Source organism: Epinephelus lanceolatus, chromosome 16, assembly GCF_041903045.1.
Source record: "Epinephelus lanceolatus isolate andai-2023 chromosome 16, ASM4190304v1, whole genome shotgun sequence".
NCBI lineage: Eukaryota > Metazoa > Chordata > Actinopteri > Perciformes > Serranidae > Epinephelus > Epinephelus lanceolatus.
The window spans coordinates 21,552,016-21,624,104 of record NC_135749.1 but is presented as its reverse complement, the minus strand read 5'-3'; the positions used below and the strand labels follow the sequence as shown (position 1 = coordinate 21,624,104).

Here is a 72,089-nt window from a genome sequence, read left to right as displayed (position 1 = left end):
GTAGGTAAAAGCACTCTCAGACACACTATAAATACACACAGCTAAAGGGAATAAAGAGTCATGGGTTCGAAAGGTTGTGCATAATAGAAAACTCGCTGTGGGGAAGATAGATCAGCTGAGTATCCATCTTTCGTCACGATGAGCTACGAGCCTTTACTCTTCATGTATTTACTGCCATGCTGTAAGTAACCCTCTGACGCACTGATTGTTACGCCAAGGTGAGTGTTGCTCGCTCAGAGCTCAAGGCCGGCGGCGTACAGCAACCTGGAGCGAACTCATGTCTCAGATCATCATTTTTGTTAATCTTTATTGCTGTGTTTCAGGATTTACAGCTAGGGCCCAATTTTAGCCGCCCAGCTCCAGCAGATTCATTCAGCAATCTGTCTGTTTGATGCGTGGAGGACAGCAACACTTGGTTATCTGCATGGAACAGGCTTTCCACTCCAAGAGGCAGTGGCTTCAGAAGGAAAACAGGGTTTTAGATTGGTCGAGCTGCACTGCTAACTCATTTACATAAACATTGGGCCTCGTTGGAGAGAATGACGGACACTTTCTTCTCTGAGTGAAGACTGCATGAAGAGGAATTTTGATTGCACATCTGTTTTCAGACCACAAATATTTATAGAACAACATGCAAAAAGAAATCAAATGCTTCTATTTTCTTAAATCTGCAAAAGAAAAAAAAGCTTTTGTTTGCTAATGAGGGTGCAGAGGGTATGGAAGTGGTCAATTGTGCAACATTCTGGGCACATTTTTGCTTGAGACGTGCTCATTAAGGATGTTGATCAGTCTGTTGTTTATATTGCTGCTTAATAACTTCCCCAGACTGCTGCTCGCACATCTACCTCAGTAATTACTCAGGTTCAATTGTCTCCACTCTTATAAAATGGGGATATAAACCCTTGGCGCCAGATGTCGAGAAAAAAAAAAACAGCTTAACCGAATGCTAGGTTGAATAACGTGAGTGTAGCGGCATGCAAATCCATTTAGCTGTTCATAAGCATCTCATTAACGCTGTCAGAAGCACTCGCTGGCTCTGTTTTCAGCACATTCATCCTCATGGCCAGTGCTAGACATGATATTGGAGAGTCAAGTAGGTTTTGATTGTTTAAAATTCCTGTTTACTGTTATTTAATTGACATTTTAAATGTTAATCCTGGTGTAATACTTTCTAGAGATTTGTCAGTGTTGCTTAAGATTTGACCTCTGCATCAAAGGTGCATAAGTTTTGACCTAATAGGTTCTTTTTTTGTTATTACCGAGAGATACCATGTATTGTTGATGCCATCTGTTTTGGCCTAAGAATACATGAATCAATTCAGTCTCCATCAGCGTCCATGTGGGGTTAATGGCTTATCATAAAGTAAAAGTATAACCTTCAGCCTGGTAATCAGTAAACTGAGTAAACTGTCATGATGCTGCTTGTGGTGCTCGCAACATCATGTAACGCAGCAGGAGACATGCTACAGGTCCAGCTAATTGTGTTAATACAGAGCATGCTGGTTAATAATTGGCTTTGGGGTGCACATATGAGGAGTGTGAAAGTTTTTGGATAAACGAAGTGCAGGACTTTGACACCAGAGCCTGGAATTTGCTTGCCAAGTCCCATAAAGGAAGATACAATTAGGGTACTAAAACAGATGGTAGGGCATGGAAAAACTTTTTTAATTATAAAACCACCACCTTCCCCTGTCCAAGTCCTTTTAGTTGCCAAAATATAAACATGAAAATGTTAGGGCTTGTGTCCACGTAGCGTTTTTTTCTTAGCACCAGTGTCTTTTTTCAGTTGTTCCCACATGGCTGCCGAGAGAAAAAGTGTTGCGTTTTTTGTGCAGCCACTCTACGTGCTTCTAGTCAGAACTTTTCAAAAGGGTGCTTGTGTCATTACTGGCACTTTTTTAGCTACTGTCTGTCCTGAGCTGTATGATATGTCTGTCAGAAACTGTCACAACAGATAGAGAAAAGCGCGGGAGCAGACTGGTCGGATACGGGATGCTGTTGGTGAGTGTTGTGCTTTTACCACTATACGCGTTGTAAGCCTGTTGTTCACTGTGTCAAGCCTCTGTTAACATAGTGTTACATGAGCTACTTAGCTAACATTAACGTCTGTTGTTGTAAGTACTATTCCAACAGGATTAGTTTTACATAGAGATGTGGACTAATGTTAGTTTACCACAGGATGTCTGTAATATAAATGTCCAATTCGCAGGGGACAAGAAAGCCGTAATTCCACCAGAGATGGGAGTGGTAACTTTGCGTGCTGGCGTCACCTTCCTGTTGGCATGTGCGTGCTACGTTGCTTCCTGTAAGCATCAGCTGAAGGATAATAATAGGCTAATTAATGATTAGCCCGATATGAAATATTGCCCATGATCAGGATTGTGTGTACACAATGATTAGCAATGGATTTATTTTAGGCCTACCTAACACAACCAGAAGTGTTGTGGCTCTGAAAAGTGCTTTCTTCTTGACCTTTTTGATTGGTGTCCCATGTAGGGCTATGCGATCATTAGAAGAATGTCCGCTATCATGATTGTCGACACTGAATGCTTCTTCATGCGCCTCCATCATCGAAAAAACGCTGAAAAATGGTTGTAAACAGGACGTGACGAAATATTTACATACATTTTTACAGAGGATCGCATTCGCACGGGATTAGTATTACCTGAGGTATTTTCTCCGGACCGTTTTACAGGAGGTAAAAGTCGCCGTAATTTTTACTGACATCCGTAATGATTACAGACGTAGCGCGTTCGGACGGGACAAAATCCCTGGTAATAATTACTTTACTCTCGCCACGTTAAACTTATCCTGTCTGAATAGGGCTATTGAAACAAAACCTACGAGTAGTGCTTCATACAAAAAAAAAAACAAAAAAACAAAAACAAAAGGTAGGACTGGAATGAAGTGCTCCTCAACGCTATATAGATACAGGCCCTTAATCATCCTTTTTTTGTGTGGAAAACAAATATGTACCCTGGCAGTGAACAGCTTGAAGATATAATTGCTTCTTCTCTCTGTTTTGTTGATTAAAAATGTAATCCGGGCAGCGTCACATATCCAACAAAATGTATTTGCTAATGCAAATTAGTTGTATATGAACACATCTTTCATGAAACAGGGTTTAGATAATTCAGGATTTGTGTATCTTGTATAAGAGGGAAGTGGGAAAATGCATGAAAGCATAAGAGATGGAAAGATAACAGACATGGGTTAGAGTAATGAAGTAGTCTACATTGTTATTATTAAACTTAATATTCAGTATCTGTCACATTTGTACTCTACCCTGCATCCCTCCAGTTGCTTTCTCTTCCTTCCTTTCTCTCTCATTAGCTGCTTTAACTGCTCCATCTTATTTCATTTTATTATTATTCAAGGTATAAAGTCTCCTCGAATTATGGTTCTGTTTGAATGCATTACAAAGAAAGAATGAATACAGAATTGATGCTGAATACTCATGAGGTAGATGATGGGAGAAGGGGAAGGAAATTTACAGACGGAGAAAATGAGAAAGTGAGAGAGGAATAGCACGAATGCATGTTTTCCATTTTAAACTATCAACTCCACATTTCCATGAGGTCAGGATGACATTTGACTTTGATACTGGGGCTGCTTTGAAGGAATTTGAAATGTTTTTTCCTCCGTCACGTAATGTCAGCTTACACGTGCAGCCGAAAGCGTGCCTCTGAGAGAACAAATTAATTTGGTTCAGTTTATTTATCTCTGCAGCTGAGCAGGCAGTGGGGAAAGATTGTGCCACACAAAGCAAGCAAAACATAATACAAGTTCAATAATTCAATTAACCTTTCCACGCTCGGTGTCTCCTCTTCTTTTCCAAGTATTGTCTTTCTTTTTGGTAATACTGTAATTATCAAACTAAACTGGAGATGAAACACCTGAAAACATTCGCAATGAGAAACTGAACAACAGAAAGACAAGAGGCAGTGGAGCAAAGGGATGACATCAGTGAGGAAGAAGAGAAAAGGGTTAAACTTATTTTAAAAATGAATTCATAACAGAGACAGAGAGAGTAAGAGACAACAAAAAGTATAACAATGTTCCTGTAACAGTTGTTTCAGTACTTCTTTAAAGGTGCAATACATAAAAAGTAGAAGCACGTTTTCGCAAATTTTCAAACCATAAACTTCAGTTGGGAGAGTCGCAGGGATACTGTGAGAGAGAAAAAGAGAGAGACAGAGAGGAATGAAAAACAGTAAAACCACTTTGTCTCCTATTGTCATGAATTACTTACAACTTAATGAATAATTAGTAACATTGAAAAGTCAGTTTCTTTTGATCAACTGAGAACAATCACATTTAGAGTTACCATTTTACTCAACAGCACCGTCAGTGTATTGTCCCTCTACATTTTCTATTTCCCCTTTTGTGCTCTGAGGTTCTCTCATTCTTCTTCTGTTCAATCTGTCAATTTAATTTACTTTAATTTAGTTGTATTCAATTCAATTGTCCTGAGTGTCAAAATTATCCTGAAATACTCTTAATATTCTTTAATATGCAGCATATGTAGAGGAAAAAAGCTGGACAGGTGATACTTAAATAATCTATTGACTATTGCAACTACAGAAAAGACTCTATAATGGGATGATTTTATTTTCAAAGGAAAGCAAGCATGTTTATTTTTTAGGCCGCACACCCATCTGAGTTTTGTGAAAGGGGAAGCACACCTGTTTGCTCTTATGGTGTCAGCGTGTCACTGGTTGTTTGCGTTTGCATCGATCAAACTGCCAAAGGCCACAATTTTCTGCCATTTCCGTAGTCCTGTTCCAGCGAGGACATTTTGACATGTCACAGTAGGAAAAGCACAGGTGTAAATAATAAAACGTATGATGGCTGAGCTCTATTTAGCTGCCTCAGCAATGGAAACACTGACCGCTGTCTCTTTCTTCTCTGACTACCGGTGCTTTAACACCTAATCTGTTTGGAGTCATGGTTCAATGTTAGTGTTTTTATTCACTTGCTTGGTTGGGCAAGTGGGTCAGAACTCTACTTGCCTCAGATCAGTTTTTGCTTCCCCTCATAGAAATTGTTTTATTTGTTAGCGGTTATCAAGTAACAACAAATACTTAAGTTAATTGTCATAAAAAATGACCCTGTTTTATCTGCCTGGCTCTCAAATTTGTGGCACACTGTTCAATACAGTTAGAGTTTCACCCACATCCTCATAACGCCACCCAAGTGAACACCTGTTTCCAGGATAAGTGAAATGTTCACTTGTGTTTCAGCTCATAAATTTTGCTTTCACCTCGCAATTACCACCCGATAGAGCAAGTGGTAAAAAGAGTCAAACACATTAGCCCTTTTTCCACCAACATTTCCAGGAACTTTGATTACCAGAAATTTATTTACCTGGGTAAAAGAATTCCTGGTAATCTGTGTGGTTTGCTTTTTCACTGCACCTCAAAGTTCCGGAAAATACATTCAGATTAGTGTGATGACATAGATGATTCGCCATGTGCCCTGTATTTGTCTCAGCCAGCAGCTAAATTTATGAGTATTTTAAGATAAGTGTCAAACTAAATTAGTCTACATACAGACAGCTGTCATTTGAGCCTATTAGTAACAATTCTCTAACAGCTGAACTAGCGTGCTGTCCTTGTGTAAGACTAACATTAATGTTGGTGAATGAGACGGAGCATATTGAATATCACTGTCTACATGTTTACATGTTCACGCTTGCTGAACACATGTATTGATAAATTATTGGCTTCTTACTCACTTAGGTTTAATGTCACTTACAGTAACGAGTGTAGCTGTCATTTTTGAGTTATCCTGATCTTGTTTCCACCGCGGCAGCTTGGCTGTTCACCGGTTCCCATGTAGTGTAGGCGTCTGTGTGTGTGTTGATGTGTGTGTGTGGAGGAGTTCAGCACCGGCACAAAAGAACCGATACTGTTAGTGCTTATCAATACTACGGTCTTTGATAATTGAGCCCCAGGGCTAATTTAGACTGGGTTTCAGTACCCATCCTTAATCAAAACACAAACGAAGTGAAGCTTGTAGAAATGAAATAACGTTTGTAGCGGCTGCCCATGCCAGGAAGTGCGGAACGCTGCAAGTCCACCAATCAGCATTCTTCAGCAAACAGAATTCCAGGTAATCTGAAACGTCCTACGCTCCTACAAGGTACTTTTTTCAGGGAAAGTTTGGGGTTGAGGGAAAGTTTTTTCCCCTGGTAATTTTGGTGGAACCGCGCTGAGGTTTTTCAAAATCCCAGGTAAATGATAAAAGTTCCTGCGGTGGAAAAGGGGCTATTATTTATTTGCATTGCTGATGATGGAAGGAGTAAGCCAAATCACTTCCCTCTTATCTCTGTTAAGAGTTGTGCGAGCATGGTACTGATTGGGTACTTACCCCCGAGTGAGTTGTTAGATTTACTAGCCTGGAATTTACCTTTATTTTTCTTGCCCTGTGCAATGGGGCAATCCTTACTGTTGAGCCCTGGGTTTGGTTAAAACGAACCGTTTGCACGGTTCATTTAGGCTAGTGTGAAAGCTGTCAATCGAACCCTGGTGTGGACGAAACAACTGAACCAACACAGCTTGAAAAGGTGGGTCTGGACTGGTGCCAAAGCAAATGAACCAATCACAGCTTTTTATCAATCAATTTTCAATCAATTTTATTTATAAAGCCCAATATCACAAATCACAATTTACCTCACAGGGCTTTACAGCATACGATATCCCTCTGTCCTTATGACCCTCGCAGCAGATAAGGAAAAACTCCCCAAAAAACCCCCTTTAACGGGGAAAGCAGATATGTGATTATAGCATGACTTCAAAAGCTAAACTCTGTATAAGCCATGTATATAACCTACTGATGCAAATCATTTGGTAACCGTGGTAACATGTATGCACGTCAGTGCGGGTGTCAGATGCAAACTGCCGTGCTTGTATGTGACTCTGTGTACTCTGTCAGTTCATCATGTTCATTAAAAGATATGTGACAGTGACTCTACAGTAATGAGCCCTGAATCATTTCTGTACAAGACGCCTCCTTTTCATCCTGTTTCTACCTGATCATTATCAGGTCATTATTTATAGCATGTGGTCAAGTTGGAGTGTAATATTACAAATAATGCTTATAATCCGTTTCTGCAAGAGCTTTCTGTGACACCAAAGCACATGAATACAGACATCAGAAGCATTAAAAAGCTGCATAAACTTCTGTCAGTCACCATCCTGATGACGACGCAGGATGACAATCGCCAAAACTGTCTGATCAACAAGTTACCTGACAGTCGGTATAACTTCATCTCCTTTTGGTTTGTTGGTAAAAAGTCAATAAGAACAAAATGCAGCAATGTCTATTTTTTTCCCTTGGTCTGGATGGACCAAACTACAAGTATGAAAGCACAATGAGAATGAAAGTAGCTTCTGTCCCCCCACTGGCAGATCAAACATATCAATAAAAGTAGCCATGTTTTCTTGAAGGACAACAAACTAGTCTGACACATCCCAAGGACATTGACAGCTCGTCCAAAGTAATGTCTTAGCACTTGAGTATAAATACCCCAGTGTCTTCCAACAAGTTAAAGACCTGTATGACGTCTTCCAACATTTGTCTTGCAACCAAAAAACTGTCTCCTTCAAATGCCTCTCAGTCCTTCATTTGTATTTCTCTGTGTTACAAAATTTCCATATACCAACACTGTCACCTGGAGTTTCTTTGTTATCCACGACTGAGCTTAACGTCATTGTAGAGCCAACAGGTGTGAACCAGAAAAATGTGCCCGTATCCCCGGAAAATCACACTGGGTGCAGCCACTGTGACCACAGATTCAGCTTCCTTTTCACCACCACTGAAGCAGCTTAAGGATTTGTCTCGCAGCTTGAGGATTTACGTCCTGATGGCATAATAAAATAAAGATAGCCTTGTTCTTCTGTTTCCAGGCTTTAAGAGAGACCTGCTTATGTTCACAGCTTTTGAATGAGCTAAGATTATTGGATGATGGATAACATAATGTGATACTGCTGTTATCCTTTCAGTGAGATTCAACATTTCTGTCCTTCTCTCCGTGGACAGATGTCAAAGGTCAGGGCAGCTCACCCGCAGCTGGGAGGCAAAGCGTCCCATGCTGTCGAACGTTGATGTATCACTGGATTTCTCATTTTGATTCCCCTGCTACATATTGCAAAATGACAGGGATCATTAGATCCAGCCTTACCTCCAGCACAGACGGAATCTGGGGCTTGCTCCCAATGGCTTTTATATAACATTAAAATAGGTTCCCTGTGGTCCAGATGTAGTACATTTGTAACATATGACTGGATAAAGAAAATATCTGTATGTCCCATTTATCATAGATTCCACTAAAAACAGTTAGTCAGAACTCTTCATATTTTGTCCAAGTCCTCAATGTTCATGTAAAAAAGGAGAAGTTATAGTCAAAAGCCAATCTGCACAACAGGACGGGGTGATCAAGCTCAAAGGCCCTGCAAACCCACACGGGTGTTTTCAGTCATTCTGATTCTGATGTAACTCGTCCCTTAATAACAGGAGAGTGAGGGAGATGTTAATCAGTCTGTACACAGACAGGCTGCAGTCACACTGGATTTCGCTCCCCATTCACTTCAATGAGGAGGTGACGAGTTGTATCCGCTGGCGGTCGCAAATTGATCCCACCTTGTTCAGGCTGATGGCTCTGATCTGTGAAATCATGAGGCTCTGCAATGTCATGCAAGTTGGAGCTTGTGGACTGCATTGACCTCTCATGTAGGAGCTATTAACTGTTTATATCCTTGTTTTATATAACTACATGGCGAAATGATACAAGCAAATTATTGGTTGGTAAGTGACAATAAAGTGATTAATAGGAGCTGTGTTATATTCAACAACCATGCTAACTCCAATACCCTATGCTTGTGACTGTACCCATTTTATCTCCTGTCTCACATGCATCAGTAATCTTCACCTGACAAAATCTGATCCAACCACACCATGAATTAGGTGCCAACTAGTCAGAGTAAAATCAGAGTAGAAAGTTTTTGGTGTTGTTGAAAACAGTGTTGCCATTTTGTTTAATGATGTTTTCAGACTGTGCCAAGAGCCTTATTGGATCAAGAGTCCTGTTCATCTGTACTGACAGGACAAAGAGAAGATCCATTAAGTTTTTTGGAACCTGAGCTTTGCTTTTGAACAGACAACAAACTTTTTAAAGCTTTTTGATCCTTGATCAGTATTTTGCAAGTTCAGAGGTGGTATTGACTTTGCCTTTTTTTTCCCTTAAAAAGACAGATTACTCCCAAATCAAAAACATATTTCTCCTCATACCTGTAGTGCTGTTTATCAGTCTAGATTGTTTCGGTGTGAGTTATCATCTTGGAGATATCGTCCATAGAGATGTCCGCCCTCTCTCCATCATAATGAAACCAGATGGCACTCAGCTTGTGGTAGATGGACTTGCACTTGTTCGGCATTTTTCTAGTCTTCTGTCCACCCAAAGAATTTTTACACCACATGTCACATTCACCCATTCACACACACATTCATACAATTAGGGGCTCAGTATTTTGGCAAGGAACACATTGACATCCAGACTAGAGGAGATGCGGACTCAACCACCAATGTTTCAATTAGTGAATGACAGGGTTGGAAATTAACTTTTTTGTCCACCTGCAACTGTGACTGGTGGATTCCAAAATTCACCAGCCACTCAGTAGATTACCATAGATTTTTGTTGGCTACATATTTTATCAGCTTTTGGCTGGTGGCTGGTGCTTATGTCCAACCCTGGTGGATAACCTGCTGGTGGATAACCTCCTGAGACACAGCCATGGTGCTCAAAGTGCCTAAAAATACATTTGAAAAGCTCAACAGTAACGATTCCCTCCAGAAATCATGACCCAGTAACTAAAGATAATCCACAGACCTTGTTGTAAGCAGTTTCATGCAGGAGCTATTTTCTTTCGACTGACCAACACCCGCCAACCTCATTACTGCATAGAAGGAAGCGTGCATTTACTGCTAGCTCTCCTAGCACCACTGAGCTAGCTAACGTTACAGCTCAGCTGAGGAGGAAGCCATTAATGTCATGAGCACAAGCCTCTTGTCCATGAGTAGATGCACGCTTCCTTCTGCGCAGTGATGCGGTTGATGGGCGTAGGTCAGTAGAAAGAAAATAATTCTCTGGATTACCTCAAGTAACCAGGTCATGATTTCTGGAAAGAGACATTGCTGTTATTTTTTTTAGGCTTTGAGCACCACAAGCTGAGTGCCATCTCTTCCATTTTAATTGACAAAAGGCAGACATCTCTGCGGCCGATATCTCCAACACTCTGCAACTCACACCAAAACAATCTAGATTGATAAACAGCAATATGTGCTTTTGAATTTGGGGTGAACTGTCCCTTTAACACACCCACTAACATAAGTCTAACTTTAGCACAGTGCTCTGATTTTCTCATCTACATGAAGCCACAGGCCCTCAATCAAACACATCCAAAGACAAAGTGGATGTAAGTAACAAAACAGTCTGTCCTTTGGGCTTGAAAGTTTCCAAGCTCTAACAGGAATGATGTCTCATAGTAGGAAAATAAAACACAAGTCTCCATGTGGCAAAAAGGAGGAACAAGTTATACACTACATGCATTTTGTTGTTGTCTGCGTACAGTACAGTGGCTGTGTTGTCTCTGATGGCCACTGTAACACAATAACTGACAGAAGTGATGAACAGCGATGAGTCTAATTGATAAAAAGAAAAGCCTCCCTGTGGTGAAATGACAAAGAGCAGCATCACTCACCTGTCAGCTGCACCCTGTAATTACCTGTTGGTGTATATGCAGTGTATGAGTAATATACAACACCCTACTGTGTCTGAATTTTATATTAGGGAGGATTTCTCCTTTAATGTCCCCATATACACCGTAAATGGCTCTGGGTGTTTTAACTGTCCCCAACCTCTACCTCCCAGCCAGTTTGTGACTCCCTTTGGACAAAAACTCAAGATCTGTGATCAGTAACGACCTGCTTTATGCACCGCACTGGCTATCACACACACAGGAAGACAAACACAAATTTATTCTCTGACTGTGTGTGTGTGTGTGTGTGTGTGTGTGTGTGTTACAGGGAGATGGAGAATTGTGAGGGAGCGCTTGATTTGGCATGTTGAGAGAATGTGTGTCTAAAATATCTCGGTACCTTGGACAGGGTGATGCAGTTAGATACAAATTATAGTTATGGCTGTTTGCGTGTGTGTGTGTGTTTATGTGTCGGACAGTATGAGTCAGTTACAAACAGTATTTATAGTTATAGAACGAGGTGAACGCAGGACACAAAGCATGCGCACAAAAACACACACAAACAAAGTTAAGTATACATTAAACCATCCTCACACAGTGCACACACTCGCTCGCTCGCTCGCACACACACACACACACACACACACACATAAATACACACACAACAGAATATTTTACAGTTGACAGTAAGCTATCTATTGTTGCCATGGCGTGCTAATCAATACTGTCTCTATTGGACACATACATCATTGGCAATGAGCTGGACTGTCTGTGTGTTTGTCTGTGTGTGTGTGTGACTGTGTGCATGTGTTGTTATAATGGAGGCATAGATCAATGACAATGGGCTGTGTGTGTCTGTGTGTTTGTGAGAGGCAGAGTGTTCAGGCGATCCTGTGAATGTTTGTTTAGCGTGTGATAAATTTGTATCACAGAGCTTATTATTTTGTTTTTGTTGTCTTTTAATTAGGGTCGCAACAAACACATTATTTCATTGATTAATCAGTCTTTTAATTCACTTGTTTAATCCATTAATTATTTAATCTGTAAAGTGTCAGGAAATAGTATGTGGAGAAGATCACAAGCTCCAAGAGCCTGATGTGACGCCTTCAACAACCATCCCCCCAATGTTCTCTGTTTTTTTCCAATACACTGGACTAATAATGGGCAAAGAAAATCAGTAAATATTGCCATTTGAGAAGCTGGAACAAGTAAATATTAGGCATTTTTTTCTGGAGCAACTAATATTCAGAAGTTTGACAAACAAATAAATCAAGTCATAAAATTAAGTTTCATGCAGCTGTGCACCATCTCCAGATCAGACCTGGAGAAAGTCATCCACGCCTTCATTTACGTTCACCTCTATTATTGCAGCTCATTATATTTTGGTATTGCTCAGTTTTGTCCATCCCATCTTCAACTTGTCCAAAATGCAGCAGCAAGTTTTAACAAGATCAAAAAAAGGGAGGACATTACCCTCATTCTTGCCTCCCTACACTGGCTGCCTGTTAGCTACAGAATACATTTTAAGATTCTGATATTTGTCCACAGAGTGTTAAACAGCCTTTCGTCCCCTCTCACATCATAGAGCTCCTCTCCCTATATCACACTGTGGGAAAACTGAGATTGTCTGACTAAAGACTTCTGTCTGTCCCGAGATCCAGGACTAAGTGTTACGAGGACAGGGCTTTCTCTGTATCGCCATCCCAAAACACTGGAATTCTCTTCCTCACAAGCATTTAATAGTGCATAATGTGATTGTCATTGTTGCTGTTTCTGTCACAATGTGGTAACAGTATAAAAATAAAGGTTACAGTTTTTGCTATAGTTGCAATGATAACAGTAATGATATGTTATCTTACTATATCTTACTATCTTACTATATAATGACGAAAACTCTGTCTGTCTGTCTGTCTGTCTGTCTTTCTGTCTGTCTGTCTGTGTGTCTGTTCCATGTTTTTCTCCTCACTGACTTGGTCAGTCCATGTGAAATGTGGCACAGTGGTAGAGGGTCATGGGAGGATGCGAATGAAGCAATATTACATCAATTGGCCAAAGGGGGGTGCTATAGCAACCGATTGAAATTGCAAACTTTGAATGGGCATATCTCTTGGCAAAAGTTGGAAAACTTACAAAAACTGAGCTTCTACAAGGCAGTGACTTTAACTATCTGCCTTTCAACGTGCTATCTCAACTACTAATGTTCAGTTTTAGCCCACTAACTATGCCACTATTGGCAATGGTACTACTGTACCAAAGCAATTGTACTTTTTTTTCAAATTCACAAAAACTCTGTCTGAGTGGGTTCAGTTGACTATTTAATCTGCAATTTCCTCTGACCTGTATCCCAAACTGTGCACTCAATGGGTATGGTCTAGTCATTACTGTAATTATTATTTTATTGCTATTATCAGTGCTGTAAGAGCACTTTGGATCAACTCTGTTTTCATTTTTAAGTGCTATATAAATAAAGTTGACTTGACTTGGCTTAGTAGATCATTGTCTCAGCTGTATTCAATATACAGGAATTAATTACTATTTAATAAAGTCTTAGTATTTAATATTTGATAAATAATTGAATAGTATTAAAGGATTTGATGAGAACAAATGACTACTGTCTACAATAAATAATTAATGCAAATATTTTGGGGGTAATTGCATGAAAGAAATGCAATGTTTAGCACGTAGTTTCACCATTTATTTATTTTATCATTACTCTGAGAAACTGGCTAATCTGCAATTTAATCTTCTTAAGAATGTTCTTCCTTTTGTCTCAGTTTCTGTCATTTAAATAATATTGAGCCAAAAAAGAAATTTATTTTTAGGACCCACTCACACAGTATTCAAGAAGATTCTGACATTTGCAAATGTTTTCTTATGTCTTATGTCTTAGGTAAGAACAGAAACTACGTACACTCACTTATCCACATTTGTGTGCTGACATGTTTTCATCAGTTGTAGAGTTGTATAACGTTATTGGATTTAAATTGCGATAATGTGTTTGATTGATTATTTCAAAAAGCATTAAAGTCTTTTAAAATAAACAATCTTATGTTAATGGTCACCAAACCATTTAATAATTAGTGACATGCTAGGAAAGTGAATTGTCCTCAGTCCTGATAATTAATATACAGAATTTGCAGTTTAAGGGTCCGTCATTGATTAATGCTAATCCATCCCATGCATCATATTTTATATCTACCCCTGACACTACTAAATATGACAGCTTGTTTGGCATTCACTTTCTGCAGAGGTAACTACTGAAGTTTTTTCATGTCTGGAGTTCGGTGCTCCACCCTCCTTTAATTACACTTTAATTTGGGCATTCTTGACTTCACTTTCCAGACTTTTCTACTCTTCTTAAAGTTCTGTGTGTGCACATAGCCCTGCAGTCTCATGCTCTTTAATTGGGACTGGCAAGGTTATTTCCCTTATGCTAATTAGGATTAACTGGCACGCGCCTTTACTTTAACAGGACAACAGGATTTACCATTATAAGAACACAAGTGCAAAAAATTATGTGGTTTAAGCTCGGTCATGATTCTGATGTAGATTTTTCTGCGGACCTTCCTTATGAACAAATTCAAGAGATGTCACAAGGACAAATTGGTGAATGAGGCCCACCCTGAGGATCCTCTCATGGCATGAAACACAGCATGTTTTGGTTGGACAGTATCTGTGTTAAACTTGGTTAAAATCAGTCCAGTCTTATAAAAATTATGTTTGTTTTTCTCTGTTAAAAAAATAAATACTTTGTGTATCAGTGAAATGAGGTTGTCATTATCTTTGTCTTTCTGCTGCACAGAAAACTGGCTAAATTATAAACAACATAATTTGTTTGTGTGCATTTTTATAGCTGATATGAGTTTGCATGTTTTTTTGTTTGTATGCACATGGATTGTTTTCCATAAATCACTGAGCCACAAAACAAAACACTGTCTCTTTTATTTGTCTGTGCCGGTCGAGCTATCCCGCCAGATAAAACTCATATTTGTTTAAATTTTACATTCAGAATTATTGGCGCTTAGCTTCCACTATCATGCAGCTTGACTACCAAGGAGCACAGCAGCAGAATAAGCTTCAATTCCTAAATCATCATTAGCAACAACCAGCAGGCCACGGCTCAGCGCCCTGAAAATCCTCTTCTGACCCTCAAATGGTCCTCGGAGAGATGAGCGGCGAATAAAAAAAGAGAATAAGCAGAGAGATGGAGGGTACTTTCACCTCTGAGAGTTATTTGTCTCAGAAACAACAGGCCCATTCGTTCTTTTTACCATTTGCTGAACCATTTCGCCAAGCAAGACAAACAACAACAATGAATAGCACCATTCTTCACAGATGCAAAAGCAGATAAATAAAATATACGGTAATGCAATGCCTTACAAGACGCCCCGGCTTGGAAAGCGGGCTGGCAGCCAGACAGTTGCCGCTCCTGGGGCCGTGGAGGGGAGGGAATGAGAAATGCTCCAATATCCCTCAATGGTTTTATTCAACGGTTCTCATCCAGTGTGGTGTTGCCATGTAGCAGTATTTACTTTTTCTTTGTGATCACACAAGATCATTTGAAAGATATATTTAAGAAGCGGGGTGTCCCTGTTGTCCCATCATGCACCATGGTTGACTTTGAAGACCCTTTTCACTGCTGTTTATGGCTCCCTTTTCCCCCAACAGCACACCTACAGCAACAAAGTGCTTCAACACAATAGCACAATCAGATCTACATAGTTTTAGTGAAGTCTTACTGTTTTTGTGAAGTTTGATTCGTCTCTTAACTTCACTAACGTTTTTTAGATTTGATCAATCACATAATCAATGCCCCTAAGTCGCTATATAAGGCTGTTCATTCACAAAATCAGATCAGTGCACTCAGTTCAGTGCAGATCTCTGCCAGCCGACATCGCGGCCACTCTTGACAACTTTAGTAATTCCAGCAGAAGGAGTGACATGTCTCAGAAGCATCTCAGAAACTAAGAAAAATACATGCCTCCTCTATTTTTGACAGAGTTGCTGCACCTTTCACAGAGCAGATTGAGCTTTCCTGGCATACAGGCACTGTATGTGAAATATAGATTCAATAGCATGATGAGTATTTTTAATAACTGAAACACAGCCACAAATCTGTGATCTATGTCATCACATAATTGGGCTTTTAACGGTAGTAATTTTGTCTGCATGCTACAGCACAACAAAGTAATAAACACAATTAAAACAGACAAAGTTACAAACCATTTAACTCCTGACTTATTTACTTAAAAGCAAAAATGTCAAGGAAAATGACCAACAAGTCAGGCGGGCAAAACACTCTTCTTCTGTAATGCTCCCAGCGTGGTATGAAGCCGTGTGGCGGACAGAACAAAACAGGGTTGCAGGCTTGGCAGCCAAAATGCGGCACAGCTGTGCCCTGTGGAAATGTCCCACTGGCTCCCTTACAGTCAAGATGGCGGTGAAGTTAATAATACAACTTATTCATCTGGTATTGTCCTTAACTTTAGTGGATCATAACATATCAGGTATGGAATGAATCTGCAGATGCTCTGGTTCAAAATGAGACCAAACTTTTTAATGGATGACAGTTTGAGTCACATTGAGGCCTGCAACAGACGGTAACGCTTGATTTTGGCTGAGTTGATTCAGGAAAACTTCAGCAGTCAATGACGGTATAAACAGTCAATAAGAAAGGTTTTTCAACGACTGTGAATCACCGCAGCCATGAGAGATTGTTAAACATTACAGTCATAAATATACACACAAAGATGAAGCTGACTGGTCCAGTAGTTTGTGAGATATGCACCCCCCCCCCCCCCCCACACACACACACACACACACACCAGGCTTAGGCATGGTGGAGATAAATATAACCTAAGAGTAAGGAGGAGAATTTCACACTGTGAGGCTGAGAATGTTAAAAATAAATGATGGAATATTAATGAAGTCATTATAAGTCAAAAATGTCTTTAAAAATACGATCTGTGCATGACTCATACAACAGGTATGGACAACATGTGAATGTTTTTCTTACCTTAGAGAAAATCCTAAATATGAAAAATAGTTTTTCCTTGCATGGCTCCATTGTCTCCAGTGTGTCCTGAGTGATTCAGTTGACCCTGGCAGCCTTCACACCACGTTCTGCAATATTAAAACACATCCATGTCAAAGGGAAACTGTTTGGTTTAAATCTTTTTTTAAAAAAAATGATGCTTTGGGCTGCATGTGGTAAACAGTGTCAAGCTGCAAAGTGAAAAAAATAGCAAAGGTGGAGTTGGGTTTTCTACTGGAATGTGGATTACATGAGTAATATTTCCAAATCTATCTGTCTCGCCATAACAACCTTATATGTATCCGGTCTCCTCGCCTCCACAACAGGAATAATAAATTCAATATTCCAGCCAGACGTACAAACCTGCCATTATTCACTATACCTGCCTGTGTGTGTGTGTGTGTGTGTGTGTGCACTTGGGAGAAAAATGGAGAGGCATTGCAAGAGAATAGGTGGGTGTGTATATGTAGGTTAGTGCAAACAGTATGTGCGTGTGTCGCTCACTTACTGCTGTTTCTGATTGTAGGGCCCTCGCTGTATTTGAACCACATGTGTTACATGCCTGCTGTTCTAGTTTTACATTAATAAAATGTGTGCCTGTGTGTGAGCGCGCAATCCTGCTCCTGCTATGGAGTGTTATAGTAATAAAATCATCACACAACCTCATTGTTTCTGACATCTAACCAGAAACTCTGGAAAAGGAGAGGAGAGGCGAGGGAGGAGAAAACATCCTGAGGGAAACATTCTCCTGTGGTTAAGGGTTTCAAGTCATAGCGATTATTCTGGATGTGATGGCAGGTTTATTTTCATACTAATTTCCAAGCATCACCGTGTGAATCAGATAGCTCTGTCTGCAGACAATACATAGACAACTTGCCCCCCAGCAGGGATGGAAGGTTTTTAAATGGGGCAGTATATTCTTCTGTCATGAGATGATTTGTAGCGGTTAGACCTCTGAGTTTTATTGTGGACGGTACCAGTGAGCATTGTCAGAAGTGCTTATAAATAGATGGTAGAACTGGACACAGAGGAGGAGCTGTTAGATTTCATCTTCTACAGGGGAGCAGTAAAATAATGAAAGACAGAGTTGGCCAAAAAGTCAAAGTCTTCCAAATATCAATCAAGAATTGGAATAACTGTCTCCCCAACACAAAAAAAAACACCCTAAAAATATTTACAGCAAAGAATTTTTGTAATTTGTTTTGCACCTGGGCCAGCTTTCTTTGTGGGTGCTAATTTTCCTAATTCTATTGGCTTATTGGCTTACTGGCCAAATACATTTTACAGTATTTATTTTCAAATTAAACAGCTGGCAGAAAATAACACTGGACAGTAACGTGCAGGTATAGGAAAAAAAAACCCTAAAAGGGCTCATTCCTTATCTCTGAACAATATCTCTTATGTTAAAGGTTTATGTGGGCTTTGCCAAATAAACAAAAACAGAATTAAAGTACAGAGGTAAAGTCTCCATTCTGCTGGACTTAAACAAAATGAGAAAAAGAGTTTCACAGTTCCTACTTCTTAATGAAAATTGACCAGAGGACACCAGGTTTAATGCTACCACTAACATTTCTAAAAATACATATAACTCATATTATTTTTATGGCTGATTCTGATATTTTTTATTCTAAACGTCTTCAAAGAAATGAATTAAATTACTAAAAAAATAGTAGAATTACATACCTGGTAGAGTGGTACTTTCAGCTGGTATCATGATCTGGCTATCTGTTCAAGTATAGACGTCTTAATGAGCAATATCAGGCCAGGGTGTTGCATCAACACTGAAGAGACATGACGGCGATCGACCTTCATTTGTTAAGGTGTCACACACACTCGGGTTCGAGCAATGTCACAAAACAATTCTTAGACATGTCTGTAAAACAAATGTTTGTTCAACAAGAAATAAATTATAATCCAAACAAGTCAAATTGTGCTGACATTTACAGGATCTTCGGTTTTCTGTGCCTCCAAAAAGGGTCACAGCCTTGAAGTTTTGAGAAGTACCTGTATTTGTCCATCTAGTCTGGTTTTGGTATGCATCTAGTTGGTGGTGGAAATGTGTCACAGTCGAGTTAAGGTAACAAGCCTTAGCTGTTTGCTTGTCCCCAACTCTTGGGAAGTGTGTTTTTCAATGCTGTATGGCTGTATAAAGTCATGGAAATGGGGTAAAATATTATAGAAAAGGTTTGACAATCCATTGATAAAAATGTGTGGGAACCCCGGCTTTTTATAAATGTGATTAAAATATAAATGAAAAAAATAAATGGCTGCCCAGTATATCTTTTTTTGTCATAGTGATGTCAAATTGCACAATAAACACATTGTGAAGGGCTGTGATTTTGCACTTTTTTTGAGTTAGTTGAAAGAGAGATCAGAGTAAAACTGCACTACAAAATGTTGCTGCCATTCTTTTTATAATTGCTGCCTTTTGTGTGCAGTTGAGTGTCAATATGTTCAATAAAAGAATGTTGGAAATCATTTCCTTTCAGCTTTTTAATTAAACAATTAAGCAATTTGTTTACACTGAAAGCAGAAAAAAAACTGCTTTAATATATTTTTATATATCACAAGTAACATTATTATTGTGATATTCAACATTTTCATCATACTGTGCAGCCCTAATGAGGTATTTGTATATTTTATCAGTGAATTTTATTTATTTTATTTTTTTTTAATCATCATTTCTTTATGCCTTTTCTAAGGGGCGGGGGCTGTGCTGCTGGTGAAAATGAGATGATTGGTTGAGAATGAGTCAGTCTTTGAATTAGTTTGAAACTACGATATGAGATGAGCAGGAAGATTTTCCTCTTTAAACAGTATCCTTTATATGACAGTACAGTGTAGTATCTGTGTAAGAAGATGAAAATGTGGTCACATCATGCTGAGATATTTTCCAGCGCCGCTAAGTGAATTTTAATGGCATGACATTTTTCAGCTGGCTAAACTATCCGTCATAACGCTCAGATATCTGTCATTCCTGCAGTAATAGAAAGGACTCCTTTTAAAACTTTCTTACTGACAGTTTATTATCATAAAGAGTGAAACTCACTAGAAAACTGCGTATAAATTCTCCACCCAGGGTCGCTTGGATAGTCCATAATGCATTGCAGCTTCAAGACACGTTGCATATTGACTGAAGAGTGTGACTCACTTTTTCTTGATAGGAACAAATCTCACCCTTCTGCCTTCACTACTGCTCTCTCCACCTACACACAGCCAAGTGAAAGCAACAAGTTCATTTCTGATCTGAGGGGATTGGTTAAAGTCATTCTGGGAAATGCAGGAAAGCATTAAGACAGGTTGAGAGGGAGTGGGTACAACGAAGGAGTAAATTGCAACACTTAATCACAAAATAACTGCTGGAATGCACTGAGCATCACAGATTGATGGGATCTAAGCGCGAAAGAGTACCTGAGGGTGGAATTTTCCTTTAATTGTATAGTCGACATCCACTGACTCACAGCTCCGACACGGTGACAGTGGGCAGTACAAGGGGACTGCTGTCCAGTTGTGTGTGTTATGTATCTGTGTGTGGGAGGGCGGCGGCACGGGTGATGGCAGCACAGACTGGAAACAAACTGTACCTCTGAAAAATCAACAAGCTGTGACCAAGTTGCAGCAGAAGAGTTGCGGTGGTGATATTAACTATGCCGGTGCACAAACAGCTCTGAAATGAATTATCTCCATTTTTGCTTCAAAAATCTTTCATGTGAACAAGCAGAAAAGTTTGGAGAGTTCCCCTCCACCTGTAATCCATCACAGATTACCGATTGCCTGCTTAAAACGGTAATCAGTCACAGAATGCAGAGGGGAACTCTGAATTTATTTTCCATTACAACCTGTATGCCTCCACGACCTATAGCTTCCCTCAGAGATAACAATTATTCCAATCTATACACCTGAATTCAGATGGCACCGTAACATTTACAGGCTTACTGCTTCTGATACTGCTTTGATGCTTCACTGAACATTGTTCCAGCACTGTTTGTTTATTGTTTTCTGGTCAGCTGTGGCTTCTTGGTGCACAAATTATGTAAGTAGTTGCCAAAATACTGCTGTGTTAAAAATGCAAGATGCTGCACTGGTGTATTGCTGCAGGTACTGATGATACATCAATGAGCCTCATTAACCAACTGTTCTGAGGAAGACATTTCTTCTGAAAACAAATTACACAGTTTTTATGACAAATTAGTTTAATAAGTTTTAATTAGTCTTAGTTGGGATTTGTTCTGAGGTTAGAGCAGAATCAGACAGAACAGAAAAACAGAAGGAAAGAAGGTAAGCGCACGCTTATGCACATTTTTTGCTGACATGTTTGTGCAGAATAATTGGTTATTGTGATTTCTTCAATTCTACAGTTGTATTATATTATGGAATTAATATTACCATAGCATTTTTTAGAATTATTTTGATTATTTTACATAAAGCATTAGGTCTTTTAAAATAAACATTATACTATATTAACACTTCAATTCACATCCGTTATGTTAACCATGCCATCTATCAATTAGTGATCAATCGTTCTCGAAAATATCACTGGAGGTTTGGGCAGATGGGACAAAAAGTGAGAAAGCAGCGTTCAGAGTAAGTTATTAATAACTTACAGAAACACTGCGTGATATTGCACACCTTTCTCCTTTCCTCCCCCTCATCTTGTCTTTCTCTAAGCACACACATGCACACATTAGAGGGCGCCATCATTCTGGTCTCTGTCCTCAGTCCTGGCAATAGTGCTGATGCATAAAGTTTGTTGTCTGCAGGTTGATTAGCTTGTATTGTTAGCATCCCATGTGTTCTTTTACACCCACTAGAACCTTCCACTTTACAACAAGTTATTGTTTTTAATGTTTGGAGTGTGCTGCTCCACCTTGTTGAGCCTTTCTGTTGGGTGTTCTTGGCTTAATTCTCTTAATCTTTTCTTCTTCTTCAATTTTTTATTCACACCATGTGTGCCATGTGTGCACATCGCCCTGCAGTCAGTCCCTTTTATGGAATTTACAGGGCATTTACCTATGTTGATTTGGATCCACTGGCACACACTTTAAATGCATGAGGACAATGGAATTCATCCTTTTAAGAACACCAATGTGAACAATCCTGTGGTGTAAGAAAACTTAATGAATCATGAACACAGACTTTTCTTAGGATATTTTCTTTAGGAAGATATTGGTGACTGAGGCCCAATGAGTTTGAAGGCTTATTAGATCCCCCCAAAGCTGTACAGTGGTTTACTTTGACACAGGATTTTACAGCTCTTGAAAGTTACCACTCTCCTCTCATTTTTGATCCAGGTCTGCTGCGACATTAGACATTGTTTCAGGCACTCTTTGCCAGCTATGGCTGCTGGGTGATGCAGCACAAAATCAACAGTGAGAGCCATCAGGTGTCATCAGTGTCTCTTCAACACAACATTATGTGTTATCTTCAAATCAAAGGTATTTTACAGGATATTAGAGCATTTCTGCTCTGTTTCAATTAGTAATTTGTCGCTGCAAATGATCACATATTACTCCTGGTACCTGCAGGGCTGCACAGATGACTGTATTCTCATTAAGGGGAAATGCAATGTACCTGTTTTTCTCCAGCCCTGTGTTTGAGAGCAGGAATACAATACAGGGTATTTTCTGAGCAATCATTTATCAAGCTTTTATTGAATACCGGATTGCTTCCTTTCTGGATTCCTACATATAAAGACTTATTTACTGCTGTGTTTTATAACCTTAAAAGCATCAGTCAGAATTCTTTTTACATTTCATTACTATAAACCTTTTATTATCCTCGACAAAAGCAGTTATTACTGCAGAGCTTTGAGTGTCTGCAGAGCAACTAATGGCTTTGCCATGTGTGTGTGTACAGTATGTGTGCACAAGCGTGTGTGTGTGTGCGTTCTACATGAGTAATATTGTAGTATAGATGAATTATTGGCGGCCATCCATGACTATGCACTGCTGTGCCACAGGGGTCTTTAATGTGTGTGTTTTTGTGTGAATCACTCTGTTGCTCAGTGTGTGTGTGTGTGTGTGTGTGTGTGTGTCGTGTGTGTCTGTGTGTGTGTGTGTGTGTGTGTGTGTGTGTGTGTGTGTGTAAACCCATAGCTTTTATATACTGGCTGGCAGACAAAAACAACAACCCTGAAGGTAAAGGAGACAAATCTAATCACACAACACAAGGGGAAAGCAATCAGACATGCGCATGCACACACACACACACACACACACACACACACACACACTGAGAGTACACAGGCAGTCTTTCTTCTTTCCCCTCTTTTACACATACATGCATACTCACAGACCTGGATATATGACAACTGTGGAAAGTCTGGGAACTGGCTGGTTTTTCAAGAAAGTGTCTGTTCAGTGGACCGTTAACATAGTTCAGCAGGGTTTGGCCACAGCTCCTGTCCCTTTCCCTTGCAAAATGCACCAAGATAAATAAATATGCCTATGTATTTCAAAGTCATGTATTAAAATGTAATTTATAGTTGAGGCCAACATGTCTTGGTTAAATATAATGAAAAGCAACATGTTTATAATACACCCAGCTCCGGTCAGTGCATTTAGTTCTACAGCAGAGAAAAGTTTGTGAGTGTAACCAACAGTCTTTTGAAATTGACGTTCATGCATCTTTGAAACTGATTGCACAATAGTGAAATGATTTAATTTTGGATTCATGGGACTTTGAGACATGAAACAAACCCTGTATAACAAAACTGCCATGCGTATTTCACATAAAAGAAGAGCCACAACAAATAAACAGATACACAAAAAAAAGGCAACAACTGAAAAAGAAAACAGAGCAAAACAGTTCAAGACAGCACAACACCTGGATTGGTTTAAGAAATCAATAAGTTGAAGCTGAAGTAACTGATGCGTCGGACACATAAGCTGAAGCTACATAGTTTCAGGATTTGTGTTGAACAGTATATTAATGTTGCCCAGCCGGAAGATTAAAGTAAAAAACAGCTCTGTATCTTTTTCCATTTTTCTTTCTCTCTGATCACAGATTTTTGATCATTACAAGCTGCTGATGTGGACCAGCTCGCACAAAATATGATGATAAGCACAACATGACGTCCTGCGCACTTTGTCAAACAGAGTCACGCAATTAGAAAAAAAGGAAAACCCCACACACGAATACACGACTGCATCGAAGGTTACAGAGAGGAATTTGGCTATTCATAACAGCATTTGGGTTAACAGAGGACAGAGGGAGAGGAACAGAGAGTAAGAATATAAAACAGCATAAATATAATGCATCAGGCAAAGTGATGATAATGATACAGGGGACAAAAAGAAAAGAGTGAGTGGGCGAGAGAAAACAAGACAAGAGGGCAACATGGTGCTGGAGATGATATTCGAAGAGACGTAATTACCTAAAACAATAACAAAAACACAATGATGGGTCAAAAAGATAAAAGAGAGGGTTAAAGTGCAGATGAGGAGAAGCGCTGTGGGTGAGAGAAATAAAGAGAAAGTTGAAGACAGAGAGAGAGAGAGAGAGAGAAAGAGAGAGAGAGAGAGAGAGAGAGAGAGAGAGAGAGAAAGAGAGAATCATAGTTTCCATTTTCCAGTGCGTCACATGAAAACAGTCTATTCATTAGAGCATCAAAACTAACACGCAATGTTATGACCACTTCAAAGAGGGGGATGAATATAAACAGAAATATACAGAGCGAGAGGGAGGGGGAATAACAAAGATGGTCTCTGTCTCTGTTGCCAACTCAAAGCAGTAGCGTGTATGTACAGTATTTATATATGGCTGTGCTTATGTGTACATTTGTGTACATAGAGTTGGCAAGGACATACTCAGGGTTGAGGAGGCCACTGCAGCCACTTTATCAATCTATGCACAGTATAATACTTCCAACATAGTGATGGAAATGGTGCATTCTGCCTGTATTCAATAAAACTGAAATCCTTTTATCTCATAGTTTGTTTCTGTTTTCAAGAAGAGTGCAACCTGTTATGGAAGAGTCCTTTCCTAATGACAAAATGAACAATCCAAAGTTCTGCCCCCTTAGTTACTGTTGCTAGGTCATACAAGTTTGGCCAGAGACAGTTTAGAAAGGAGACAATGCACTTTAAAGTCATTCCCTGTACCTGTGTCATGTAGGTTTTGCCAATGCCCCTCTCTTATAGGAGACTTTTAGCAGGTCCTGAGTCTATTCATTCCACTGGGAGAGCAGATTATGACCGACACTGAAGTAAATACTGGACCCAATTTTCACAAGCCACATATCTCCTGAACATTCTGACACTAAAATGTTTTTTGGATGGACAAATCAGGACAAAATGAACTTTGTATAAGACTCTCTCTGTCACAAGATCAGGGGACTCATTTATAAAAGTTGCATAAGCACAAAACCAGACCTGAAAGAGGCGTACGCCACTTCCCACGCAAAATTTCTGATTTCTAAAAACAGACTTGATGGGAGAAACTTTGGCCCATGTTTACAAACATTTCGGAGACGGGAAATTGGTGACACATATGGTGAGGTGGAACCCTGATTGTAGAAATTGCCTGTACATGCAGTTTTAGTATGGATCCTATGTGATGTTTTATAAATGAGACCCCTGAAAACAACTGATATGATCATGTACTGGCTGATATCAGGTATTAAGTTAGCAGATAAAAATGAGCTTCAAATTAATGAGCAAACATTAAATTTGTACTGTGTATAATATTGTACTGTTTTGAATCTACTTTCATCCATTTACGCAATACTTCAAAAAGAGATGGACGCCCCCTCAGGAGATCGGCGGTGGATACCACTTCATACCAGTGGTTTAGCTTGTAATGTCTTATAATTTGTTATGGAGCATCTTTGGCCTAACAGAAAGAAACAGAACAAAACATGATGGTGCCGGGTCTGTTTAGCCGGGCGCCGCGGAGTATCAGGCAACATAGCTTCAAGACGCCAGCAGCAAAGACAGTGTACAATGGAAGGATATAATCACAATGGGATGCTAGATGTTGTGTAAATCTAAATAGATAACACTAAAAGTTACTTCGGGGTGGCAGGTAGCCTTGATATTTTCTGGCTAACGATAATTTATGCCATTTTAAAAATATGTCAACCTATCTGTCCTTTTCAAAATCTCTTTATGTTACCACGGAAATAAGGAAGAAGCAAACCTGGCTGATGTTGGTGATCTGACATTAGGCTAACTCCTCTTGATGTAACTATACATTAGCTAGCTAATTAGCTAGATGTTGCTAACACTGGCTAACTTAAGATTTGACTATGTACGATGAAAACATGTCCGTAAAGACTGTGACACCATTGAAACGTATCAAGTGACACTTTTACAGGTTTCACAGCCACATCTCTTACCCAACTTCAAAATGTGGTTCTCCTCTCGGCAAATCCCAGCCTAGTTCATAGCATGTAAGTCATGTATGTATTATTAGATCTGGATACCAGGCCTCAAGATGGCGCCCATTCAGTCTGATGAGCACTGCTCACCTGCAAATAAAGTTTCTAGCTTCCAGGGTTACGTCCGCAGTATGTGGCCCACTGAATATATGCAGTTGTAGTTCCTGTTCCTGTTTGAGTCAGTCAGGGATTTGTAGACATTTAAACCAGTTAATATGATGTAAAATGACCTCTCTCCCAAGGTGTTTTTTAGAGTATGTTCTCTGTCACACCTTTAACACTGGATCTCCAGAGTAAGATATTTATTTGGCCCTGACCTCCACTGTTAGGGAAACCACTGCTCCAGGCACTCTGAAAAAAGTCTTTACTTATTTCACACTGTGCTATTATTTATTCACTGCGGTTCAAGAGCTAAACTGACACACACTTTAGATCTGTAATATTCAGCCTGTGCCCAGGGGCCTCTAAACGCCAGTGGTCTCGCCTTCACTTCTGCCCAGGCTGAGACCCCCGTGGTCAGAGGTCCAGGGGCGATTTTTCCCATTGATCTGGTCTGGTAATCCTTGCCGCTGGGTATAGGGCTGAGTCCAAGTGTTTGTACATGTGAGAGAAGGATACTCTGTTAAACATGCCAAGTTCTGTTCTCTTTTTCTGAGCACCTCCGTCTTTCTCTCCTTCGATTGGTCCTGTTTCTATCTTTTTCTCTCTCTCTCCCTCTCCCTCTGGCACCGTCCTGCCCCACCAACATGTGATTAACCCCAAGAATGGAAACGCTGCCCCCGTCCACTTTGTGTAAGATTACATGGCCTTGGGATATTTTTGAAGTTGATATTGTCTAAACAGACATTTCCATGTAAATGAGAACGTTTGAGCTGCATTTATCAGTGCACTCTCAACCAAGGCTTGCAGCTATGGACTAATTTAACAGTTGTTAAAAAAAACATATTGCGATTTTTGGAGATTGGCCCACTGATTAGATTGCCTACTAAGCGATGAGAATACTGAGAGGGAGATTGTTTTATGTTGGCACAGATGAAGAAGAAATCAATCATCATACAAAATCAGCCTATCAATGCAGACATCAGAAATATCCACACATCCTCCATTTTAATAGCTTCACAAACTCAGCGTAGTGTGTGTACGTCACGCTATTGTATCAAATGCTTTGGCAAAAACACACAAGAGAAATACCATAAAGGTGCCTGCACACTGAACTGGTGGCAGAGGCTCAGTGTGTGGGCGCCTCTCTAGAATCACAGTTTCATAAACAGCATGCTGAGTCACAGCGGCTGACGAGAATCATTTTTAAATTTTAAAAGAGTTAATTGATCCATTTCAATTATGTAACTGGTGGTTTTGTATCAGTAAAGGTGCAAAACAGAAACCCAACCAAACTCCATGTCCCCAAATGCACTGAACATGGTGAATGATTATTGACATAAATGCTTTTGTCATTGACAGTGCAGGATTTTGTGTTAGGCTAGACTTCCATTGTTTTTCAGATCACCTCAGAGCAGTGCTACAAACTGTTAACACAACACTAACATACTGTCACCCAGTAAAGTTGTTATGGAGAATATGTTCGCAAATAGTTACCTATTGTATTTACACATCCAGCAGATGCGGAGCAACATTCACATTTATTTGGATCTGTCTTTCTTGCCACCTAGTGACTTTAGGTCTGGTATGATGAGGGAAATGGCCGGCTCTATCGCTGCTAAATGCTCCACTATGATCACCAGCTAGTCGCTAATTGTATCTCTCCGCCATTTGGTGCTGGGCAAGCAGTGCACAGTGGGTAAATCAAGATCACAGTTGCCTGCTGTGACCAAAAATGACACAGAGAAGAGCAGAAATAGGGAATGACATTATGAAGGCCTACAGAGTCTGATGATATTTATCTGTGGGTTCATCACCACAGGTGACCCCTTTCACTTAATATATAATCAGTAGATTCATCATTAATATAAAAATATTGATAAGTGCCACATAAGGATAGGAGCACACTGTGGACCTGATATCATAAAACTCTGCTAAACCTGTGGTCTACTTTGTCAGCTTCACAGAGGGTCTTGCAGGGCACAAATTAACCCTAAAGGGGTCTGACCGACTAAGATTCTGACGTGCAACTTTTCGACCATGAGCTTCTCACCTTCTTTTCCTAACCGCCTAATTATCTCCACCAGGCATAAGCCTAAAGGGGATCATGCGTTTGGTCGTGTGTGTGCATGTGTGAGTGTGTCTAATTTTTTGTGTAATCCCATCTATTACTGCATGCTCAAGGACCCCTCATGGTTGTGGTTATTCATGATTGTTGAAAGACCTGTTTAATTGACTGTTTTACACCATTATTGACTGCTGATTCCTCATTCCTCTCAACCAGCCAGTAGGGGGCGCAAGTTTTCTACCTATCGTCTTGGCTAAAAAAAAACAAGCCTTACCGCCTGTTACATGCCACATTTTGTCCTTTGTCTGAGCTCAAAAACTGACATCTGTAAAAAAGTTAGCATAGTAAAGTTAGCCAAGACATGAATAAGTCCCTGTTTTTGTTATTTTGACTGCCATCTTGACTGTAATGGAGCCCAGGAGGGACAATTCAACCAGGGCGCAGCTCCTGCTGTTTGCCTGTGACCTGGTTTTGTTCCATCTGCCTCACGGTGTCACACCACACAGCAGCTGTTTCAGAAATAGAGCGTTATGCCTGCCTGATTTTGCAGACTTGACAGATTTTGTTGACTGGTTATTTTTCCCTGATATTTGTGCTTTACCATAAGTAAGTCAGCTACGTAGTTAGATGGTTTCTCTTCTTTTTCTTATTTGTTTCTTGTTTTCTTTGTTGGTGTGTAGCCCACAGACAAGGTTAGTACCATTAAAAGCCCTGTTATGAATGGCATGGTTGAAAGATTTGTGGCATACAGTGCCTGTTAGCAGGAAAACTTTATCTGCTCTGTGCAACAATCTGCAGCTTCCTCAAAAAATACACAAGGTCTGTATTTTTATCAGCTTCTAAAAACATGCTGCGGTGCATCTGCTGAAATTACAAGAATTGTTTACAGTTGCTGCAATTGGCACTCTACTGAGTGCACTGTTCTAATTTGATATTATTTAGCCTTAGTGCCTGTGATACCAGAAAATGCCGCATTCAATTGCACATAATTGCAGTTGGAAACTTGGTGACCGAGCGACCACTTTTAGCCCATCTGCTAGTTGCCTCTATTTGGATTCTCTAATTCTCTAAATTGCCAAATCAGGACTGTTTGTGGTCGTCAATCTATATTAAAGTCCTAATACATGAAAACTGTGATGATACAAGCTAAAATATGACATAAAATACAGTTTACACCAGTGAAGACAAGTCAAGATGTGCGTCCTTCAAAATGCCCAGAGATCACATTGGATGTACTGTATACAGTAGAAGTACACAAACACTCATGCAGACAATAGGCCTTTATTCCATTCACTCTCACTTTCTTTCTCACACACACAGAAAGACGTACTGCTACAAACACACACACGTGCAGATGCCCACCGCAACCAGAAAAATGCCCAATCTAACAAACAAAAGGAAAAAACATAAATCCAGTTAAACCAAAATTAAACATTTTATCATGCTTTAAGCACATTTCACTCCGGCAATCACATAAACACATAAATATATTCAGAAATATTTTCCCTCTGTGAAACATTGTAACGATTATCGGATTATCGTTTCATCTTTTGTTTTGGTGGATCTGGACTCCCGATTTAAAATTCTAAACAGATCGGATAAAAGGACGCTTTGAAGTCTGATGACTGTTTCAGTTTGGTTCTCCTCTTCTTCCCCGTTTCTTTTCCTCCTTGTCTCTGTCTCTTCTCTGTCTCTTTGCCTTTTTATCATTCTCTATGTTGGTCTGTGTGTCTTGAGGTGAGGTAAGCTTTGTTTTTGGTCCAGACATCTCTGCCCAACAAGCTACTGAGGCTTCTTGTACACAGCTGGCATCCAGAAAATGTTTTTGTTTTTTCCCCCCTCAGTATTGATCTTTTTAAGGATATTGTCTTTTCAGTTTTCCACTCTGGTTGGGTCAAAGGTCAGGATGGACACTTCTGTCAGGAGGTTTTTGATAAAAATCTCTCTCTTCTCTCTTCCTCTTTTGTTTTTTCCCTCCTTTAAGCACTTGTGTATCTCTTTCGTCCTCTGCATGCTTCTCTGCCTCCCTTGTTTTCCTCTCACATATGTTGCGGTAGTAACACTAATTGACCATTCTTAAACATCCCATAACCTAATCCTTGTTTCTATGACGACATAATTCAATTCCACAGTCAGATTACTTTACAAATTCCTCCGAGAACGAGGTATTCGCGCACATAAACACCGAGACGCATACACACATCTGCTTAGTCACTTTTCCAGTTGGCATGTTTCTACTATTGAAGTAAATAATAAGGAACACCAACGTAGAATCAACGTGTGTGTGTGTGTGTGTGTGTTTGTGTGTGTTGGTTTCTCCGGATTATGAGGACTTTTTATCGGTTTACATACCAGCATTATCAGGACACCACAGTATTATGAGGACAGTTCCAGTGTCCCCATAATTCAAACACTGTAGAAGCACTCAGGAGGCTGCCATTTAGCTGCTCCCGCTTTTTCTCGAAGTGTCCCCATAAGTCCATAAATCTGACATTTTGTGTGTGTGTGTGTCTCGCCAATTACGCGCCAAATCAATGCCAGCTTTACACAAAATCCCGCCACTCACACACACAATGAGCGCAGTTCATTGGCTGAACATCCCTGGTCAGTGATTGGCTGCAGCCGATGTCAATCAGGCAGATCTGATCTGTAATTGGATGCAGCCGATGTCAATCAGCAGATGTCCGCTCAGTACCGGAAATCTATGGCTGCCGGTGAAACAGGCTTCATAAACAGGCATTTTGGACGGAAACCAACAAATGAGCAGGTAAGACTAACACTGTTTGATATTTTACTTTAAAAAATAGTGGTGCAACGTATCACACACGCGAACGGCGAGGCAAAATTAGCTGCAAAGAGCCGAAGAAGAACGCCTTTTATTATTAGCGTTAGCTGCTAGCCGTTAGCTCATAGATAACGTAACACATAGATATATAAACGTAACGGACTACTAGTGTGGCTATCGGCTAATTGATAACAGTTAAACGGCTAACGTAGACGTGCGTCACCGACTCGCCGGCCAGGTAAACGTTTATTATAATAGTGGGCCCGAACGAGCATAGTGCGTCCGAATTCACACCTGTTCTTCTCTATTGATTTTCTCCGCGACCGTTCATCATAGCAAGAAGCCACGCATATCACATGAAACAGCAGAACTGTAGCTTTCCGACAAGACCAAGAACTTGTCGGTAGTCCAATGTTTTCACAGCGAAAAACAATGATAAAGTTACACTAAAATTATGTCTAACAGAGCTATCATACAGCTCTGCACACACATTACTCTTGGATGGATTACTTGCGAATGCAGGCTCGCACAGAAATGCCACGCATATCACATGAAAGTGCACAAGCAGAGCTTTCCTATGATACCACACACATCATTGTGCTGTGATCCCATCACACTATAAATCCAGATCAATTGTCTTCAAAATAAAATCCTGACGAATTTCTTTACAATCCATTATACAGATCTTGTTATCAGTCACTTCATATAGTGAGGAATATCGTATCTTACCACGTCTTAGGCTTGCGTGTGTTTCTCCCTGTCTATCCACATTTGTAGTCCGGCTTTCAAGATGCAAATATCTCCATATTGTCCAGTTGACACTCCATCAAACTTTGTATGACAAGACCAGCCACTTCACCTTTGTGCACCCAGACAACTGTAGCCTAATTATGCATGCTGACAGGGCCGTAGTCACCATATACATTGAGGGGGGACATGTGTGTCCCCCAATGCCCAAAATGCCCCCAATATATAACTGAAACTGAGAAACAACAACAAACTTTGTTTACTGGAAACAAAGTGGCAAATATTATCTTGGAGGACATCATTGCACTTGGTTGACTATTTTTCTATGATCTTAGATGTAAATATTGCATGTTTCTTTCAGATAAAACACATTTTTGACATGTGAATGAGTCAATGGAATTTCTTGCAATAATGAAAAAATCCTGTCAATCATGTCCGCCTGGCACAAACCACATGTTTTGGACAACTGTGAAGTGACAGAATGTCCCAGCATCATGGTTCTTATATTGCCAGATTCCAGAGAGTCTCCCTTCTTCAGATGTGGCAGAATATGTCTACTTCCAACTTGCTATGGTGAGATGCATAGAAAAATTTAAGAATTTAGTCACACAGATTTGTTTTTTTCATTGATATAAAAATTAACATAAAATACAGGCACATAGAAGGACATGAAATAATGGCAAATCTGGATAGCCCACATTGTCCTGAAAAAAAAACAAGATATAGCATGTGTATGTAGCCTTTATAATGACTGTGATATGAGCTTAAAAGTAAAGGCAGTAAAAATACCCCAAAAACGCCTAGGGCCCATGGGGTTAATACCATTTAATACTTCAAAAGAACGCCTTTTATTATTAGCGTTAGCTACTAGCCGTTAGCTCATCGATAACGTAAGAGATAGATATATAAACGTAACGGACTACTAATGTGGCTATCGGCTAATTGATAATAGTTAAATGGCTAACATAGACGTGCGTCACCGACTCGCCGGCCAGGTAAACGTTTATTATAACAGTTTAATACCGTTTAATACGTCAAAATGGGAGCTTTGTCTTGTCAACAACGGCAGCACCACTCGCCATGTCTGTGTGGAGATATTTTGCATTTAAGGCAGGTGAAAGCGGAGTTATGTAAGATTATGTGTAAAAATAAATCCACAGTAAACCTTGATATGATCCAAACTGAGTTTTGTGATCCGTTGCACCCCTGTTGAATATTGACACAGAATATCTGATGTGATTTGGCATGAAATATAGCTTAACTTAACAGTTTCAGTGTTCAAAGGACAGCCATGTGACATGACATTTATTAAAGCTTGTAATGTCTGGGCATTATTACAGCAAAGATGACTGAGAGGAGGAGGAGAAAGACTCCTGATAAGGATGCTGTGGAGCACATTATTCGTGGAGAAGACAAACCCTTCCTAGAAGGAAGATTTATTAACACATTTAAAGGTAAGTTTTTCATCCAGTATACCATCGTTTGTTTCTATTAGTGTAGTCACCTTACAGTTGTAGTTAAAGATACTCTGTTATGTATTTGTTAATGAAAGTGTTAAATAGCTCTATATTCTGACAGTGATCACAGTGAGCCCATTTACATGCACACTAATAAACTGATCATTATCTGATTTCTGGAGTTAACTGAATAAAGTCGTGTAAACAGCATAATGCAGTATGTTTTATCAGATAACAGGCATTATCAGATTATGAAAAATCAGACACTCCTTGGTTTTTGCCCAATAATCCATTTATTCAGTGCATGTATACCATTTAACCCTCATCCTACCGACATATTTTATATACATGGACTACTGACTGGGGTCCCTGGGGACCCCAAGAATAAACTACTTTAAGAAACAACTATCATAGCAAATTGTTAACTTGTTTCTTCTCAAAACTTTACTAGTGATGTAGTACATGTCATCTGAGGGGAAAAAAACAAAGATTATTATTATTTTAGGAAAGTTAGTTAATTTGCATTTGGTGTAAAACGAAAATATATACTTTTCTTTAAACCATTAATGTCCACAATGGAATTTTATAATTTCCTTTACAGCATATAAAGTACTAACTAAACTCAGTACAAGTCCATTGAAATTTTTCAAATTGGTCAAAGAATGAGGCTACAGTGCAAGTTTTTTAACACTGTGCAGAGCTTATAGACATATTATATTGTATTCCTGTGGGCTAAAATGAGTGACTAGTGACTAAATACAGTATGATACAGAAATGTCTGTATCTCAAAATCTACATGGAATTATATCAAATGCTTGGTACCAATGGATTCAGAACAACTTCATTTTCTTTTTTCTTTTTTTTTTTTTGTACTTTATTTTTATAGAAAGAACAAACATAACATACAGCATAGAAAACAAAAACAAACCATAGAACAAACATTTGGTCACCAACACATTCATACATATATTATACGATGGAGATACAAGTCAGTTCATACAGTAATGGCTCAGTTATCATCTCTTGTGGTCACAAACATAATCCATTTTTCCCAGTATTTCAAATACTTATCCATCTGTAGACTTAGCGAAAAGGTCATCCTTTCCATATTTTGAATATTAGTCACAATATCTATCCAGTCTGTCTCTGTTGGAAGTGTCGCCTGCAGCCATTTTCGGGTTACAGCTTTCTTGCTGGCTGCTAATAATATTTTTAAAAGATATTTGTCTTGCATCAGTAAATGAGGTGCAATATTGCCCAAATAGATTGTAGAGAAAGAGCAGTAAATTTCGTCACCAAAAATATTTTGTATTACTCGTATAATCTCTTGCCAGTATGGCTGAATAGCTGGGCAGCACCAAAATATATGAAAATGGTCTGCTAGCTGTTCTCCACAGTTCCTCCAACATAGACCTCTGACCGTCTCCCCTGTCTGCACACTATTTAACTTAGGAGTTATAAAATACCTGACCAGATTCCGCCAGCAAAAATCTCTCCAAAGACCAGAACTAGTGGAAGTTGACTGCACAGAGCACATATTCAACCATTCTTCCTCTGTGATGATAGTTCCAGATTCTTTCTCCCATTTTAATCTAACCTTATCTGTTGAGTGTTTCTTATTAGATCAAATATGGGAGTACAGTGTTGAAACAAGTTTCTTATTGTCCTTATTTTTGTACATGTCAATTAGGTTAGTCTCACATTCCTCTGTTGGTTTTATCTCATCATTAAAATCAGTCCTGGTTTGAAGATACCTAAAAAAATTCCAGTTTTTCTAACCCATATGTATCCGAAATTTTCTGAAAACTATCAAATTCTCCCTTCGATGAAATTGAGCAGTAAGAAGTGATTCCCCTTCTATACCAGTGTTTAAACCTCCCGTCAATCCTAGTGGGTTTGAATTCGGGGTCAAAAGCAACCCATCTTAGCAGTTTAGACTGTCTTTCAAGTAATGGTGATTTACATTCCTTAAACCAAATTTGAAGGCAAACTCTAGACCATTGATTCAGGCTACTAGAATGCTGCTCATACAGTGTTTTACTACCCAATATAGATTGTAACGGTATATCTAATTGTGAAGTTTCCAAATCCTTCCATTTTGCTGTATAATTTGGGTTACAGCAGCAAGCCAGTGGTCTTAATTGCGCTGCCTTATAGTAGTCTGCTAAGCATGGTAATGATCTACCCCCTTTCTCTTTAGGGAGTTGCAATGTTTTGAATTGAATCCTTGGCCTTCTACCCCCCCATGTGAATCTTGAGATCCACTTATCCCATTCGTTAAATTGCATTGGTGTAACCATTACTGGCAGGGATTGAAAAAGATATAAGAGTCGAGGAAGTAGGTTCATTTTTATTGTTTCTATCCTATTGTGCATATCTAAAGGCAGCTGAGACCATCTGTCAATATCTGACTTGATGTTTTTATTTATGGGACCATAGTTGCTTTCATAGATCTTGGATAGATCTTTAGGTATTCGAATCCCCAGGTACTTAATTTCTGATGAATTCCATTTAAAATCAAATTTATTTAGCATGTCTTTCTGAGGAGTGTAATTATAACATAAAATTCGGGTTTTTTTGCACATTTAATTTATATCCAGAATAGGTTCCAAAGTTTTTCAGTGTAGACATCAACCTAGGGATGCTGAGCTCTGGCGCTGTTATAAGCAATAACACGTCATCCGCATATAGGCAAATCTTTTGCTCCAAGCCACTGACCATTATTCCTTTTATTGCCAGGTCATCCCTAACTGACTGTGCTAAGGGTTCGATAAATAGCGAGAAAAGAGCTGGACTGAGAGGACAGCCTTGACGGCAGCCTCGCTCCAGCTCAATGGGCTGTGAGTGATGTCCGTTAATTTTTATTCTGGCATCTGGAGAGGAGTATAGTGTTTTAATACATCTAATCGAGTCATCTTTAAATCCAAATCTTCTCAGCGTCAGATATAAGTACTCCCAGCGAACCGAGTCAAACGCCTTTTCGGCATCTAGACTGAGTGCTACAGCTCTGTTATTCCCCTTAGTCACATGATCAAGTATGTGCAGCACCCGTCTAATATTGTCTCGCGTCTGTCTATCACGCACAAAGCCTGTTTGATCTGGATCCACTAGGTCTGGTATTATATGTTCTAGTCTTTTAGCCAGTATTGACGCGTACAGCTTATAATCAATATTCAGTACAGAAATTGGTCTATATGCACTACATTCTTTTTTATCCTTCCCCTCCTTATGAATAACTGAAATTATTGCTTCCCTCCATGTTCTTGGTGGATCCCCTTCTGTGGTTAAAGCAGTCCAAAAGTATAGGCACTATTTGCTCTTTAAAGGCCTTATACCATTCGGCTGGGAAACCATCCGTTCCCGGCGCTTTATTGGCCTTCAACTTAGAAATCACTTTTTCTATTTCTAATATCTGCCGTTAGGGCTTTATTCTGTTCTTCACCTATGGAGGGTAGATCTAGTGATTCTAGAAATGTATTTATTTCCTGAGGACTAGTTGTATTTGGTTCCCTCTATAGTTCTCTGTAGTAGTTTTCAAAAATGTGTTGTATGTCCTCTAATTTGTGGCACACTTTTTTAGTTCTAGGGTCTCTAATTTCAAATACGGAACTCTCTGCCTGTTGCTTCCTTAGCCTCCATGCCAGGAGCTTCAGGGCCCTAGGGCCATTCTCATAATATCTCTGCTTAACGAACTTGGCTTTTTTCTCTATTTCCTTCTCATAGAGTCCATTTAATTCCTTTTTGATGGTGTTGATTTTATTTAGAATGTGGGGATCTTTCCCTTCAACATGTTCCCTCTCTAACACTTTCAGATTTTCTTGTAGATCAGATAGCTTTTTATCTCTTTCCTTTTTCTTATGTGATGTGTAGGCAATAAGCTTTCCTCTGATCACTGACTTAGCAGCGTCCCACAAAACACTTGGTGATACTTCCCCATTATTGTTGTTATCCATGTAGTCTTTAAATTCCTTTCGTACATAATTCTTACATGTGTTATCATTTAAGATACTTGTATTAAGTCGCCACAACGTGTTTTTCTTTTTATTGTCTAGGTGCAGGGTTAGATAAACAGGCGAATGGTCAGAGACATCTCGAATCCCTATACTGCATTCCTTGAGTCTGTGTCTGTCTGAGTTATATGTAAAAAAAATAGTCAATTCTTGAGTGCACTCTGTGACTTCCTGAGTAAAATGTGTACTGTCTTTCTGTTGGGTGGAGCTCCCTCCATACATCAATCATCCCGAGCTCTGTCAACATATTCTTCATTACTCTAGTGTGGGAGCAGGTCCATTTAATGTGTTAGAGGAGTCTAGCTTACATTGTAGCTGGATATTCCAGTCTCCTCCACATATTATAACTCCAGTGGCTTCAGAGGCAATCAAATCAAAAATTTCTCTTATACAGGAATTATCCTGGCCAGGTGGTAAATACACATTAACTAGTGTAACTTCTTTCTGTTCAAGGAACCCCTTAACAAATACATACCGACCCTCTTTATCACAGAATTCAGCAACCACTCGAAAATTCACTCTATTTGGAATCAGTATTGCTACCCCTCTTTTTCTCCCTTTCTTACAACATGAGTAAAATGTATTTCTAAAACCATATTTTTTTAACTTTTCATGTTCAATTCGGTTGAGATGGGTCTCCTGCCGGAATACTACATGCGGTTTCTCCCTTTTCATCTTTGCAATAACCTTGCCCCTTTTAATTGGATTGTGTAAGCCATTTACATTAAGGGTAACTACCCTACATTCCTGACATTGCATTTAATCCCACAGTTAACACAGGTAGGTGAAGGACATGTTAGAGGTGACCAAACCTGAACTGTTTTTGAACTATAAAACAAACTCAAAACATTACAAGATAAAACAAACCAACACATTAAAAAACTCAAGTAGACTTCCATTTTGAAGTAGTACAACACTTCTTAAAGTGGAGGGAGTAGTCTAGTGAACCACCAGAGCCCCCCTTCAGTGCAACCTATAATATCCCTGCTCCAAGGGTGTATTTGTGCACTAAGTTCGTCAAGATCTGATCTCTTTCCCATAATTGTCGGTCAACTATATTCACTATGGGCTAAGGGCGAACACACACAGTAATAAATTTAAAGTTTGGAACCACATGAAATTAGGAGCTGGTAGTTGTGTATTAAATGAAAATGAGAAATGGAGAGAAAACAGAAACAAAAGGTGCTCAGTCTTAGTGGAGAGGGGGGGAGTCAGCTACAAGAAAACAACAAAACAGCAGGTGACATACAGTTTTTACTCCCAGACACTATACAGTACACCTCCATCCCCCGGCCCCATATCACTAACGTTTTTAACTGGACTGTAGCTCTCAGTCGAGTCTCTGCTCTTATAATGCAAGATCGTTACACAGTCTGTTACCTCCCGTTTACGTTGTCACTGTGTCTATCATGGCCGCTGAAAACCTCGCAGCCTTTGCTTAATCCACTCCTGGTGGGACTGGGTGCTGGCTGTCTGCCGTATTTTCTCCAGAATCCCGGATTGATCGGTGCTCTCACGTTCAAGCGGGAAGCCCCTCTTCTTCAAATCCTCCGCCGCCTCCGCTGCACTCCCGTACATCCGCTGTGGAAGAAAACTCGTAGCTTGGCTGGCGGTGGTGTCTGAAACCGTATTCCCTTTTCCCGCAAAAGTCTCCTAATCTGCGCATACGCCTTTCTTTTTGCCAACGTTTCTGCAGGGTAGTCATGGTCGAAATAAATCCTCCTGTCGCCATAGTAGATCTCCCTCTTCTTCCATGCAGAGTGCAACACCAGTTCTTTGGTTTTAAACTCCTGAAAGTATACAACCACTGACCTTGGTTGTGCCTCTTTTGGGGGTTTAGGGCTGAGCGCTCTGTGACACCGTTGTATTCCAAGTTCATCTTCGGCGAGGGGCTGCAGCTCTTTTTTGATCATATTGTCAATAAATTGCTGGATGTTGTTTTCCTCAGCTCCCTCTGAGATGCCATAAATGCGTATGTTATAACGCCTCGAACGTGCTTCCAGGTCTGTTAGCTTCATCTGCAAACTATCCTGGGCTTGTAGTGACTGACTCAGCGCCTCACTGAAGTCCACGGTCCACTCCTCGATGTCGGCTATACGGCCTTCAGCTTCGCACACTCTTTTGGTTGTAGCTTTAAGGTCGGTTGCTACTTCACCTAGCTTATGTTGAATTTCCTCCCTTATGTCGGCCAGTTCCCTTTTTAAATCTTCTCTGATGCTGTCTCGAAAATTACCCAGCTCAGACTTCATCTCCGTGACCATAGTCTTTATGTCTGCGCGGATGGTGGCGATGCTAGCTTCCATATCCACTGCTGCTAGCTCAGTGTGTTGTCCTCGTCCACCATTACCGTCTCCGTGTTCCTCTGCTATGGTCCCCTCTGTCGCCAATTTGTCGCCCTTCTCCGCTTTCCCGGGTTGTTTACCCTTGCCCTTCTTGTGTTTTTCCCCCTCCATCATTAATTAGAGCAAAGCTTGGAGAGTATTTGTATTTAAATTGGGGAATAAACTCCGACCGACCGGGAGGGATTATTTATGCGGCCATCCGCTTCAGTCGCTCCACCGGAAGTCCCAACAACTTCATTTTCAACAACATTTGCTTTGATCCTGGCTAAATCTGATATTTAGCATGTTAAATGAATGTCAAACTTATTTTAGTGTTTTTTTCATCAAGTCAGCTTTGTCTACCAATTAAGGCATGATAAATATGTGAAATCAAAAATTTTGATTTTGTCATGTGTAGCCACATGTCTTGACAGTTTCCACAGCAAATTTTGTTTTCACCTTTAACAGAAAACATTCTGTAGGGCCTTTTCTTAACATACTAAATATAATTAAATATAGTCATAGTTGTTAACAGGTTACAAAAAAGACAGCTTCTGTGTCTGAGTCTAAATTAGGACTCATGGCAACCATGAACTCAGTAAATAGTTCCATCTATTAAAACTACATTGGCAGAATTAGGTGCTTTTGACTGGGGTCCCCTGGGACCCCAATACATAAGTATTTTTAAAAATCACTAATCAAAACAGAAACAATAAACAATCATGACATCATTAGGAACAAATTGATTGACAAAGTGAGATATGACAAAAAGTATACCTCTGGGGAGGGTTAATCTGGTTTCTCTTGTTTTATAAATCTATGCATAAGCAAAATGCAAAAGCGTTTTATCTACAGTACAGGCCAAAAGTTTGGACACACCTTCTCATTCAATGCGTTTTCTTTATTTTCATGACTATTTACATTGTAGATTCTCACTGAAGGCATCAAAACTATGAATGAACACATGTGGAGTTATGTACTTAACAAAAAAAGGTGAAATAACTGAAAACATGTTTTATATTCTAGTTTCTTCAAAATAGCCACCCTTTGCTCTGATTACTGCTTTGCACACTCTTGGCATTCTCTCCATGAGCTTCAAGAGGTAGTCACCTGAAATGGTTTCCACTTCACAGGTGTGCCTTATCAGGGTTAATTAGTGGAATTTCTTGCTTTATCAATGGGGTTGGGACCATCAGTTGTGTTGTGCAGAAGTCAGGTTAATACACAGCCGACAGCCCTATTGGACAACTGTTAAAATTCATATTATGGCAAGAACCAATCAGCTAACTAAAGAAAAACCAGTGGCCATCATTACTTTAAGAAATGAAGGTCAGTCAGTCCGGAAAATTGCAAAAACTTTAAATGTGTCCCCAAGTGGAGTCGCAAAAACCATCAAGCGCTACAACGAAACTGGCACACATGAGGACCGACCCAGGAAAGGAAGACCAAGAGTCACCTCTGCTTCTGGGGATAAGTTCATCCGAGTCACCAGCCTCAGAAATGGCAAGTTAACAGCAGCTCAGATCAGAGACCAGATGAATGCCACACAGAGTTCTAGCAGCAGACCCATCTCTAGAACAACTGTTAAGAGGAGACTGCGTGAATCGGGCCTTCATGGTCAAATAGCTGCTAGGAAACCACTGCTAAGGAGAGGCAACAAGCAGAAGAGATTTGTTTGGGCCAAGAAACACAAGGAATGGACATTAGACCAGTGGAAATCTGTGCTTTGGTCTGATGAGTCCAAATTTGAGATCTTTGGTTCCAACCGCCGTGTCTTTGTGAGACGCAGAAAAGGTGAACGGATGGATTCCACATGCCTGGTTCCCACTGTGAAGCATGGAGGAGGAGGTGTGATGGTGTGGGGGTGTTTTGCTGGTGACACTGTTGGGGATTTATTCAAAATTGAAGGCACACTGAACCAGCATGGCTACCACAGCATCCTGCAGCGACATGCCATCCCATCCGGTTTGCGTTTAGTTGGACGATCATTTATTTTTCAACAGGACAATGACCCCAAACACACCTCCAGGCTGTGTAAGGGCTATTTGACCAAGAAGGAGAGTGATGGAGTGCTGCGGCAGATGACCTGGCCTCCACAGTCACCGGACCTGAACCCAATCCAGATGGTTTGGGGTGAGCTGGACCGCAGAGTGAAGGCAAAGGGGCCAACAAGTGCTAAACACCTCTGGGAACTCCTTCAAGACTGTTGGAAAACCATTTCAGGTGACTACCTCTTGAAGCTCATGGAGAGAATGCCAAGAGTGTGCAAAGCAGTAATCAGAGCAAAGGGTGGCTATTTTGAAGAAACTAGAATATAAAACATGTTTTCAGTTATTTCACCTTTTTTTGTTAAGTACATAACTCCACATGTGTTCATTCATAGTTTTGATGCCTTCAGTGAGAATCTACAATGTAAATAGTCATGAAAATACAGAAAACGCATTGAATGAGAAGGTGTGTCCAAACTTTTGGCCTGTACTGTATTTGCAAGGATAAAGTACCAGGCAGATGTCGTTTCGATGGTTACCATGCGTAGAGAGTCTAGCGGAGCTGTCATGAACAGCGCAGTGAGTCCCCACACTGATATACTGTAAGTTATACACGGAAGGTAGCATCTACATTTATACAACTATGCCCGGCACAAGCAGAATGTTTCTCCCCATCCCCTTGCCTCTTTTTTGCACATGCTCTGAAATGAACAACACACACAGACCATCATCTACTTGTGGAAAGAAATCCAATTATTGACTAAATCATGTAAATGTTTTTTTTTCTGTTAACGCCATACAGAAGTACATGCAAACGTGTTGAGTCAGATTATTAACATTACTAGAATATTCACAGATATCAGATTATTGCGTGCATGTAAATGGGCTCACTGATAGTGTTTGGTCTGTGACACAGATCCCTCAGTCACACTGCTCTGCAGTAAGCAGAGTTTTAGATTCTCCTTCTCCCCTACTGCATCTATCTAATCAGGTGAGAAAAAGAGTAGTGCTGCACGGTTTGATAAAAATGTTCGATTGTGATTTGAGTGGACAATATCGCGATTTGCGATTGTGATTACAATTTAATAAATAAATGGTATCTTGAGTCTTGTTGCTTGATTCAGTGTTTCCCCTACATTATATTAGGGGGGGCACTGACCTGACAGAGTTATTGTTATGGACAGACAGTGTGTCAATGACCATCAACAGACTGAGCACAGTCAAACACGCTGCTCACACAGCTGCCAGCATGGAACTGTACACACAGCGACGCGAGCCTGTGTTGCATTCAGGCGTTGTCACGTAAATGACAAATTTCAGCACGCCATAGCACAACACAGCAGCATGTCAAGTGGGCCGAACCCAATCAAAATTGCTCAATTTTTCATTTGTTACACTGTGACACTTTCAAATGTTTGCTTAACTGTGCTTGGATGTTGTTTTATGAGGCTCTGGTGGCTTTCAGTTGTCTCACTGTCTTTAACATTACTTGGCTTGGCTTTCTCTCGCATGCACTCTTCCTACTTTTCCCTGTGCTGTGCTGTCTTGAGTGTTGAGTATAGATTGGTCGTGTTGCTGCGGGACATGGCGACTTTAACTTTTACACTTACACAGCACGTCTTTCTGTTCAACGTTGCCGTACCTGAATCCAAAGTATTGCCATGTAACAGACGTTTTTTTCGCCACCAACTCAGGCTGTTCATGGTCGAGCTCATGCTCTTCTTCAGCGTCTGTGTTGGTCACTGCTGCACGCCGGCTGCACGCATCAGGATAGCTTTTGGGCGTGAAGTCAACAAACTCCACACACTACAGGAGAGGCAGTCACGTTCACACGCACACACGTTAACATTTATTTAGCCTACATTAAATCGCAAATTGCAGCCTTTTATGCGGTTATGTAATCGCACAGCCTGACATCGCGATTGCGATTAGATCAATCGTGCAGCACTATAAGAGAGCGGGCAAAATTATAGAAAGTTATCCCAAACCATCAAACCACTTACAGCTGCTTTAACTAATCCTTTAAATCATCTTCAAGTTAAAAAGTGTCATGTTACTATTAATTAACACATTAACATGCAAGTGTAGAGTTTATTATAGATAGGATTCTATGTTGATTATGCAAATAAAAAAATGTTCACCAAATGTACTGCTTGTAATATACAGTATCTCACATAAGTGAGTACACCCCTCTCATTTTTGCAAATATTTAATTTTATCTTTTCATGGGACAACACTATAGAAATGACACTTTGATATAACTTAAAGTAGTCAGTGTACAGCTTGTATAGTAGTATAGATTTACCTTCCTATGAAAATGACTCAAAACACAGCCATCAACATCTAAACAGCTGGCAACATAAGTGAGTACACCCCACAGTGAACATGTCCAACCAACCACAACTGTCCTTTGCCTACAGGCAAGTATAGTGGTGGCAGCACTCATGCGGCCCTAAACCATGATGCTGCCACCACTATACTTGCCTGTAGGCAAGGGACAGTTGTCTTGGTGCTCTTTCAGCATGTGTGGCACCTTGGTGAAGAGCACCAAGACAACTGTCCCTTGCCTACAGGCAAGTATAGTGGTGGCAGCATCATGGTTTGGGGCTGCATGAGTGCTGCCACCACTATACTTGACTGTAGGCAAAGGACAGTTGTCTTGGTGCTCTTCACCAAGGTGCCACACATGCTGAAAGAGCACCAAGACAACTGTCCTTTGTCTACAGTCAAGTATAGTGGTGGCAGCATCATGGTTTGGGACTGCATGAGTGCTGCCGGCTCTGGGGAGCTCGGTTCATTTAGTGAAACATAAATTCCAAGCAGAGCATGCTCGCCCCCCTTCAGAAACTGAGCTGCAATGCAGTTTTCCAACATGATAATGACCCAAAACACACCTAGTAGATGACAACTGCCTTGCTGAGGAAGCTGAAGGTGAAGGTGATGGACTGGCCAAGTATGTATCCAGCCCTAAACTCACCTGTGCACCTGTGGGCCATCCTCAAGCTGAAGGTGGGGTAGCGCAAGGTGTCTTCACATCCATCTGCTCCATGATGTCATCATGGAGGAGTGGGAGAGGATTCCTGAAGCAACCTGTGAGCTCTGGTGAAGTCCATGCCCAAAAGGGTTAAGGCAGTGCTAGATAATAATGGTTGGCACACAAAATATTGACACTTTAGGCACAATTTGGACATGTTCACTGTGGGGTGTACTCACTTATGTTGCCAGCTGTTTAGATGTTGATGGCTGTGTTTTGAGTCATTTTCATAGGAAGGTAAATCTATACTACTATACAAGCTGTACACTGACTACTTTAAGTTATATCAAAGTGTCATTTCTATAGTGTTGTCCCATGACGAGATATAATGAAATATTTGCAAAAATGGGAGGGGTGTACTCACTTATGTGATATACTGTATGTGGGCACCCCACCCAGATTGCTACCTACATGCCATATACCCATACATTGTCTTCCTTTACCTCTTAAAATAAGATTTGCTTTCATTGTATGGCTTATATGAACTGATTGTAATTGTAAGTCTTTTTCATTTTTTCATTTTATTCTGGATTGTAGTCATTAACATTTTGTTTTATTATTTTTATTAGTCATGGCCAATTGAAGCCTCATGAAGCATGTTCTTTATTTTCTGAGCCCACTAGTTGGCACTCATCGCTTAAAGAAAGAGGCTCAAAGAATGGCAATTCAGTGTGCTTTCAACCTTTTGATGAACAAAAAGCGCCATCTAGTGGGCTCAGAAAATAAAGAAAATGCTTCACCGGGCTTCATTTGGCCATCACTAATTTTTATTAACAGCACTTACTAACTCTGTTTTTTTTAAAGGCGCTTATAAATTGTTGTTGTCGGTCTTCCTCTCTGTCTAAATTTCTCTTTGAAAAGAAGCCATAAATGAGGTTGGTGGTCTTAGAAGTAGTAACTTATGTTAATGTTTTCTTTCTTTCTTTTCTTCAGGGAGAGGTGTGTTTACACAGGAATACATCGAACCAAAAAGTTTTGTGGTGGAGTACAGGGGAGTTTTGTCCCTGAGTGCAGGAGCAGATGACAAAAGCAAATATATATTCGATTTCATGTGGAATGGGAAGCGCTACTGGTAAGTTTGCTGCTTGTTCATTTACTCATATGTATTTTTTTTTTTTCAAAGTGTTGCTCGTCTTATTTGAAGTTGTAGTTTTATTTGTGGGTACATTTAAAAACAAATGCTGGACCAAAGTGCTTTACAGAGAGATTGAAATTGTAGGACTGTTTGATTGATGGGTTGGCATCTGGTTGTCAGTGTTTCCCCTAAAAAAAAAAAAAAAAAAAATTGGCACCGGACAGCGTGACCAGTTGGTTTTCAATTTACCGGACAAATGTTTGAAATTACGGTCAAATATTATCAGAATTTATTGAGCCTAAAAATAATTGATATGCAATTGATAGGCATGTCAGTTTATAATCTTTTTTATTGAAAAGTCAGTAATTTCAAATAAAATGAGTCCTGTCAATTAACTCAGTGCGTAACTTGAATAAATAAATAAATATTGCACAAGCCTGCACTCTTCTAACATGAACATAAAGAAACTGAAGGCCTATACATACAGATAAAACAATTTGCAAACAAATAAACACATCTGGACTGGCTCATACCATTTTAATAACACAGCATGCTGCCAATTTGAAATCAAATCATGTCCGTTCACTATATGCGATTGAAATATAATGGAATAAAAACTCTTTGAAAACAAACAGGGAAAATCCCTTAATCTATTTCTGGCTCATGACAATTTACTTTTTACGCATTTTTGCAGCAGTTTAGTCTGCAGCTGCTGATTTAAAATAAAATGTGCCGAGTGTCTCTTCACAACTTGCAATACGCATTTAATGCAATCTTTGCAACAACTTATATAATCTTTGATTATATAGAGAGATTATTTTGTTGTGACTGAATTTTCTATCCATACAGAGGAGGCATACTTTATATCAGAGTCCTGCACGGGTCCAATTTTCAAGATCCGCCCCGCCCCCACCCGGGGACGTACAAAACCGCACCCGGTCCGACCCGTTGAAACACGACCCGCAGCCCAACCCGTAACCCGGATTTAAAGTAATCATTTTGGGTCATATTGGCTGAATATTGAACAGCATATCGCCACAGTTAAGGTGCCAGTGAGTAAACAACAACCTGAATGAAGCAGCTCTCACAATAAAAACCTGACTTCAGCTCCATCATCAACCCTCTGTGTTCTTCTCCCATACGAGTGTAAAAGCACTCGTTTGTTACGTTTAATGCTTTTAAACTTTTAATCTTTGTAAAGGAACTTTACATGTGTAATAACAGACTTACTTTCTGTCCAGAGCAACGTTCAACAGTTACAAGCTGTCACGTGTTTTTAGAATCCATCGAGGAGAGAAGTAATCCATCAGGGAAACACTTCAGAAACATTATAAAGTGATAGTTGTACGTTTTATCCACTTAATTCTCAAATACCTAAATAATTATTTACTGTTTTGGAAGCGGCGCTTGTAAGACGGTGGCAGCCATGTTGATTCTGTCGTCCAATCACAAATTGTGTTATTAGATGGTGAAACACGTGTAAACAGCTGAACCAATGACCGTGGCGAAATAGCTGAAGCAATCCTCAGAGAGTAAATAATGACCAAGATATCTGTAGTTTACCAAACTAACTAAAAAGATTAGTTTTTAGCTCAATTATTATTTTTTTTATATTAATTTTGATGTGTTTATCTAAAAACCTGCGATCCGACCTGCATATTATTTTTTCCACCCAGATCCGAACCTGGGAAAACATTTTTAAAAAAAAAAAACATGCGCAAATCAGCGGGTACCCGACCCAGTGCAGGTCTCTGCTTTATATATAGTTAAAGTTATAAGGCATCTTTGAGTAAACTTCGAGTATCATTTAAGTATGTCGAGGCGGAGCCGAAAAATAGTGTTCCATTGCTAAAATAAAAAATGTGAACACAAATCTGTGTAAAATGTTTGTCAGGTACAAATGCTCTTGTAATGGGGTCCTGTGGGCAGAAGGTCCTAGGATCACCCCCCGACTACCCTCATCCAGCCCCCCCGCACCAAAGCAAAAACAACTAGGGGAAACACTGACAAATGAGAGGGTGTTAAATCATATGATGAAGTAACCAACTGTTTTGGAAGAGAAAATGACAAGACTGCAGCTGTCTAACAAAAAAAGGGCTTTTGTTGCACAATATGCTAGTGAGAAAGGTGTAATAGTATACGTATGTGTTTTTAAAAAAGTTTGTGTTTTACATAAAAGCCAAGGCTGGGCTGAAGGTCTTTTTTCTCTCATGACAATTTAAGGATTTAACCCAAGCAAAGTTTAAAGTTTTTTTTTCTGGTCTATTTGTCTCACAGCATAGACGCTTCAAAAGAGGATGGAACACTGGGACGACTAGTGAATGACGATCACATACAGCCCAACTGTAATGTCAAAAGAATAATGGTCCAAGGAAAGCCACACTTGTGTCTTTTTGCTGTCAAGGAAATCTTTCCAGGCGAGGAGATCACATATAACTATGGCGATTCCTCTTGGCCATGGCGCTCAATGGTGAGATAAAGGTCTCATGTTCTCTTAATGACAGTGTTAACTATAATTTATTTTATACAACAGTTATTTTTGAGTAATTTGATTGGTCAAGAGTGGGGCTGGGCGGTACCTTTTGAGGTGAATATGAACATAATTATCACCTGTCTTTCTTTCTTAAAGACCACTAAGTGATAGTGCTGCCAGTCAAGTGAATAAACAGTACATTTCCTCTTTACAATTTCAGGCACCCGGTGAAGAACAATCTCACCCGAAGTTGAGAGAAAGTGAGCCAGGCTCAGAAAAGGCAAGTTGTAGTTTGTGCCATCATAGTTAGTTCGCTTTATGTGTCACCTTCAATACAGTAGAATTGGTTTTGGTCTTTAGAATTTTATAGTACAAGTTCATTATTCCGGTCTTCCTTTTTCCCTGCTGACTATTAACTGACATTTCTGCCATACTCATGGCCAGTGTTGCAATACAGTGTTTGCAGAATGAAAATGAATTATTTCAGCTTAAAATAAACTCACATTTGTGCCTGTCATTGACTCAGTCACAGGAGGTGTGCAGCGGTCGTGATTTGATGACAGAGGTCAGGGCAGCTCCGTCAACATTAAAGGATGACATTGTAAGTTGACAGTATTCTTGTAATATCATGATTTTACTTCTAGACATAATACTGTTTTGTTTGATCTTATGACTGTGCTCAGAAGTCTTCACACTTTTGAATGTTGTACACTACATGTACCTGCCACAGCACAGGACTATCAGGACAAAGTGTCCTGTAAGGACAGTAGGAATTGGGTGTGTGTGTGTGGTTATGACAGAATGTACTTAAGAGGACATTCTCCTAATCAGGCGTTCATGTATTGGGTTTGTGGTGGGGGTGTGTATCAGGCCTTCATGCATTTCTTTATATAATGGGTGTCACAAGTTGGTGATGTATGTTCAGGGTTTCCATGGTCATATTAAACCTGAAAAAGTTGAAGAATATCAAATGATATTCTAGACCAGGAAAGTCCTGAAGGTATTGAGGTCTTATGTCAGGGTTCCCATGGTCATGGAAAACCTGGAAAAGTCATGGAATTTTGTTGTCTGCAGTGTAATTAATTAGGCTATCTTACTGTGATCATTGGCACACGAGCTCCCTATTTCCTGAAACTTCCTCCAGGAGCTCTAAAATCTTCTCCAGGTCATGGAAATTATATTATGGGTCCTTGAAAAGTCATGGAAAGGTTTTGAAATTGTGTCTGTGAAAATGTGTGGGAACCCTGTTATTTGAAAGTAAAGGCATTTTTGTTGTGTATAATGACATTGTTACAGTAATCTTTTACCTTTTGAGGTGAATATGAACATAATTATCACCTGTCTTTCTTTCTTAAAGACCACTAAGTGATAGTGCTGCCAGTCAAGTGAATAAACAGTACATTTCCTCTTTACAATTTCAGGCACCCGGTGAAGAACAATCTCACCCGAAGTTGAGAGAAAGTGAGCCAGGCTCAGAAAAGGCAAGTTGTAGTTTGTGCCATCCTAGTTAGTTCGCTTTATGTGTCACCTTCAATACAGTAGAATTGGTTTTGGTCTTTAGAATTTTATAGTACAAGTTCATTATTCCGGTCTTCCTTCTTCCCTGCTGACTATTAACTGACATTTCTGCCATACTCATGGCCAGTGTTGTAACACAGTGTTTGCAGAATGAAAATGAATTATTTCAGCTTAAAATAAACTCACATTTGTGCCTGTCATTGACTCAGTCACAGGAGGTGTGCAGCGGTCGTGATTTGATGACAGAGGTCAGGGCAGCTCCGTCAACATTAAAGGATGACATTGTAAGTTGACAGTATTCTTGTAATATCATGATTTTACTTCTAGACATAATACTGTTTTATTTGATCTTATGACTGTGCTCAGAAGTCTTCACACTTTTGAATGTTGTACACTACATGTACCTGCCACAGCACAGGACTATCAGGACAAAGTGTCCTGTAAGGACAGTAGGAATTGGGTGTGTGTGTGTGTGGTTATGTCAGAATGTACTTAAGAGGACATTTTCCTAATCAGGCGTTCATGTATTGGGTTTGTGGTGGGGGTGTGTATCAGGTCTTCATGCATTTCTTTATATAATGGGTGTCACAAGTTGGTGATGTATGTTCAGGGTTTCCATGGTCATATTAAACCTGAAAAAGTTGAAGAATATCAAATGATATTCTAGACCAGGAAAGTCCTGAAGGTATTGAGGTCTTATGTCAGGGTTCCCATGGTCATGGAAAACCTGGAAAAGTCATGGAATTTTGTTGTCTGCAGTGTAATTAATTAGGCTATCTTACTGTGATCATTGGCACACGAGCTCCCTATTTCCTGAAACTTCCTCCAGGACCTCTAAAATCTTCTCCAGGTCATGGAAATTATATTATGGGTCCTTGAAAAGTCATGGAAAGGTTTTGAAATTGTGTCTGTGAAAATGTGTGGGAACCCTGTTATTTGAAAGTAATGGAATTTTTGTTGTGTATAATAACATTGTTACAGTAATCTTTTACCTTTTGAGGTGAATATGAACATAATTATCACCTGTCTTTCTTTCTTAAAGACCACTAAGTGATAGTGCTGCCAGTCAAGTGATTAAACAGTACATTTCCTCTTTACAATTTCAGGCACCCGGTGAAGAACAATCTCACCCGAAGTTGAGAGAAAGTGAGCCAGGCTCAGAAAAGGCAAGTTGTAGTTTGTGCCATCATAGTTAGTTCGCTTTATGTGTCACCTTCAATACAGTAGAATTGGTTTTGGTCTTTAAAATTTTATAGTACAAGTTCATTATTCCGGTCTTCCTTTTTCCCTGCTGACTATTAACTGACATTTCTGCCATACTCATGGCCAGTGTTGCAATACAGTGTTTGCAGAATGAAAATGAATTATTTCAGCTTAAAATAAACTCACATTTGTGCCTGTCATTGACTCAGTCACAGGAGGTGTGCAGCGGTCGTGATTTGATGACAGAGGTCAGGGCAGCTCCGTCAACATTAAAGGATGACATTGTAAGTTGACAGTATTCTTGTAATATCATGATTTTACTTCTAGACGTAATACTGTTTTGTTTGATCTTATGACTGTGCTCAGAAGTCTTCACACTTTTGAATGTTGTACACTACATGTACCTGCCACAGCACAGGACTATCAGGACAAAGTGTCCTGTAAGGACAGTAGGAATTGGGTGTGTGTGTGTGGTTATGTCAGAATGTACTTAAGAGGACATTTTCCTAATCAGGCGTTCATGTATTGGGTTTGTGGTGGGGGTGTGTATCAGGCCTTCATGCATTTCTTTATATAATGGGTGTCACAAGTTGGTACTGCTCAGAAGTCTTCAGAAATGTTTTTACCCTATGTTAAGGGTTTCCATCACTGATCATTACTGATATATACCTTATTGGTTCCTCAGTGCCACCATAGTGTTACCTGCTCACTTGTCAGCTGTTTGGACCATTGTGAAGATTGCACAGGACCTGTCTCCAGTCTAAAATGGCTTGGTCTCACATGCAAATGTTCGTATTCATGTCACTCAAACAGTTTTTGTTGTTGTTGTCTTTAGTGTAGCGCTGCACGATATGATATCTGCGATGTACTGTAACACTGTTCAGTATTGCGATGACAGTAAGGTTGTATATAAGCTCTATAGTTCCTATGTTGTTCTCTTTTAATAGGTATACTGCTAGACCCCAAAAATCGAATAGTCCATGCCCACTGAATAATGAAATAAATGATTTCAAACGTGTTTTTATTAAACTCGCACATGAAATTGTACATGAATATCCAACCAATTAAGGGGCGCACTAATTTAAATAAGATAATTGTAACAGGTCTAATTTCCTAAACTCCATTTTAAAATATTTCTTCTAAACTGAAGGTTTTCAGAATTCTCATGCCCGAATCCGAAAAAAAGCCTGACTTTTTTTTTTTTTTTTTTTTAAACCTCCCATAACAACATGTAGGCTGTTAATGTTGCAGACATTAAAATAGCTTAATTGGGGTTTCTAGCATGGTATTAAGCTACATTTATTATATTTTGATTGAAATGATAAAGTTAAATATGAATTTATTTAACTTAATAACCGTATTCTCCTATTTAGTGAGAATTGTCAACTGTTGCTGCGCACTGTTGCAGTTGCATGGCGCACAGTCACTTCAGAAAACAAAATAATCAATTAAACAACCCCCAAAATGCTTTAAACACTTTTCTAAATAATCTTAATATTGAAAGGAAACGAAATATACCCAGATAAGGTCGGAGGTCTATATGTGCAGTTATAGACCTCCGACCTTATCTAAGCACTTTTAATGGCATAAGTGGGTATATTTCATTTCCTTTCAATATTAAGATTATTTAGAAAAGTGTTTGAAGCATTTTCGGGGCTGTTTAATTGATTATTTTGTTTTTTGAAGTGAGTGTGCGCAATGCAACTGCAGCGCCTGATATTGCAAATTGTAGGTGGCAGGTCTATTAACAAATAAACACGTCTATCCAAGCCTAAGCTACAAACACGAACAAAACAAACCTTATCACAGTGTTTATGAATGGGATCAGTAAAATATTGTAGCAACCCTGCAGTGAATGTTCTGTTGTAATGTCAATGTTCTGTGAGCAGGGTGCAAGAGTGACGAGGATGAGGGCTGTGTGAGTGCGTGTGCTTGTGTGTGTGGTGCGAGCTGGAGGAGAGAGCAGCAGTGCATGGTTCGAGTTAACGTTACAGCTAAGTCCTTGTTTTGTGGTTGTTTTGGCGTGGTTACGGCCAACAGTAACCTGTACTGTTCAGTAACAAACGGTGGTTTGCCGAATAACCGCGTCATCCTTCCACACGTCCTGGCGGACGCTACAATATGATGAGTGACGTGCAGCGGAGAGGGAGAGGCACAGCGGCTGCTGCGTTCAAGTGTTGCCGTTTAAATTGGTTAAACACAAACACACACCTCTCTAATTGGCAGGTTAAAAAAAAAGCCCGAGTCCGGCCCGTGTCCAAGGTAATGATGTCGTAACTGGCCCGAAGCCCGGCCCTCGGGCTGTCGGGCCCCTCAGGCCTTGGGCTCCAGCGCAGGGCTCTATACCACACAGTATTGAATTAAGAAAAACATAACATAAACATCATGGGCTGTATTCATAAAGCTTCCTGATACAAAGACTTGCTCCTAGTAACTAAATTCTAAGAAAATTCATAGAAACATGATGTTTTCTAAGAAAGATAGAAGTTATTCATAAAGCAGGGTTCCCGCAGATCTTTAAAAAGTCTTAAAAGGAATTGAATTTATTAATCTAAAAATAAGGCCTTAATTGGTATTAAAATGTCTTAAATCAATCTTTCAAAAGTCTTAAAAATGTTAACACGTGGTAAGTAGGATTTCAGATTCTAATTAGTCTAAACAATTATACTAAAAATAATAGGTAACATTTATTTTTTAAAAATAATTTGCCAAATAGCAGTAACGTCACGCATTCACGAGAGTGGAACCAACAAAACAGTGATGTGTTTGCGGCCGTGACTCTCAGAGCAGATGCACGTCATTCATGTAGCAGTCGGACCACGTGGGAAAGTGTAAATTTAATGAAAGTTGGCTGTCCAACAAAGATTTTTCTGGATGGCTGAAACCGGTACCAGGCAATTTATACGAGGCACGGTGTATTTTGTGCAAGAAATGTTTCAAACTCGGCACGATGGTAATCAAGGCAGTGGAGTCCCTCATGCACAGCGCGAAACACAAAGCCTCAAAATCAAACTGTCAACAAACGCCAGGTATTTCACGGTTCTGTTCTACTCTCGTCTCTACCATGTCTCCACCCCCATCTCCGATATCAACAACCGGGACAGCAGCACCAAATCTCTGGACAGTAGGCTCGTTTGAGATGAACTGCGCCTCGCCTGGAAAGTAACCGAGAGCAGGCGGCCACAGCGGGGGGCGGTAACAAAAAGCTGCGGTGAAGTCGGACAGTTTCTTGACAGTTTCCAGCAGCCTTCAGTCCGTACAGGAAGTCACAGACACACTCACATCCTGTCTGGAATGATGTCAATTCATTAAAAAAGTGATCAGAGCCATACATCAGTTTGTTTTCAGTCTCCAGTTATTTTAATTATGATAGATTAATTTATTAAAATGCTTTACAGGTGATCTGTAGTTTATGTTCATGGTTTATCCTCCATTTGACATGAATTCTCCTGTAAATCAGCATCATATCAGTTTGACCTGTCCCCTCAACTACACAGGCTAAATAAACAGTGCTTGACTATAAGGTTCATATTTTATACAAGACAACAGCTTTCATTAAAGATCAGTCAGATACAGTCAAGGCTTCACATCTGATGTTAGTTTAAGAATCCTCACATCCCACTGACCACAAGTCTTTGTGTTGCTAAATACTTCAATAATTAAATCGTCCAATATTAATATAGTACAGTAGACTCCGTATAGTTTGTGATGAATGTATTCAGTCTCTGACAACTAAACTTCACCATCAGTCACACAACATGTTTTCTGTTCACAGAATAAACCTTCAGATCAGACAAATACAATCTTAATCTCTAAAATTCAACAAAAATTAAAAGTTTATCTAAAACGTCATCTTGTTGAGTTGACATCTAAACCAGTCAGCTGTTAGATCAGGTGAGAGCCAGGCGGTGCAGTCAGTGGAGAGCAACTGCAGCGCCTGGCTCTAAAAACTGTGGCCACCTCGCTCTCGCGGCTTTATCGCCATCCACTTTTGTAATACGTCAGAGCAAGTCGGGATGAAGTTGGACACAAAACTAACCGGCATGCATTGTGCGCCGATCGCCGGTGATCGAATCTGCGCAGGCCTGGCTCATCTCGAACGAACCTAGTGTTCGGGTGCACACCTACGCTAAAAGCAAAGGTACTGTGGTGTCTGAACACCATAAAAAAACACCAATCATACAAATCAAATGAGGGAGTTGGAGATTTATTCATTTATTTCATTTGTGTTGATTGTGTCGTTGGTCTTAAATTTCATTTCAAGTGGCATTAAAAAAGTCTTAAAAAGTCTTAAATTTAACTTGGCTTAAGCTGTAGGAACCCTGTAAAGTATCTTAGCCCTTAAGAGAGCTCCTAAAGTGAAACAGTGTTAGGAGCAGGGAGGAGGAGGCTTCAGAGTTTCACAGAGGAGAAAATGGCAGAAATACAAAGAGGAAGGAGAAATATCCTCCAAATGTCCTCAGCATTATCGACTTGCGACAATGCGTGTCCATAAAACGTCTCTCCTGAATCCAAAATAATTCCAAGTAGCAAAAGTACTGTGCTTGTTCACAACAACTTCTTCATCGACCATATTTTCCTTGCTCCTCTCTCCTTCCTGCTTGTTCACCTCCAGCAAATGACACATGACCTGACAGGGTAGCTGAGGCTTCATCTAATTGGCCAAACGGTGTCTAGGGCTTCCCCAAATGCTCACATGCTGAGTGTAAATGCATGGCACGAGTAGTAACACTGATTTTTCATTCGTCGCATTTCAGGCGGTCTTTACAATGCGTTTATCTTGCATGTTCATATCGCGATGACAATGAAAATGCCATTTATCGTGCAGCCCTACTTTAGTGCAGTTTTTATGTTAAACTAAAACAAAAGCATTAGCACAACTTGCTAACTTTTCATTTCAATGTGCTTTTAGTGTGTTCAAGATCCTGGCACAAATCCTGCTTTTTCAAGAATAATCAATCGCTGGTATGTTCATTTTCCTTGGTTCCATTTTAAATTTGATTTTAAAGTGTTCTTGGTGTCAGATTGTGACTTACACAGTAGTAGATTTTTGGGGGTTAATATAAGCTCTTTTTTCTGCATAGGATGTTATACCCGATGAGATTATTTCTGACTCTGCAAGTAGTGATGGCTATTCCTCTGGTGATCTCTACATAGCTGACACCGCACCAAGGTCTGATGGATCCAACTCTGAAGATGTTGTAACTGACACTGAACTATTTAGTAATAGTGAGGATCTAAACCTACCACATCGCAAGAGTGGACCAGTTGACTCACTTTCTTCCCAGGAAAGGACAAAGACAGTCCTGCAACCTATATCCTGCATGGAACAGGAGGACAAGGATGCTTCCAACTCTGGCAGAGTTGGCATTGATGATGACTTCATACCTGATAGTGAACCCTGTTCTGATGTTGATGATCCTACTACAAGTAATACCCAGACTCTTCCAAGAAGTACAACAGAGTCTTTTTCTACTGAGACTGCAGTAGCACCACAGGTCTCTTCTTGCACATCAAAAAATTACTGCTATGTTTGCAAAACACCTCAGTCTAAAATATCTCGTCACCTTAAAAAGCATGAGAAAGTAGAGCCTGACATTGCTGAAGCACTCTCATTCCCTAAGAACTCAAAAGAGAGAAAGAGGTTACTTGAGAAGTTGCGGAACAAAGGTAATTATGAACATAATCAAGAAGTAATGAGTAAACATGATGGACAATTGAAATTGAAAAGAAGACCAGGACCATCAAAAATCTCGGTGAATGCCAAAACGCATGTGCACTGTGCATATTGTAAAGGCCTGTTTATCCGTAAAGAGCTATGGCGCCACTCGCGTAGATGCCCGTCAAAGATGGTCTCAGACACTGAAGCTATTTCTAAGACCAAAGCCTTAGTTCTGGCAGATATTGCAGAGTCAACATACAGCCAAGCAGTGTCCCCTGGAGTGTGGAAGATCCTTGGAAAGATGAGGGACGATGAGGTAGCATCTGTAGTCCGTAATGACTTCCTCATATTGCAACTGGGCCAGTCTCTCTACAACAAGCATGGGAGTGATCCAACAAAATTTGAGTACATCAGAACAAAGGCTCGGGAAATGGGCAGACTGTTGTTAACCTTAAGAAAAAAATATTCTATATTTAGCTTCGAAGATGCTGTAAAACCAAACAATTTTTACAAAATCATTGGAGCTGTCAGAGAAGTTGCTGGATATGATGAAGAGAAGCACTCCTATTGTACACCCAGTCTTGCCCTGAAATTGGGACACTCGCTGAAGAAGATTGGTGACATTATTCTCTGCAGGGCCATCGCAGCAGAGAATGAAAATTTGATTAAAGCAGCGGAACGATTTACACAACTCTGCACAAAAGAATGGGCAGGACAAGTCTCCCACACTGCACTGGCTACTTTGAGCAAGTCAAAGTACAATAAACCATCCACCATACCATTCACAGAGGATGTGCAGCTTTTGCACAAGCACCTGGAGGAAAAATCGGCTGCCGCCATCGCAGACCTGAAAGAGCATGAGTCTCCACAGGCGTATGCAGAAGTTGCTAGGGTGACACTTGCTCAGATCATCCTCTTTAATAGACGTCGTGCAGGAGAAGTCTCAAAAATGTCACTTGAGTCATTCAAGAAAAGAGACCAGACTGAGCTCCATAGTGACATAGCTGCTAGCCTGTCACCGTTTGAACAAAAGTTAGCCCAGCACTTCAGCAGGGTAGAAATTATCGGCAAAAGAGATAGGAAAGTTGCTGTTTTGTTAAACCCTGAGGCTGTCAGTGCAACAACACTTCTTGTAGAGAAAAGAGACGCATGTAACGTGCATAAGGATAATCCCTTCCTATTTGGACGACCACAGTGCCCCCCCATGAGCTACTACAGGGGACAGGACTGCATAAGAAAGTTTGCAAGTATGTGTGGTGCAAAGAATCCTGATAATCTGAGGTCTACATATCTTCGCAAGCACATTGCAACAGTGTCCCAAATACTCAACCTCAAGAACAATGAGCTGGACCAACTGGCCAACTTTTTGGGCCACGATATACGAGTCCACAGAGACTTTTATCGTCTGCCGGAGGCAACTATAGAAATGGCAAAAATCACAAAGCTTCTACTTGCAATGGAGAAAGGAACTCTTGCAAAATTCCAGGGAAAGTCTCTTGACGAGATTGAGCTTGAAGGTATGTGGTGGTAACAACACTCTTAATGGCTCTTCTCAAAAGAATAATATTTTACTACAGGATCAATTACAAAACAAAGTAGTGAGACTAAAGAAATACAACAGTATTTTGGACATGTTTTAAATTGGGAAGATGTAAATTCAGACTTTCTAGAATATAAAAAGTAAATATGCCTCAATGTTTTGGTACATGATACAGAAACATGTCGGGTGTACAAACTTGCAGCAACAATTATTTTTATTTTTTGCATCAATCATTTCTTTAGACGAATTGGACCCAGAGCTGGGTGATGGTGATGACGATGGCGATGGTGATGACGATGATTACGATGGCGGTGTTGGCGACGATGCCAGTGGTGATGGCGGTGGTGATGGCAGTAGTGTTGACGATGGCGGTGGAGGCGGTGGAGGCAGTGAAGGCGGTGGAGGTGGTGAAGGCAGTGGAGATGACGGAGATGGAGTTGATGGGTCCGGACTAAGTGGTATGTATTGAATATCTTCCAGTATACATTTATGGTATATTTTGGAGTAAGGACCATATTCAAATTCCCTGATGTTGCTTTAATACTACCACAAAGTCAGCAAGGTACACAGTCAGTAAATCAACAATGATAAGAGTCAAGTACGTGGCATGGTTTCCGCATTTAAGCTATCAGTGTATGAATGTGGTGTGAATGGGCGAGTGATAGACCAGTATTGTAAAGTGCTTTGAGTAGTTGATAAGACTAGAAAAGGGCTGTATAAGTACAGTCCATTTACCATTGATCACTTAACTTCAATTGATGCTGAAGGCCTTTTTTGTATTCTTTCACCAGAAAATCAAGAAGTGAAGATGCCTGAAGAGGTCACGAGCTCCTCTGGTAATGTGTGGGAAAGCCTTATGGCCGGGCTCCACCGGGCACGTCAGCGGCGTGACACGTCTGCAGCGCGAGTCCTGTAGCAGCTCGCCCCCCTGTTAATCAATTACAGCGGCTCCACCGGCAACGGGAGCGGCGCGACAACCCCCGTCTGTCGCGCGGCAACTCTCTATTTTACGCAGCTCCCCTACGCGACCCTCCAGCACATAAAAACTACATGAAATAGTGTGCTAAACGAGCACAATGTGTTTTTAAATGAATCAACCATTATCAGAGGTGATATGTGATGATTTTTTTTCATGCATTTACCCATATTTATCCGTGACATTGTGTAAATGTCTGTGGTGGACATTTGAAAGCGAGTAGATGACAAACAGTACAGTAAACTTGTAGATAATTCAAATATATGTAATAACTTAGGTGGAAAATGCTTTAACATTTCATGCAGCCTACATGCAGCCTCTCGGCTCCGCAAACGGTAAACAACCCCGTTGGCTTCTCTACGTGTCGCTTCCGTACACGGTCAGTGGAGCCCAAATGAATACGCCGCGACGCTACGCTGACGTGACGCTTACGTTTGCAGCCGGTGGAGCCCGGCCGTTACATTGCCCTTGCTATATTGCAGGCAGCATTACTGTGCTGTATGTATTCTAAAAGGGGGGAGAAAGCAGATTTAAGTTTTGCTTTTAAACTACCTTTAGCTCTCATAATGGGTGTAAATTATATAAAATGCTGTCAGGGGCCTGTACTACAAAGGGACTTTAATATACTTAGAATATGTTCAGTGTTATTTGTTAAATTTGCCTCTAATGTTCACTGTTCATATGGATCCAGATTGTAGTATTATAGTATAAGTTATTCATTGGATATATCATTACTTGTTACTTTGCAGTTAGAATGGAATCAAACTTAAGGAACATAAATATGTTGCTTCTAATGGATGTTAAAAAAAAAGTTCAGATTGAAGAAGTTGACAATTTTAATTTTTTTTTTCTTAGAGAAAAGAAAAAGAATGGAATCTACCCAGGATGAGGCCAAGAGTTACAAAGGTACAGTTTTTATTTGTTTAAAGTTGTAGTAATGATTCAGAGGGGTATTCCAGAAATCGGGTTTAGTGAACACTCTTGAGTTTGTTAACCTTATGATGAGGTAAACTGCATTTTCAGGACCATAGAGGGTGACGACTTAAGCTTTGGATCACTTACTATGTTTGGTGTCTTTTTAGACCACATTAGCGACTTTTTTCTTCAAATAAGCGGCTTACAACATATCAAGTTACTTTTTGGACAGACCTTGCCTCGTCTCCTTGAAGGGAGCCTCCGGTATTTCTCAGTGAATGAGAGCTGATGTGGCCCTCTAACTGTTTGGTGAGACAGACCCAGACAGATACGTGAACATAATGACCAAACTCTGATTCTTTTTTACTCTAAATTAATTACCTTTACTATCTAAGTTTGATTTTATGCTATCAACATAGACAGTTAATAATAGTGAATTTATTCCAGTGCATGATCATTCCTCTAATTCCAGTACATGATCATCTCTATTTTGTAACAGATTTAACCACCTCACCTAGCTATGAGGCGGTGATTGGATTACATGCATTTCTATATTCTTTTTTGGTTTTTTTTTAAATATTTTTTGGCTAGGTGGCTTTTATTACAGTGGAGAAAGATAGGAAATGCAGGGAAGAGAGTAGGGGAATGACATGAAGTAAATGGTCCGGCCGGCCAGGAATCGAATCGGGAACCTGCTGTTCAGAGCGCTAGCACCCATGTGGTACGCGACCTAACCACTCGACTACCGGTTTCTGTATTCTTAAAGCTATGTCACAGGTGACCATCAGCTGGGCCTGTTGACAGTGCTGTAACTTTTCCCTTCAAACATTCTAGAACAGCTAAGTCCAATCATGAATGCTTACTCTTTACAGAGTCATGTCATGTCCTCATAAAGTCAGTCCATATCAAAGTTAACACCAAAGCACTACTACCAAATCTTGATTGGATAGAAGTTTTTTGTTTTTTTTTTATCTGGTTGGGGGTGGGATTCATATTGAGTGCATGCATAGCGACGTGCAATTTCATCTAGTCCTTCAAAATTGTAGAGTTGTCTCTCTTCACATCTTCATATAATTTTAGGGATCAAGTTCAAGTTACAGCTTATGTTCAATAAATAGCATTGTTTTGTTTGGAAAATAAACTTCTCCACAAATGGTTTGTACTAGCTATTCTAACAAAATCATGTATTGGTTCTCCAGGGCAAAAGAAACTGTGTACAACCCAGAGTGTGGTAACCAGCTCCAAAGGTAGGACTCCATCCATCCTTGCAGCTACATTTGGGGACCAAAATTTCCCCAGCAGTACACTGCACACTGACTGATAAAACAACAACAACAGCAACAAAAAAATGAATACTCGACTAAAGAAATCTCAGTCGACTACGGGATCTCCAACTATTGATTCGAATATTCGACTATCAGGGGACAACCCTAAACATTTGTAACCTACATTTCAGTGGCTCCGAAGTTATTTCAAGAAAATATAAATTAAATTGTAACAGTTATTGTCTTCCCTATCTTAACATATACAATTTTCTTTTGATTGACAGAGGTCAAATCGTCAAGAAGATGTGTGAAAAGGCCATGGAGCAAGGCTGAAGTCAGTGCTGTTATGAAACACTTCAAAATACATATCACGAAAGGACACCTTGCATCAAAGTTGGAGTGTGAGCAGTGCAAGCGCGCTGAGCACCCTGTTTTGACAGACAGAACTATTCAAAACATTCGCGATTTTGTGAGAAACAGGGGTATTATGTTCAAACGAAATGGGGGCGAAATAGCCTGAGGTTGTGGGTGGGTTTTTCCCGCACTTTATTCTTGTGCAATGGACCTCCTGTCCCACTCAATTTTTGTTTACATCGTCAATATTTTACAGTTTGCTCAGGGCAGTAATTGTTGCTTTAAGTTGCTCTGCACTTTATGTTAATATTACTTGGCACTTAAATTTGTTTTGTTAACAAGGTCAGTTAAACATTTGTACAAGTTGTAAAAACTGCCTAAAACTAACACTGTTAGAGTGGGTAGTGGGGGGAAATAAAGAAAGACATTACCTTTTCAAATTCAATGTGTTTTCAGTATGTTCAAAATTTGGTTATCGTAGTAACTTGTATATCGGCCATAACAGCAATGTTAATATTGGTTATCGGTGTCGGCCGGAATTTTCATATCGGTGTATCTTAAGGCAGTCTTATACCTATTCTTTGCTCTACACTTTATTTTACTTGGCACTGTAATTTGTATGTTTTACTTGGCCCTTCAAAGGGGTAGTTCAAATTTTATGATGTTGGGTTTTGTGAGACCCTTATAACAGAAATATTTATTTAAAAAAAAAAAGCTGCGGAGTGTTACATTTTATTTGAGAAATGCCCATTTTATTCAATAAAATAAATTCCACTGATGAGGCAAAACATTGAGCACCATTGTGTAGTGTGCGGGTGCTTACACCAGTATAGTTCTTTACAGTCATTCTTGGTGTAGATGTCCCTTACAGGTTTAAAAAGATGTGAATTATGCCCATTAATACCAGTGTATCTCATAACTGATTCAAGGATAATTTATCATTCAAGGATAATTTATTATCATTCTAGGACATGAGGGTGAGGGTACATGAAAAGAACAAAATTTAGTAGTCAAGGTCCCAAAAAAGCAGCAGACAATATAAAAACTATAACTAGAGTAGAAAGTTGAACAGTAAAGATTAAGCAGAGGAAGACAGTTGATTGAAAGTGCATTTGGTGCCAATAGATACCATGATATATAAAATATGATGATGCACATCCTTCCTCCTGAGGGGAGGAGGTTCAACAGTCCATGGGTGGGATGAGAGGGGTCCATCAGAATGCTGGCAGCTATGTTCCTACATCTGCTGATCTAAATGTCTGTGGCTGATGGGAGGCAGTTGATGGTGATCCTCTGTGCTGATATCACTACCTGCTGCAGAGCCTTTCTTTCTACAGCAGAGCAGTTTCCATACCACACAGTGGTGCATGATGTCAGGATGTTCTCCAATGCATATCTGTGAGAAAGTTGTCCAGCCTCTCTACTGATAGTCATGACTCACTTTGTGCTAGCTGTGGCTTATGACACAAATTCAGTCAGGAATATTTTTTTGCAGTGTCACTCATACACCTGGCACAACATTATTGCCAGCATTGTGTTTAATAGTCAGATTCAATTATCCATATAAAATGCTCAATTGATTTAACCTTTCAAAATGCAGGTAGTTTACCTTTCTCAAAACTCTTGCAGTGAGGTACTTTTTCAGTGATGGATTGCCATATAACACTTGTGTGTGTAATTTAAACCAGTGTTGTCCTCATAATCAAGGGTTTTGCCCTGATTGTGTGTGTGTGTGTGTGGGGGGGTGATGTACAGTTAAACAGTGTTGTCCTCATAATCAGGGGTTTTGCTCTGATTGTGTGTGTTGTGTGGGTAATGTACAGTTAAACCAGTGTTGTCTTCATAATCAAGGGTTTTGCTCTGATTGTGTGCGTGTGTGGGTAATGTACAGTTAAACCAGTGTTGTCTTCATAATCAAGGGTTTTGCTCTGATTGTGTGTTGTGTGGGTAATGTACAGTTATACCAGTGTTGTCTTCATAATCAAGGGTTTTGCTCTGATTGTGTGTCTTGTGTGGATAATGTACAGTTAAACCAGTGTTGTCTTCATAATCAAGGGTTTTGCTCTGATTGTGTGTCTTGTGTGGGTAATGTACAGTTAAACCAGTGTTGTCTTCATAATCAAGGGTTTTGCTCTGATTGTGTGTGTGTGTGGGTAATGTACAGTTAAACCAGTGTTGTCTTCATAATCAAGGGTTTTGCTCTGATTGTGTGTGTTGTGTGGGTAATGTACAGTTAAACCAGTGTTGTCCTCATAATCAAGGGTTTTGCTCTGATTGTGTGTGTGTGTGGGTAATGTACAGTTAAACCAGTGTTGTCTTCATAATCAAGGGTTTTGCTCTGATTGTGTGTCTTGTGTGGGTAATGTACATTTAAACCAGTGTTGTCTTCATAATCAAGGGTTTTGCTCTGATTGTGTGTCTTGTGTGGGGGGGGGTAATGTACAGTTAAACCAGTGTTGTCCTCATAATCAAGGGTTTTGCTCTGATTGTGTGTGTGTGGGTAATGTACAGTTAAACCAGTGTTGTCTTCATAATCAAGGGTTTTGCTCTGATTGTGTGTCTTGTGTGGGGGGGGGTAATGTACAGTTAAACCAGTGTTGTCTTCATAATCAAGGGTTTTGCTCTGTGTGTGTGTGTGTGGGGGGGGGGGGGGGTAATGTACAGTTAAACAGTGTTGTCCTCATAATCAAGGGTTTTGCTCTGATTGTGTGTGTTGTGTGGGTAATGTACAGTTAAACCAGTGTTGTCCTCATAATCCAGGGTTTTGCTCTGATTGTGTGTGTGTGTGGGTAATGTACCGTTAAACCAGTGTTGTCTTCATAATCAAGGGTTTTGCCCTGATTGTGTGTCTTGTGTGGGGGGGGGGTGATGTACAGTTAAACAATGTTGTCCTCATAATCCAGGGTTTTGCTCTGATTGTGTGTGTGTGTGGGTAATGTACAGTTAAACTAGTGTTGTCTTCATAATCAAGGGTTTTGCTCTGATTGTGTGTGTGTGTGGGTAATGTCCAGTTAAACAGTGTTGTCCTCATAATCAAGGGTTTTGCTCTGATTGTGTGTGTGTGTGTGGGTAATGTACAGTTAAACAGTGTTGTCCTCATAATCAAGGGTTTTGCTCTGATTGTGTGTGTTGTGTGGGTAATGTACAGTTAAACAGTGTTGTCCTCATAATCAAGGGTTTTGCTCTGATTGTGTGTGTGGGGGGGTGATGTACAGTTAAACCAGTGTTGTCCTCATAATCAAGGGTTTTGCTCTGATTGTGTGTGTTGTGTGGGTAATGTACAGTTAAACCAGTGTTGTCCTCATAATCCAGGGTTTTGCTCTGATTGTGTGTGTGTGGGTAATGTACAGTTAAACCAGTGTTGTCCTCATAATCAAGGGTTTTGCTCTGATTGTGTGTGTGTATGGGTAATGTCCCAATAAACAAGTGTGGGGTCAAGAAACGCCTCCTCCCGCCCTGTCCTCATAGTCCGTAAAATGTCAGGTTTTCATATCTTCAGATTCTTTGACAATAATTTAATTCTAAGTAGACAGAAACATTTCTAAATTTTTTTGGATCATTTTAATCTTTCTTGCATCTCTCTGGGACAAAGGGAAAGGTGGGTCCCCATAAACCATGACTGAGCTGGTATGGGAAAAGTGTCCTCATAATCCTCCCATACCTGTATGTGTGTGTGTGTGTGTGTGTGTGTGTGTGTAGAACACCAGCGTTGATGGTTGATAGAGAAATGATGGAACTATTAAATTCATTAAAAGACAGATTCGGCAGTCATGCTTTACTGGGACACAGACAAACACACATATAGGGAGTAGACACACACACACACCTACACACACACACAGTACTTGTTTTCTTAAGTGTTCCAGGGAGGAAATACGTTTGTATTTCAGTTCATATTTATAGCCTTTTCTTCCTGAAATGACCCACTTCCCACCCGGGAGTTATTAGTCTTTAATTTTATGTGTGACGAGTGATATACTGGAAGGTGCACGGAAAAGTGACGCATCAACGTGTGCGGTCCCTGCTCGCTCATGTGTGTTGAAGATGACACATATACTGCAGGTCTCCGATGGCAGGAGTGTAAATATTCTCAGCAGGATATTTTCCCAACATGAAGAACAAACTTTACACTTCAGTTTTTAAGCCGACATGGATGAGACTTCCTAAATGTGATATAAAAAGATGGATATCACTGTCATGATAACTTGATAAACTTCATCAGGACCATTTACTATAATCAAAAGTTCCAAAACAGCTTCTGAATTCAATAGCTTATAAAATTCCTAATTTTTGGAAGTAAGGGCTCATACACATGCTGAGATTTTTGCGGATAATACTACTACGATACAAGTCACAATTTTAGTGGGAATGGTAATTTTTGCATTTCATTTTCACTGAAAAAAACATAAAAATGATGATGTGATTTTTGCCCTTATGTCTGGAATATTATTTTTATGCTGGGTTATCTCCATAGTACTGCCATGATTCATTTATACTGGTATATTGTGACGCATTTTACCTTGTTAAAAAAAATTGCAGCTTCTGCGATTTGGATATTGCACTTGGCCCTATTGTGATGGCAATAAAATTTCGAATAATTGTGCAGCCCTACTCAAATCCATTGTTGGCAATGTAGATGCACAGAGGGCATGTTAAAAAGAAAGATCGACAGACCACAAATGGGAGACAGATTTCCTTTCTTCTGTAAATATGATGAATACGTAGGAGAAGTTGTTCATTCTAGTACAGGGCAATCTAGAGCTTTACACCTGTCCCATGACAATAATTTAGACCTAATACACACCTATACACATAATAATACACACTTGGGTGGTGTAATGTTAGCACTGTCGCCTCATAGCAAGAGGGTTCCTGGTTCAAACCCAGGAGTTTGCATGTTCTCCCCGTGTCAGCGTGGGTTTTCTCCGGGTACTCCGGCTTCCTCCCACAGTCCAAAGACATGCAGGTTAATTGTTGACTCTAAATTGCCTGTAGGTGTGAATGTGAGTGTGAATGGTTGTCTGTCTCTACATATTAGCCCTGCGATAGTCTGAGGACCTGTCTAGGGTGTACCCCGCCTCTGGCCCAGTGTCAGTTGGGATAGGCTTCAGCCCCCCCGCGACCCTCAAGAGGATAAGCAGTTACGGAAATGAATGAACACACTTAAAAAACAACCCCTGGAAAAAGATCAGCTCTGAGCCCAGATTCATTGTAGTCGTCTGTGATACAGTGCTGGTTATAGTCAGTTAGCAAATTAGATGCAACCTGCCCTGCACCCTTGAAAGTTGACATAGAGTAGCACCCAGTGCCCGACCTCACGTTTTCCAGGTGGTTAAAGACGTGGCATGTATCCTGACTCTTAAAAAAGCATGTAGCTTGTTTTACTGACTTTACAGTCATGTTACCTCCCTACCGGAACTACATAGGTGTGTTTAGGTTTCACTTCGTCGTGGTCGCTCGCTGGCTCTGGTGTGGACTTTATAAGTTTGTCTGCACCAAAGGTAGAGCGTTCCCCAGACAGTTCAACTCTGCAAATCCCCAGTAAACAAAGGTAAACCTTATATTTCTTGTCTGGAGTAATCCTTACTCCTGCATGACACACATCCAAGTGTACCCCGTTGGTGATAAACAATATATTTGTGTATTAGTTTCTATTTTCTGGTTTCATTCATCTAAACGTGTGTGTGTGTGTATATGTTTTGATATTCTCCAAATAATTTGAAAAACTGAGACAGGAAAAAATCACTGTAAAACAAATTGTGTAGAGGAGATGGACGCAGCTACAAAGGTTGTTGTAAAAGAAAAACAACAACATTAAGTTAGCTGCTCCCAGCAGCTGCTACCACAGCCTTCATGTCAAATGAAAAATTATGTTGCCAGGGCGGATAAATCACTCGCCACTGAATGGTTGTGGCAAAATAACTCCTTCCCGGAAAACAGATAATAACTAACATGAACATGATGCCAGACTCAATAATGACATGAAAATGAAATGGCAGTTCGGTCTGATTTATCATGCTGGATTTGTTTGCCAATTAGCAGTCACAGGTGGCGATGGACAAAGTTTAATTTCAGCAGCAGAGAACAACATGCCCACATCAAGAACACCACACAAAGCATGGCAGTAACATGCCGAGCTAAGAGGATTAATTGCGCAGTCAAATCAGAGGCCTCACTGTTTTCAAGTGCAGCGACACTGTCTAATCCCACAAACAACTGCCTTTTCTCTTCCACGCTGGTTACCACAACAGCTTTGTCTCAAGTGGAAGACACATCTTCCTGTGTTTACTCAGCTCTCATTGAAAATAGCCATTCAAATGAACTGCAGCAAAAACAGAAGCTCAAAGATTAGCCCCCCGAACAGACGCTTGGATCCATTTTATCTAATTCAGCTTTAAAAGTTCAGGCCCTAAAGTAGCAGTAATGGTAGACTTTAGTAATCATTCATGTTGTAGTAATGATTCATTTTATCCTCGCCGACGCACACGAGCATTATGCTTAGCCCTGATAAACCCCCCAGCACACACACAAAAGAGTCCATTCACACCAGAAACAGATTATAGAAAAGCATAATTAATGGGGCTCTTTGCTGCACCTTTAAATACACACACACCAATGCACGTACACACACAAACAAACACACACATATTAGTACATGCTGTTTGCTCACTCTACGAGCACAGTGCCTGTCGCTGGTTATCATTCATGTCTACATTTCCTGTCTGTAATTTGAACGAGGGCGTACTGCTGAAAGCCTGCTTGGAGCCCACTGACCTGAAACTTGCTAAATGACAGACAGAGAGTGAAGCTGGTGAACATAATGACACAGAGACATGCGATAAGCCAGCCCTGTAAAGGAGGATATCTGAATGCTAATCAGCACCAGTGATTCCAGTATTTACCCAGGGGCTGTTTGCTGAGGGTCCAACCTCTTCAGAAGTGATGCCTTGCTTCACATTCACACAGTTCAGTGACTCCTGCTCTGTCAAAACACATTACCCAGCTGCTCCACCAGAGGTGCTGTGGGTTCATTAAGTTGCTCAAGGGCACTTCAGTGGTTGAGCCTTAAATGTAAATCTGCATTAATCAGTATTTCTGGTGGACTGGAGCTCTGTGGTGTTTCTTGTACTGTACTGTAGTGGTGTATGGTTCAGTCTCAGCTGCTCTCATTGGTTCTTGTAGGCCGAGACTGCCTTGTTAAAGCGACTGCACTCTACCTGCCCAACACTAAGCAGCAGACGTAAGGCACTAAAGACCCACATGACTGGAGACAAAACTAGAGCCCTGTGAGGGGTTGTTTTCCTAATCCCACTCCTGCCCTCTCCCACTAGATTTATGACCATTGCTACATGCTCCCGCAGAGTTTTTATCTATTCTCACCCATTACTGCAGGGTCTGTGTCAGCTGCTACCTGCACTCGTAAACATTCCCTCACAATAGATTGATTCTCAAAAGATTGAGTTCTCCAATCCCACAGGGTTAATACGTTATTTTACTGTTGTATCAAGATAAACATGCATACCCGTCTGTAATAAGTAGTGGAAATGCGTTCTAGTGCATGATCCCATTCATAATCATAGATATTCTGGTGTCTCTGTGATTCCGTTTTATTACCTGTAATATTTCTGAGAAATTCCTCCACATGTCCAACCTGCTTTGCTTTTCTTTTGTATTGTACTGTGCTGCTTTTGTCTTCCTTTCCATTTCCCTTGGGGACGTCTCCATCCTTTATGTAAACTAATCTCAAGGACCTGCATGTTTTTTCTGACTGCCTGCTCCCAAACCACAGCAAAAATAAAACCGCCCATTCCCACGAGATCTGTGTTGGGCCCCACAGGTCTCAGGGGATCAGTCACACCACAGTCCTTGGATTGTAGTGTGAATATCGGACATAAGTGACTACAAAAATGACTGTTAACATGATGATAATGAAGTTTCATCTGGATCTTAAAATAAACATAGTTTGCAACAAATGTTGCCTGTCAGCTTTGAAAACTTTTCTCTCCCTAATGGCAAATTCAGCTTTAATTTATACAAGAAAGCATCTTTGAACTTGTTAAAGGACATTAAAAATGCCAGCCACTATCAGCATGCTGAAAAGAAAAATTCAGGTTGTCATCATTTCCAGGGTGTCAGATATAGTGGCTTGGTCAGTGTCCATCAGTTTCTGATTCTGACTCAAAAGACACCCTTTAGCATCTGTGTGAGATGTATCAGACTTTCAGCTAACTTAAGTATAAACCCATCTGTGGCAATCAAGTAGTATAAAGAGCGAGATGATTTGAGTAGGGGAGTAGGGAGGTGTGATGGAGGGGTTAAACAAACGCAGAACTGTAGACCAGTGTTCATGTCCCATGTGAAAAGTTTTTTTAAGCTGTGTTCACCAGCTAATATCACATGATGTTCATAACATATGCCACGTCACATAGTCTTGTACTTATTGTAACCCAAACCATGATCTTTTTTTCTAAACCTAACTAAGTTGTTGTGATGCCTAATCTAAATTAGTTTTGGTGACAAAACCTACATTTCCTGTGACTGTAGAAGTTTATTTTGAAAAGACACTATACATCTAACAAGTGAAAATAGACATGCAGTTCCTGCGTGTCCAAAACAGACTCTAGAGGGGTACCAAGAGCATCATAGTTTTAATTATAGGGCCACTAATCAAGCTGTTGCATTTGACAAGTTGGGAGTGAGAATGTAGGGTTTCCCACACATTCATATATTGGTCACGGCCCACCTCAATAATAGCATCTGCTGCCATGTCTTAATTTTCTATTTTTTGGAGCTGAAACGTTCATTAAGGGCACTGTTGGAATATATTTACCGTTGGGTTGTTCATTGCACCACACTCTCAGCGCACAGAACAACCTTGGACAGAGACAGAGCAGCAGAACTTCAGGCGCAGTAAAAGTGAAACTTAACTATTTCTCTGAGTCTAAAAGTTTGCCTTTACTCTCCTCTGCAGCAGCTGCTCCTCTCATCCGTCAGTCTGATCTGATCTGATCAGCTCTGATCAGATTATCTGATTAATTATCCACCCCGCAACTCAAACTCCACAAACTGCTGCTGAAGAAAATACAGAAGTCATGAAGAGTTCCGTCTGTGCTCTGTTCATAAACCCACAAAAACCCCTGCATTTAGAGAGGAGAGACAGACTGATACAAAGGGACACAGACACAAAAAAAAGGAAAATTTGCAGGCCCCCCTTGGGATTAGAGGAGCTTTTTTAGCTACTTATTGCAACTGCAGACAACACTGACGTGTGTCACTGAGCTACTGCTACCCATGGTGGTAATGTGGGCGGCAGTAACTCACTGGCACGTGTCCATAGGGATTTCGATTGGGAACCAGAGGGTTGCAGGTTCAAGTCCCTGTCTGGACCTAATGTGGAGCGTGGACTGGTAGCTGGAGAGGCACCAGTAAGTCCATGGGCAGCCCCCTTGCTCTGACATCTCTCCATTTAATACATGTATAGGTCCTGTTTGTGCATGTGTGTGTATTTGTATAAGACAACAGAGTGAAAAAAATGAATTTCCTCTTAGGCATTAATAAAATATATGTTTGGTTCAATAATACAACAAAAAGTCAAAGTACTGGGCTGGAAAACCAAATCAATGAGCTGAAAAATACTAAAACTTCCACAGAGCCATGGGTAGCTGCATATTTTGGTGATTATTCTCAGTAGGTTAATGACTACGAGCGATCTTTCCCAACATTCATTTGACCCTTTGTTCATATAAAAGTATTGATTAGTGTAGCTTTAAATTTCTTTCTGGTCAAATTCTAAAATGTCCTGCCCTTGCAGACTAACCAAAATAGCTCTTCACTGTGTCCTGCTTTCAAATGTGGACACATTTTAGCTGGACTAGTTGCTGCAGTAACATTATGCATTGTTGCAGAGCTATTAATGAGGAATATCATATTATAAAGTTCAGTGGACCGTCAGCAACACTTCACTCATAAGCATAAATTACTCTTTCTTTCACCTCTCTGCCCAGACTTTTCCAGCCACAGTGGAGTTTTGACTTGTTGACCTTTCACATCCCTCATTAATGTAACAAGTAAACACCAGTTTCTTGGGCCTAATATGACCGAGAGGCTTGCTAATGTCCCCTAATAAGACTAATATGCAAATGATCTCATAATCACACTTCACACAGTTTGACGGCTGGTAAGTTTTGTAGAATCTCTGTAGAACATCGGAGGTCTAATTAATTCTCTGCTCAAACCTCATTACCATATTTTCGGAGCAAAAATTATTTGCATATTTTCCAGGCACCTAGCCCGAGTCCTGATGATGAGGGTTATGAGGAAGATGCAGGCTTGCATATTTGTTTACAATCATAACATGCACATTTTCGTGGTCATGCTCTCACACACTCACACACACAGCAGTCTCAGAGCTATCTATCTATCTATCTAT

General features: G+C 40.1%; 1 protein-coding gene across 4 annotated transcripts; it reads left to right on the top strand.

Annotated features, from left to right (window-relative positions):
- The first annotated feature begins 30,621 nt into the window (after positions 1-30,621).
- Positions 30,622-62,100, top strand: LOC117262509 (uncharacterized). 4 transcript variants are annotated; one of them, XM_078175695.1, is made up of 18 exons: positions 30,622-31,104; positions 33,210-33,323; positions 45,613-45,751; positions 48,032-48,224; positions 48,448-48,507; positions 48,754-48,828; positions 49,649-49,708; positions 49,955-50,029; positions 50,852-50,911; positions 51,158-51,232; positions 51,634-51,736; positions 55,861-55,913; positions 56,033-58,127; positions 58,393-58,608; positions 58,942-58,986; positions 59,982-60,032; positions 61,241-61,288; positions 61,591-62,100. In XM_078175695.1, the coding sequence occupies exons 2-18, from the start codon at positions 33,215-33,217 to the stop codon at positions 61,824-61,826; spliced, it is 3,693 nt and encodes a 1,230-aa protein (XP_078031821.1). In that variant the 5' UTR covers positions 30,622-31,104; positions 33,210-33,214; the 3' UTR covers positions 61,827-62,100. The 4 variants fall into 4 exon arrangements, with proteins under 4 accessions (XP_078031821.1, XP_078031823.1, XP_078031824.1 ...); XM_078175697.1 differs by lacking the exon at positions 49,649-49,708; XM_078175698.1 differs by lacking the exon at positions 50,852-50,911.
- The last annotated feature ends 9,989 nt before the right edge of the window (positions 62,101-72,089 follow it).

What these genes read in the sequence shown, in the direction of transcription:
- LOC117262509 (XM_078175695.1), top strand. Translation starts at nt 33,215, where the DNA reads ATGACTGAGAGGAGGAGGAGAAAGACTCCTGATAAGGATGCTGTGGAG. An exon ending in TGGAATGGGAAGCGCTACTG is followed by an intron (nt 45,752 to 48,031) that starts GTAAGTTTGCTG and finishes TTTGTCTCACAG; the next exon opens with CATAGACGCTTCAAAAGAGG. An exon ending in TCAAGAATAATCAATCGCTG is followed by an intron (nt 55,914 to 56,032) that starts GTATGTTCATTT and finishes TTTTCTGCATAG; the next exon opens with GATGTTATACCCGATGAGAT.